The sequence below is a fragment of the Antechinus flavipes genome, chromosome X (assembly GCF_016432865.1).
Source record: "Antechinus flavipes isolate AdamAnt ecotype Samford, QLD, Australia chromosome X, AdamAnt_v2, whole genome shotgun sequence".
Lineage (NCBI taxonomy): Eukaryota > Metazoa > Chordata > Mammalia > Dasyuromorphia > Dasyuridae > Antechinus > Antechinus flavipes.
The window spans coordinates 58,498,340-58,559,287 of record NC_067404.1 but is presented as its reverse complement, the minus strand read 5'-3'; the positions used below and the strand labels follow the sequence as shown (position 1 = coordinate 58,559,287).

Here is a 60,948-nt window from a genome sequence, read left to right as displayed (position 1 = left end):
CACCACGGCTAAGAATTCAGTCAGCACTCGACAAATACTGAGTAATGGGTCCACCTGCCTCTAAGCAGGCCAGTCAACACCACTGTTAAGGTGTTGGAGAGGAAAGGGAAGCTGACCTCTCCTAGAGAGTGAGCCAATCAATGAGGTCACCAGCAATCCACATCATAAAGCCGATTTTATTGCCAGGAAACCGTCAAAAACTCATTTGTTTCGTGTTTCAGTAGGACCTTCTTTCTGACTAAAATCCAATCATAACATCTCTCTGAAAAATAAAATTCTTTTGAAATAAATAAACATACAAAATAAATAGCATATTTCATAAATAGTTTTAGCCCTTCTGCACAGCGTTCGTGCTGATATCTTCGTGGGTTTTTTCCTTCCTGCTCCCCTCCTCCCTCTTCCTACATATGGGGCTGTCGCCTCCCTAGGGATTTGGGGGATGGTGGCAAGCTCTGGGCTCTTCTTTCATGTGCTTGGTGTCAAGGTGTCTGTGTGGTTTGTGTGGTGGGAAACGCACCCCCCCCAATGCCCTCCATTGCCCTCCCTTCCCCTCCACTCCCTTCCCTTTCCTTCCCTCCCCATAATTGTTCTTTTCCCCACCTCTGGGAGTGATATTCAGGTCCTATCCCCACCCCCCCTTCCTCTACTCTAGTTCTCCCCACCCCACCCCCAAATCCCCGCAACCTGTAAATACACTTTCAACAACAAGGGCTCGGCTGGATTGAGTTCAACTTAAGTGCTTCTCTGTTATCGAAGTTGTTAAAAAGGACGACTTGAAAGGCTATGAGTATAGAGCTCAAGGACATAACTGTGGCCCCACCACCGGTGGGGAGGGGGAGGGGAAACAGAGGCCAGGCACATCATCTATAGCGGAACAAATCTCTGGACATGGAGGGCAGTTTAGAGGAGTCAACGGGCCTGGGTAAAAAGTGGGTGAACTTCTGGTGCCTCTTAGTCCTGAAGCCCTCTCGAGGTGAGCCGTCTTTGTTCAGGGCCACATAATACTGTCTCTCCGAGTCCGAATGCTTGTACAAGGTAGACGCGTAGGTATTGTACCAATTTTCTTCAAACTGCTCCCGGAAAACACATTCTCTGGTGAGCTTCTTCTGTGAGGGGGAGAAAACAAGGCAGACCCCGTTAATTGCTTTACCAACGGCCCAGAGCCGTTTAGATTATCCAGAGTCCCCAGAATTGAGGAAACATTCCCTTTCTCTGCCCAACTGCAAGAGACTAAATGGATGTTGCCATGTAATCAGTCATTCGCTCAACACGTTGGCAACGAACTAATACGAAGCCTCGGGCAGCGCACTAGGCTATGGAGACACGGGTACAAGGAACGAAAAGGACCTGGCCTTCGCTTCCAATAAAGGTGCGGTTTGCCCTTGCTTTGTCAACTTCTGATTTCTTTCCCTTTCCCCCTTTTCTAAAAATCCACCCTCAATAGAGGATCTTAATAGTTTTCACCCTGAGGTGCCAGTGACAGTCAGATCCCCTTCCATGTCGAAGGGATCAGATCCTTTGCCCGATTCCATAGCATTATCTGTTTCTCTTGTGTTCGTAATGTTTTTATATGTGTGAGCTTAGAATAAATATGAGGATGAAAATCACCCCCAAGGCTCCAGTGATTTCCACTTTCTTTCTGATACCTTGGAGGATGTAAGCAGGGGTTTGTTACTCCCATTTTCTAGTTGAGGAAACCTAGACTCCAGGGAGGGCGCCGTGGCCAAGGTCACGGAGTTGAACAGGAACTGACCTGAGCCTCGGCTGAAAAGCAGCCCCGTTAACTCCACATACTGGGCACAGGGGCACAGTCAGGGCTTTAAGTCAATTTGTGCTGGGCAAAGTTTCCTGGAAATGAGATTGCCCCGGGCAGCAATCACCAAACATGTCGATTGCGGGTAGGAATCTCCTTTTTCTCTAGAGAAAGCCCAAGAAGCAAAAGGGAGGGAGAGCAGAAGGGCCAGAGGACCTGGGTTCAAATGCTGATCTCTTCCTCCCAGTGTGCCTTTGGGCAGTGGACTGGCACGCTTCAGTCAGAGATCCTTTCCAGCTCTAACATGATCATCTCCCAGCCAATGAGCACAAGCCTAGCGCTATAGACGAAGTGGGTGGGATTACATATGGCTTTCAATTAGCTAATATTTTTAACTGCCGACCTCCAGTAAAGCCAGGGGTATCTGAAGTTATAAATGGTTGAGAGGAACTCATTATTGTTCTTTATCACGCAAAGAAATGTGGAAAAAGATGAGCTGCAGCGCAAGGGACTCGGGAAGCCTGAGACCTGAGGAGGCACTGCCCATAATATGATGGGTATGAAATACCAGAGTGGTCTAACTGAAGGTAAATGGGGGAATGGCCTTCATTAGAGACTTCCTGGATCTTGGCTGAACCGTTTTTTCCTCTGGGTTTCCCCTTCCTTATGTAGCAAACGAGGTTGGAATCTATGGTTTCTTAGTCTCTCTCGGCTTGGCCGTTCTCTTGTCTAAAGTCCCCCTTTCCAACTCTAAATCCCATGATGTCACAGCTTCACCCCGAGGCCCTTCCATCTGAGGACATCTGCCAGCCTTTGGGTGCCCCGTTGCCACCCTCTGGGTTCTCTCTGTTCGGGTCTCTTACGAACGGCGAGATTCCGGCCTACCCCATGGGCCGACAGGCCTCAAACCTATATAAGGCTCCCATGAGGTGGGCTATCATCTCTCCCAACGAAGGGCCCCTTGGAAGCACCTCGGCTTGGGCGGCTGAGGGCTGCAGGCCCCTGGGTCTCCCCCAACAGGCCTATCCTTTCAGCCTTGATGTGACTGACATTCCAGAAGGGGACAGTGATACCAAGTGCTGGGGACAGGCCTATCTCTCAGATGTCAAGAAAAAATGTCCTACTCCAAGTAGGGTAGGGGAAGGGGAGGTGTACTGGGAGATAGGCGGTCTGGGAGGAGGACTGCTCTGCTGGCTTCCTCGCATTAAAGGCATCTGGCACTGTGGGGCCCGAGCTGGTCACAGGACCAGAGTGTTAGAATTGGAGGGATCCCCAAGGATTATCTAGTCCAGCCCCATTTTGTTAAATGAGGAAACAGACCCAAAAGGAGATGTCATTTAGCTAAGATCTCTAGAGAAAGGATTTACTCCAGCCTGGAATGGAAATTAGAAATGAAAGTACCTAGCTTAACAAGGGGAAGGCCTTTCTTTTCTGGCTGGCATAAAAGTTCTGGCTAGAGTGTCCCCAGTTCTTGCCTGCCTCTCTCATGCCCCGAACCGAGGGGGCGGGTGACACATCACACAGGGGGAGTGACACTGACCTTCAAAGTGGCTGACCTGCTTCCTTACCTTCTCTGGGGCTCAGTTTCCCTCCTCTTCCAAAGAAGGAGATAAAAGTAAGTAGATGATCTCTCTCCTTTTATCAGAAATGGGTGTGATCATTACCCACCTCCCTTTCTTCTTGAAAACCATCAGCTTTAGACCCAAATTAGGGAAGTGTATTCGGGAGTCAGAACAGATTAGGGCAAGGAGCTGGGATGTGTGATTTCCCAGGTATTGCACAGTTTCCAAGTGAAGAAGTTTCCTCCACCAATGGAGATGGGCACTTCCTCTGCAACCTAGAGGCTTAAGGGCTGCCTGGAAGGGGCGCGCCTCCGGATGTGAGAGAAAAAGGCCTCCCCATTTCTGAGGTCAGCCTTCACCATTCACCATCCAGGGACTCTCCAGAGTGTGGCCAAAACCAGATGAAGGTGAAGTTCCTGTCTGATTGTATTATGTTGCTGTATTAATATTTTTTAAAAATTAATCTATAAACGTTGGTTTTCTAAGTCACTTTGTGGTCTGCAGGGATCCTAGGAACACTTTGGTGGCTCCCATTTCTGACACTGCCACATTAGGCTGCCTTTCAAGAGTCAAGAGAGCTGGCCTGAGTCCTGGCTGGGCATGTCACCTCTCAAGAGCCTGGTGTCTAAATTGAGAGAACCTAGAGTAAGTGATAAAATGAGCATGCCCTCTATGCCTTCAAGTCGTCTGGGGCAATGATGATGTAAAAGCACAGAGTATTGGGACACTGTACTTGGACCTCCTTCCCAGGAGGCTTGGGACTGTGATGGCCTATGGTTTGGGTCGGGTCATGCAAACAGTCCAAATACACGTTCTCTCTGTCTTGCTCAAAAAGCAAAGCGTCAGAGACTTGGGAAAGCATTTGCCAAAACCTAGCTAAGCTCTGCCTCCATTTGTTCCTCGATCCCTTGGTCTACAAACATTATTGTAAAAGGAACCCAGCGTGTGGGCATGCTGCCTGTGCCTAGGCCAGTGCTGTATTGCTACTGACATCTATTGTGAGCGGTTTCCTGGGCTATGAGATTAATAAATCTCTTCTGTATCCTCTTGGTATTGCTTTGATCTGATCTGATATCAGGACAAACTAAATACAGATCCACTCTGCTACCGCCCCTGCCTGCGCCTTCAGCCTGAGGCATCAAGGAAAGGGCTGTGTGGCTTCTCTGCTGAGCTTGGCTGAGCTACCAGCTGGTCTTGTACCCAAATGGGTGGCGCCAACTTCCCTCGGGGCTGTCTTGACTATATTGGCCCCGAGTTCCCACTATTGGGTTCTTGATGCCTTTTTTCCGCAGTTTGCAGTGATGGGAAGGGCACCGGACTACCCATTGGGCCTGGATGCGAATCTCAGCTATGCCGACTGCCACCTGGGTGCCCTAGACAGGTCCCTCAGTGACCGCTTTTAGAAAATGGGGGAGTTGGATTAGATGTCCCCCTAAGATGCCTTAGATCTAAAACTAGGACTCCTCTCTGGGATACTCCAGCAGGGTGGCCATCAATCTCCCCTTTCTCTGTACCAGGTCACTCTAATTGTGGGTGGCAGAAGGGAAAAAGCATTAGGACAAGAAGGAAAGTTCTGCCTTTGGAACCACCCAGCACTTTCCCCTGTTCTGAGTGTCTCAGCAGGCCTCAGGGAAAGGAAGAGCCTAAGGGCATCCCTGGAAAGTTTGGTTTTTGGCTGACAGCCCTCTGTGCCACACCCTCCCTTCCATTTCTGTCCCTACTCAGGCCTGGATTATTCTCCCAGCTAGAGCTCTGAAACAGAATTAGACTTGGCAATCATCAAATCCAACTCCATCATTTTATACAGAAGGAAACTGAGGCACAAAGAAGTCTGTTAAGTGAGTTGCCTAAGGTCACATAGCTAAGCTTCGATCTAAGGTCCTCCCTACCCACTGCATCTCACAGGGTCTCTGTTTGGTGGACAGCTGCTCGTTCAGGGGGACAGCAGTCCCAGGAGCTTCCCCAGATATTGCTGGAGGGGCAGACACAGCATGCCTCATCCGCCATCCCACTGGCTCTTAGGCTGTTTACTTCTAGGAAGAGAAACTGTTGCCATCTCCCTTTCTTTGCCATTCTATAGGCTCTGCTGCTGGCAGAGGACGAGTTGGTGATGCTGGAAATTTCCACAACTAAAGGAAGTTTGATATGTAGAAAGAGTTGGGAGCAATCTATGTGGTATAAGCTGGCCCATTCCCCAAATTAGATCAGAGATCTTTGAACTGAAAGGGACCCCGAGAGATGGCACAATCCAACTGCTTCCTTTCCTTTCCAAAAGAAAGTAACTGAAATTTGGAAATTTGACTTGCAGAGGTTACACGGCTAGTAAACTACACCCAGGATTTGAACGGAGTCTCCCGAGTCCCAGTGCAGTCCTCTTTATGATGATTTTCCTTTGCTTCTAACTCTCTTTCTGACTAGCCAATCTCATCTCCCAACACTCTCCTCTTAAAGAGATAATCCTTTGGATTAAGTCACCTTCTCTCCTGTGGGCTCCTGTTAAGGTTAAAAATGAGAGCTGAAAGGGTTGGTAGCAGGAGTACTAACCCATCAGCACCCACTAGGATGGGTTTCTTTATCAGATAAGCAGAAGGGTCATTCACTGGGGAGCAGAGCCCTAAGTGGTTCTGATGGGGAAGTGAGGGAAGTCACCTCCTCCTGCTTAGGTTTGGATCCTTGTGCCACTCTTTACAACCTATGTGACCTTGGGCTTGTCGTTTAGGCTCTCTATGGGCCTGAGATTTCTCTGCCGCCAAATGAGATTCCTTCCAATTCTGACATCCCATGATTCAATTGATTCGAAGTGGCCGGTGAGGCACTAGTGGAAGAATGGGGAAGAATAAAGGCCCTAGGGTCGTCATGGGGGTGCCTCTTCACTGACTTTGCTGCGGTTTAGGGCTATTTTAAGAAGATGGGCTGGGATGCAAGGGTTGACAGCTAGATTCAGCTACCAATCTGATTCTTGGAAAAGCATTTCTGGTGACGATTTAAGGGATTATTTGTTGAAAGAAAATGTGTCCTGAAAACGTTTTCTTGTGTCACTAATGGAAAGTCAATATCTAGCCCTGAGCAGACCATTTGGAAGGTATCTTCTTGCCTTCTCTTCAGGAGAATCACCCCACTCCTCTGCCAGCCCTGAGATTTCTACTACTTCCAGCTAGCCCAGCCTCAGATGGCCTCACTGATCTTCAACTTACCGAGCCGTATAGCTCGCCACGCTCATTCATCCCTAGGTACAGGCCCGAGTCCACTCCCCGAATGCTGATCAGTCCCACGGCCAGGCTGATAAATTCCAAGATTCCTACAACGGACAAGGAAAACAGTCGCCATTAATGATGTCAAGAAGAAATATGGACCCTGGGCCGCCTCCTCCTTTCCCAGATCTTTCTTCCCTTCCATTATCAAAATATCTTGGTAGGTTACATGGCCAAAGAGTTTTCTGTTAGGGAATGGGAATGCCCAGGGAAGGACAGAGCCAGCCTTGGGCTGAGGGGTCATAGGCAGTAAGTACTTCAAGAGCCTTGGCTAGTCCCAGCAAAGCCACTCTGTGTGCCTTCCGCCAGGGCCTAGGCCTCTCCAGTTTCAGTCGCTCCATCTATAAAATGGGAACAGCGATCAGTAGTTTGTGACCCATTTGCTTCCTTTCCCGACACTCTGAAATCTCTAACCTAAAACCACACCGAAGGCGTTCTTCAATGAAGGAGAAAGATAGAGAGGCCGGCAAGTTTGCACCAAAAGCATCTCACAGCAAAGCACATCTTTGCACTCTCAACCAAATACTGAGAAGCCCACGTTCTACTGTCCAATTACCATCTTTCAAGAGGTAGTTGACTGAGGCAGAGACAAATGCTACCTTAAAATGTTCTCCCGTGACAGGGCGTCTCCCGTGCACGTGGCAAAGTCATACAGTTTCTTGTGAGATACCACAACCAAAGAACTTTGTTTGATTAACCTCTGCTTCTATTAGCATCAGGGGAGGCCTCCCAGGAAAGGACCTTCCTGGAGGTCCATCTCAGAGGATGTCTGGCACAGTCCGAGTGCAAAAGGTTTGCCATAGGCCCTCTAGATGTGTGTGGATGACACTACTGATTACATCAAGCCCCACAACACCGCCAAGCCTCATCCATGAGCCTCATAGTCACTTAAGAGTTTCAGCCCGACTAGCCATACATCGGAAACCAAGCAGATGAAGATCGCTTGTCGTACAGATTCTGATACATGTCTTACCCAAGAACCCGGTTTGCCTTTTGGCACATATATCTAGGACCTGTATGGACAATAGCCCGGGCCTTACATTAAACAGGAGTAGAAAGGTGGGGGCGGAAGACGAGGTTTTTAAGGACCACGAGCTTTTCCTCAAACAAAGAGTCATCTCTTTAGCACTAACCTTCCTCCATTGATTCTGGATGGCTGTAAGCCAAGAATTACCTGAAGAATTCAAGTTCGGCTTTGCCCAGTGAACCATGAAGAGCTGGTGGAGGAGGAGCAGAAGCAAGGATTTCTGTGGAGCATTTCCAACCACGAAAGAAAGAAAAACCACAGAAGAGGGAGACTGATGACCCACCCCACACTCCACTGAATTCCCTAAAATGTCAAGAGAATGGACAGAAGGCTCTTAGAAGGTTGGGTTGGGTCCCTGTTAAGGAAGCTGAGGACAAGTTACACAAGATCGGTGAATTCTCCAGTCCATTGAGTAGTGTCTGGATCCTTGTCCAGGGGCACTCTGAAGACGATATAGGGCCATCGTGGTGGTGAAGAATCTCAGCTAATTCATAGAAGAAAGGGCTCAGCCTGCAGCTTCCTTCCTGGCTAACCTCCTAAGAGAGCACAGAACATTGGCTCACCTTCCTGTGGGGCAGCCTCTGCTTCATTTCTCTCCCTCCTGGCCTTGCAGTTAACTCCAGTCAACAAAACCAAAAGCCAGGTGAGGCAGTGGTTGGAGGGAAGGGGGAATGTCGGGGCTCACAGGGAGCCTAGAACAGAGAATGCTTGGCTGCTATTTGGCAGAGTGGATAGAATCCTGCAACTGGGAGTCAGGAAGCTCTGAGTTGAAGTCTAACCTCAGTCTTTAACTAGCTGTGTTAGCCCCATTTGTAAAATGGGGATGAACAGCAGCACATACCTCATTGGGATGTTGGGAAGATCAATGTCAGATGCTTTGCAAATCTTTGATTGTTATATAAAGGCTAGCTACTAACAATTATTAGAGCTGGAAAGGACTTGAAAAGATAACCTCATTTTATAAGGAAGGAAACTGGGATCCAGGGTATTTGCCAAAGTCACAGAGCCAATGAGTGGTCAGCCTCATCCTTTGCCGCTTCCCTCCTGAGAATCGACAAGTGGCCTTCCCAAAACACCTGGCAGGGGAGGGGGGGGGAACGCGAATGTTAGGTTCTGGGAGAATCTAGCTCATAATTCAGAGCTAAAAGGATAATGGGAGGTGTCAGATTGACTTCTACGTTTTGATCTCTTTCTGGAGACTTGGAAATAGATATATCCCAGTTTCTGTTGATATGGGTCAGGGAGGTAAAACCTGAGATTTTCTTTTACTCAGAGCTAGCAAAGCAAAGCTGGAGAGATCAGGAAGGCCCTGGGAGCATGGGAACAGAGGAAAACAGGGGTGGGGGCTGGGGGGTGAGGGAAGGAAGTCAGGGCCAACTTCAAAATGGGGCTTTGGGCCGAGGCTGTCACTGTTAAAGGCCTCTGGGTCCAGGCTAGGTAAGCAGGATGGGCTTTTCCATGATCCACTTCCATCGGACAGTCATGTGTGTCTCTTTGTTCCACATTTTCAGATGGCTAGGTCAGTTTCCTACACTGACCCACAGACATCTCCTGTGGCTGTACAAAACAGTACCTATGGGGGGGGGGGGGCGGGGAAGGGCACATTGTCAAGGTTTTTATTTCCTAAGAACATGGCTGACCCTGTTCTGCTGATTACTTAGGAAGTCCTTGACATCACTGGGAACCTTCAGAGGTCATCTAATCCACTCCTCTGCTGCTTGCAAGGATACTGTGGGATGAGTATCCATGGGTTTCTCCAATCTTCTGCCATTCTAAGGATGAGGGAAGAAAGGGTGCTACTTTTACCCATAGCTCAGCCTAATCTTGAACAAAAGAAAAAGTCAAATTCTATCTAGGCCACTCACTACCTACCTACCTGTGACATCGAGCAAATTACTTGCCCTCTCTGGAGCCGAGTTTGTTCCTTTGTAAGGTGCCACCGGGCTGGGTTGCACTCATGATATCTACATCTAGGATCCTTTGCAGCTTTAAAACTAGGATACCTTTAACCTTAATTTCAGAATGCCTTTGTATTGTCTAGGAATCCAACCCCATTGTTGTACCGAGGAGGAAACTTAGGACCGGAGGTGAAGTGCCTTTCCTAAAATCACACAGCAAAGAACAGATCCTCTGACTAAATTCAGCGCTTCTTCCCCCTCCCCACCTCTGGTCAGGTCCAGCTATCAGTCCATAGAATTGAATTCTAGAGGTGTGGATCTGTCAAGTGGAACTTTCTCCATGTTCCCATTCTCCTTATTCCTGAAATCCCCATTCCTGGCTGTCTTTGGGTGCCATGTCTGTTTGCCAGTTTTCCTCTTAGCTGGAGTCTACCCGAGGGGGGCCTGCTGAGAGGCACATGATGATGGGACAGGCATTCCTGGCACTTGACCAGCAGGAATGCAGCGGGGAACAAGCCCTTTCCCTCCTTTTGGAGCTTCAGCTGGAAGTAGGTGTCACAGGGTAAAGTTGCTAAGTGGGTAAAGTTTATCTCCAGCACTCTCTGTCAACAGCCAGGCCTGTGACCCTCCAGGCCCAGGGCATTTGCAGACTGAAGTGGAAAGAGCTCTGGATATGTTGTCTGTACACATTGTCAGATTCAATTGCTGTAGCAACTATTTTGCCTAAGTGACTTATAATTTTTTAATAAGGGAGGGGTGAGTTTGGCAGGGAGGGCCGGGGAATAGGTCTCCAAATGACCGTGCTGTACAAACAAAAGGCATCAAATAAACTTAAAAAAAAAAAGGCTAGAAGAGTTAGAGGATCTGAATTCAAATCCATATTCTGCTAATTCCTAAGTCCCTTCCCTTATCTGGACTTTCTTCTATTAAAACTGAGGCTAGGGACCAGTGATCTCTAGTCTTTGAAAATCTAACTGCTGTGATCCTTCCCATTCATCTACCTCCATAATCAAAACTTTGACCTGTGTCCTCTTCCTTCTGGATTCATCAAGATGATCAACAAATAATCCATGTTAAAAATCAGGGGGTTTATTGTGATAACACCTTATCCCAAGTTGTCCAAAGAGAAAGGACCCTTGGATGGAGACCGTGGCTTGGAGGAGAGATTTTTGGAGAATGACTCTTGGTACAACTTCAAATCCAGCCATCTACCTGTGACTAGGGCTGTGTGGCCATACCCAATGAACAAGAGAACAATGTTCATCCAAGAGTTTCACTAATGATTCGGGCTCCGTCCCCACACAGAGTAAAAAGACCCACCATCCCAGAAATTTCTGAGACGCCTCCAGGAAACCCAAGTGTTCCTAAATGGAAAGCCTGGGTTCAAGTGCACACTCTGTGCTTCAGAGTAGGGGTTGGAAAGGGAAGACAATCCCTTCTCTTCTCTGAAACCCAGTTTCCTCCTCTGGCCCCAACTCATCTTTACAGGTTCTCCACGTGATATCCCACGTTCCAATCAAACTGGCCTTCGTGCTATTGTTCCTAGCCCATGGTGTCCCATCTCCAGCCTCCATGTTAGTATCCAGGCCATTCCCTATGCCTAGCCCATTCTCTTTTCTCACCTTGGCCTCCTGAAACCCTGTAGGCTACCTTCAAGGCTCAGCTCGGGTTCTTTTATAGTTCCCTGTCATTAGTGCTCTCCCCAGCTGCACCCTGAAATGACTTAATTTTGCCATTACTTATCTGAGTGAATGTGGTTTCTCTCCAATAGAAAATAGGCTTCATTTTTTGTGGCCTAGTACACTGTGGCGCACAGTAGGTGCTTCCAAAAGTGCTTGTCGGAATGGACTGAAGCGATAGGGGAATTGGGATGCTCAATCACTACCTAGCTCAGGGCTCATTGAAGAGAAAACGACTATGTGCTTCAAGCACAAACTGGTGAAAAGTGGGGGAGCCGGGGCATCATGGTTTGCCACCTGTCCCCCCCCCCGCCACGACTCTCTGACCTTTCCCGGTGCCAGAATGGTTGGCACTGGCCGCTGGGCAAACCCCAACATCTCTGGGCTCTACATCGGCTCCTGGCACCATGCCCCGATGGCAGACTGAATCCCCTCCGTCCCACCAGCTGCCAGGCCCCCGGTGCTGCCTGCCTCCCGGGCCCTGAGTGCCCATTGGAAAGGCTGAGGTTCGAGTAGAACGGGCCGGCTGGCCAGACAGCGATTTCAGTCCTCTGGCTACCGAATACAGATGGGGAAACGGCCCCCGTGCCAACACGTTATTACTTGGAGTCCGGGCTGTGCTTGGGCTGAGCTGGGCTCTCTGAAAACTCGGATTCCAGGGTAATCCTCCGGGGCCCTGCTCTCCAATTACAACAAATAGCTATTTACTTTACGGGGCCTTTGGAGACTACACCCCTTCCCCCAAAGCCGAAATCTATAATATTTTATATCTTCAGTCTGGTCTCCTTTACTCTGCTGGAATGTTGACTGCTAAAACACTTATGGAATGTTCAAGTTTCGATTTATTGAATACTCAGCCTGATTAAGTCCAAAAGGGGGGGGGGAGAACGGGGTGGGGTGGGGGAAGGGCTCCAAAGCCCCAGCTCCCCCTCAGCAGGCACTACTAGCTAAACCGAGCTTTGGGTTTGTGGCAGGTTCAAAGTCGGCAGGGAAGGTGGATGAGGGACAACTCAGAGCGATGTTCCCATTGCTTTTATGGGAAATCCACCAATCTGCCGAGGGAGAGGCCGGGAAGAGGCGAAGCCCACCGGATCTGAGGCAGAAGTTTTGGTCAAAAGAGCTAAGAGGTAAGCTGGACCACAGGGGGGAGGGAAAGATCTGCTGCTGCTGCTGGTCTGGAGCCGAAAGAGACCCTTGGGATCCTCTAATCCACCCCTCCTGAGGGGGAAACTGAGGCCAAAAGCACTTTAAGGGCTTGCCCCGGCTCACCAGAATACTCAAGCAGAAGCGGAACTTCAACTCAGGTCCTTTGATCCCCAATCCCACTTTCTTTGCCCTTTAAATCCCCAGGTGAAAAGAATAAGAGGTGGCTCTTAGAGGCTGAAGTAGGGATTAAAGACCAATGCCTCTAGGGCGTTTACTTTGACCTTGGGGATTCCCACCCGAGCCTCCTGCCACCTCCAGACCCCCAGGGCTCTGTGGGCAGGCAGCCTGAGGGTTCTCCCCTAAATTCTGGCCAGTTTGGGAGGCTCTCCCTCTCCCAACAACAGCCAGCCACCCAGAATCCTCAGACTATTCCTTCTCGGTGGAAAAAAAATCCCGGTCCTGGGGGCAAAGGTGGAAGGGTTCCCTCCCCTGGAGAAGTGGGAAGAGCAGAGCCAAGCTAGCAACCTGCACAGGGCCCTACCCCCTCCCATTCCCCCTTAGGGACCTGCTGAAAGTTTATACAGACACCTGCAGCCCTCTACTGAACTCCCCCCACCCCCAAACTTACTCTACTTCAGCTCAGAATGCATTTTTCCAAGATGACATAGGCCTCATTAGGGTTCCTGCCTGCTCCGAGCAGGCCAGCCCTGTCCCCAAAGCCATTTTCCAGGCTGGGCCCTGCCCTCAGACCCTGCTGGCTGTGCCCCTCCGCTCCTTCACGGTGCCTGCTTTTTGACTTTTCTAGTCTGGCAGGAAAGATTACTGGGGGGGGGGGGGTTAATTAGGAGGAGGGTGGGAACGGTCCGAAGGCTTAGGAAGATCCTTTAGTTTGCATTGGCTTGGGGATAGGGTCATCCCTTGGGGGGGGGGGGGAGCTAGGAAGGGAAAGAGGGTTTAGCGGGCCTGAAGTTTGGGCAGGATGTCACTGCACCTGCGGAATGACTTAGCACTGCGGAGAATAGGAAATTGAAAATAAAAATGGCCACATTGCTAGGGAGTGAGCACATTTGTTTAGAGACCTAATGATCTCCATCCTGGGACATGGTTTATATTAATGTGTAATTAGTTCTGTATGTGAGACAGGCGGCTGTGCCCTTTGAACAAGCTGCCATGAGCGGGGCAGCCATGGGGCCATCCCATGTGCCGGGCAGAGGAGAGATACCTGTGTCTGGAGTCGGAGGGGGAGGAGGCCTTGCCAGCACTGCAGGCCCTGGCCAGGAGGGGTAGAAGCCGGCTACGGTGGGAAGTGGCCTGGAGCTGGAGGCACCAGAGCTCAGTTTGAAACGGGACTCCGCCACCCCAAAGCTCGGCTCGGGCCCCGTCTCTGGGCAGTGTCGCCAGGAAGGGAAGTTCCCACCGTGCCAGTGACTCGCGGGTTATTCGTACCCCACCCTGCAAAGCGCGGCTTCCCCGAGGCCGAGGCGCGGAGCCAATACCGGCACCTTCCCCGTCTTCCTCCCCGTCCTCCCGCTTGCCCGCCTCTGCCACTTCCCCACTTCACAGCCGCGGGTCTGGGGAAGCTGGCCTAGATGGAGCGATCGATCAAAGCGATTGCCGAGCATCGATTAAGCAGTTTACCCCGTGCCGGGCACCGTCCGGGCGCTCTAGCCCTTCTGGAGCGGGCACAGCACCGCAAAGCGCCCGGGCAAGCAGACGCAGTCCCGCCCCGACGGAGGAGGAGGAGCCCGCTAAGGGAGCAGGGGTTACACCTGCTTCGGTGAAGTCCCCAGGAAGGCTGCGGGGTCGGCGAGCCACCCTGTCCTCTCCAGCCGACCGCTGGATGGACCCTGAGGGTCCGGGCGCCCGGGCTCCGAACACAGGGCCGGAGCTACCGGCCGGAGCTCCCGGCGCACAACGCACACATTCTCTCCCCTACCCCGGCCCCCCAGGCAGGCATACTCCCGGCTCCTCTTTCCCAGCCCTCGAGGGCAGCCAGAGGGCAGGCAGGCGGCGGGTGTGCCAGTGGCCCGTCCCGCCCCGTCGCCGCCGCCTCCCGGAGGGCGCGGGCCGCCCCCCCCACCCCCCACTCCGCCCCGGCCCCGTTCCCCTCTCACCGAAGCGGCTGTGGTCGTGCCGTGTGCCGTGCACGGTGCCGTTAGGAAAGATCTCCAGGTGGAAGCCGGTCCGGCAGTAGAGCTGCCTGCGCCGCAGGATCCCCTTGAGGTGGGCGAAGTCGGTGGGCGAGCCGCGCTGCAGCTTGCCCTCGATCTGGCCCAGCCGCTCGGTCAGGAAGCCCGGGGAGTCGGCTAAGGGCATGCTCCCCAGGGACGACGAGAAGCCGTGCACGTCCCAGTCGAGAGAGGCGCCCAGAGCCCCCCCGAGCTCGGCCATGGCCCCGGCCACCGTAGGGGGTGTGTGAGGGAGCGTGTGCGTGTGTGGGGGAGTGGGCGAGGGAGCGGGAGTGTGTGCGCGCTCGGGTGTGTGCGCCGCGGGCTGGCTGGCTGGCTGGCTGGCTGGCTCCCCGGCTGAAGCAGCGGAGGGCGAGCAGGGGCGAGGGGAGCGGGCAGCGCTGCGGAGCTGGGGCTGAGCTCCCTGCTGCTTCCCGGGCTCCGGCTTCTCTAGCTTGCTCGCTCGCGGGCTGGCTGGCTGGCTCGGGGCCTCCCTCTGGGCAGGCGGGCGGACGGGCGGGCTGGTGGCCCGAGTCGTGGCCGGCCGGGGGACCTGCTCGGCTCGCTCAGCGGCGGCGGCGGTGGCGGGGAGCGCGCTGCTGGGACGGCTGCTGCACGGCGCTGGGAACAAAAGTGGCGGGGCCCCTGGGCCTTGATCTCGGGCTGCCTTTCATCCCTCGGTGTGTCCGGCTATCACAGGCGAACGCCACTTTATATACATCAGCACTCACTCCCCTTACATTGACATATTGGGTATTTAAATACAAGCCACACCTCACTGGCATCCCCTCCGAGATTGGTGTGCGTGGTTTGGGTTTTTTTTTCCCCCCTTCTCGGATCCATTTGGCTCTTTTTGGGAGAGGGGGGTGGAGAGTGAGTGAGCTTCACTCCCTCTTTTATTATGAAAAAAAAAAAAAAAACGGCAGGAAAAAGCTACACATTGCAGCGAGCCATAACAGCTTTTGGCGAGTTCTTCTGAAACTGCTGATGAAATAACGGAGCCCCGTGCGCGGAGGCCGCTGGCGTCCCAGGCACCGGGGCGTGCGTCTCATTGTCTGATGGCGTGACTGAACGTGTGCCAGGGTGCCCCTCCACCTGGTGCCCCGGGCACGGCCCCGGCTCCCCCTCCCCGTCTGCGCTCTGATTTCCCGCCCGCCCTGGCCTTAGTCACCTCTGGACCCTCTGAACCCCAGAGGGAGAAGTTGGGCCGGGGCTGAAACACCCCCCCCCTTTCTCCCCCCAACTCTTGACTTGTCTTTACACTCCGCTGACAGAACCGAGACCCGGAGGGGCCAGGCGATTTAGGAGAATGTATGATCCTGCTCCTGGGAGCAGAGCCTGTTTCGGTTTTTGCCTTTGTATTCCCGGCTCCAAACACGGTGCGGGGCACGTAGTAGGAGGTTAATAAACACTCGTTGCTCTATCGCTACACATAGGTAGTGGCAAGAGCCAGGCTTCGAACCTCAGACTCTGTGACTCTTTCCCGCCGTACCCACAGGTGGGCAGCGAAGGGGAAAAAGGACACAAATGCAACGAGCTTAAAAGATGTCCCTGAGCCTCCGGAGTCACTAGGAGGGGGCAGTAGGGAAGGGAGAAAAATCTCTCCGAAGAGGGAAGACTTGCAGGGACGTTTCGCTGAATATGGGGGTGGGGAGGGAGAGGGAGGGAGGAAAGTGATCTTTTTGAAAAACGATCTCGCCTGGTTTTAAGGCTGCGTTTTTTACAAGCCTCTTGAGAGCAGAATATACGCAAGGAAGCTTGAAGCCTGTTGTGGGCTTTTCTTCCACCTTTTTCATGAGGGAAACAGGTGTTTCCTAGCTCTCTCCTGTGCTCGGCTCCCTGACACTCTATCTGCAGCAGCTGCAGCCGCCGCTGGCGAGGGCAGGAGAAAAGGAGGAGAAGGAGGAGGAGGAGGAGGACAACGAGAAGGAGGGAGGAGGAGGAGGAGGACCCGGGCTGGGCGCCTGGGACGAGGCGGGGGCCGCCGGGAACTGGGCGGGGGGCGGGAAGAGGCGCGGAGGAACACGGTCGGGCGGAGGGCTTGTGAGTGCGAGGCAGGCCGGACCACAGCTCCCGGGCCGGACCACAACTCAGGGGCCAGAGGGATAGGGGGGCGGGGCGCAGCGCCGCCTCGGCTTGCTCGCGCCAGCTCCCTCGGGGGCTCCGAGCGCCCCAGGCCCGCTGGCCCGCGCAGCGCTCGCCGCCTAGACGGCGCTGTTGCTCGCAGCTTCTGCGGGTCTGCTAGGGCCAGTTTGGCCCCGCATCCGGGGGCCCGGCCCGGGGAAGGGAGACCCGGGAGGAAGGGAGCTCTAGTGGGGCTGCGCGGGCGCTGGGGGCTGGGCCTGGAGAGACGTATCTGACGGAGCACACCCCGCCGGTGTCTTCCCTCCTCCCGAATAGGGGTGGAAGGGACCTCGGAGGTAACAAAGGCCGCCCTCCTCGTTTGATTGGGGGGGAGGGTAGTTTCTGAGGTCGGGCTAAGGGAGACTGAGGCCCGGAAAGGTGACCAGTTCAGAGACCAAATTTAAGCCCAGGTCCAAAGTCGGTGTCCTTTCCTCTGAACCTCGTTTACCTTGACCTCAAGTTAAATCACCAAGCGTTTATTAAGCGCCCACTATATGCCACGCGCTGTGCTAAGGCCTGAGATACCGCCACCACCAAAATAGGAGAAAGCCAGTCTAAAGGGGAGATAAGTGCGTAGCAACCGGAGAAATTCGAGGTCATCTCCGCCGGTTGGCTCTGGGGTTACGACAGGCCCGGGAAAGGCTTCTGGCCAGAGGTGGGGCCTTAGCTGAACCTAGAAGGAAAGCGGGAGGCGGAGAGGAGAAAGGAACGAGTTCTGGCCTTGGGGAGCCGGAGAAAATGGCGCGTGTGGCGAGGGGAGCGCACCAGGCCTAGGACTTAAGGGAGGCTTGGGAAGAGTTCGGAGAGCTGACCCGTCCCTCAAAGGTCGAGAAACTTAACGGGGACCAATCCACCCGAGTTGATTTGGCGCCCACGGGGCACCCGGCGTGGGGTATAACAAGATGCAAACCCCAGTTTCCCTCAGGGAGCTTATACTTTTAACTGAGTCCGGGTGGTACAAAGCAGTATGGGAGAAAGCCCATTAGGGCGACTAAAAGCTACCTAGAGCTGAGGGAAGGTCCCCAGAGAAGTGAGCAGCTGGAAAGAGCTAGAAGGCCTCCTCGGGTTTTCTCTCCCAATTAATGTGGGAACAAATGTTTGGAAAAGCATTTTTGCAATTATCGACCTCACGTTCGACAAAGTGTTAGTTCCTGGCTAAGTGCTAAAGCATCGGAAGACCAAAAATGGGAGCCCCGTTTTAATGGAGGCTGACGCATTCAAGTAACTGCCCGGGAATGGGAGGTGATCTCCAAGGGATGGAAGGGGGGTGGGGGTGGGGGAGTGGGAGGAGAAGGAGAAAGGTCTCCCGCCAAAGGTGGGATTTGAGCTGGTTAAATCCCTCTCTCAGAATGACACTCCGGGGCCTCTTGACTCCAAGATCAACCTATACCTACAGACATTTTTAAAAGGCATCTGAACCCAAGCGTCCCTGACTCCTAAAAGCAGCATTATATCCATAATGCCACACTTCCAATGGTACATCTGGTTGGACCGATTCAACAGGCAGTTGGTGATGTGTGGGGCTCACGAGAGAGGCCAGAAAAAGGAACCCAGGCACCCTTGGGAGAAGTGAGGGGGAGGGCCACACGGAGAAATGTAAGGGATATGAAAACAAGGTATGAAACATCTTTAAAAAAAAAAACAAGTAAATAATCGAAAATGCTTTCCTCCTAACCCTCTGGGGTAGCATTTTCAAAATCCTCATTTTAACAGTTGGGAAACCCAGGCCCAGATAAGTGAAGTGTCTCACAGCCTGTTTGTATCAGAGACTTCCAGTTGCCCGGGTCAGCTTTAGCCACTGAGCAGCAAAAAATCTTATATGGATCAAAATGTTTACCTCAGTGTATCCAGGCTCCAGAGAATTGAATGAATGGTGTTTCCTCCACCTAGGGAGAAGGCAACTCTCCATCTCCCCCCACCCCCATCCCACTCCTCTCCCCCTCCCCATCCCTTGGTAGACAGTCTTTTAGAGTTGTTTTGTCTGAAAACAAAATCAGTTTCCCATAGGCCCTTCCGATCAGCCTCTCTCTGAACTCAGATTGGCTAGCTCTCCATGGAAAGAGCCAGAGGCCATAGCCAGCCTATTCATCCCAAATCACCTTGATGCCCCCCTGAGGCCTTGGAGGCTGATGACTATAGTTAAGGGATTCAGATTACTAATAGGCGAAAGGTATTGACAAGAATGATAAATATTCAACATTGCCCAGACCACCCTCCCCCTTCTTTTTCTGAAAACCAATTTAGGGAACGTCTTTATCTTCTTTATCTCTTCTCCCTGGAGCCCTCCAAGCTCCCAGGCTAAGCTGAGATCCCATTTGATCTAGGCTCTGGGAAGCATTTCCTGGCCCTCCCCCACCCCAGGAATATCCTGTGCTCCCTGGGCAGAGTGGGAATCTGCTTCGGTTTCCAAATATTCTCGTTCCTCTTCAGCCCCCTGAGGAGCACACTCCGGCTTAGGGAGGAGGGGTGCACTTAGTACATTCGGATTAGGTGAATGAGCCTCGATTATTTCCAATTTCTCCTGCATTTTATTGATTTTTCTGGAGCTGTTTGGAAGTCGCCTCTCTCGTTAGAACTGAGATTTGCCTTTTGTCATTCTGTGTATCTCCCGGTGCTTAGCACAGTGCCTGGCACCTAGTGGGTGTTTAATCCACATTTATGGACTGCCTAAAAGTAGATCTTAAGTTTCTCGGGGGCAGGGACTGTTTCATCTTGGGTTTTGGAGCCCCGGGGTCTAGCACATTGCCAGACTAATGGAAGCTGATTGCCTGGCTTCTTTCCTCCACCTGGGTGCAGCCTTTGCATAATATCTACCCAACCTTCTGGGAGTCTGCAATCTGAAAGGAAAACAATATATGCGAATCGTTTCTTTAAGAACTCAAGAGGGAAAAATCCTTTTAAAGAAGTAATAGGCATTTCTGTTCTCCCCTCCCCCCATTCTCCCCCTTTCCTTCTTTCCCATTCTCTCCCTCCCCCCTTCTCCCCAAGCTTGGGGCCAGAGGGCTTTTCTAATTAACCCTGGCTGGATTCTTGGATGGACTTCTGGGGAAGGCAAGGCGAGTAGATTGTCACTCTTAGATTCAATGACACTGGCCTCCTGGCTGTTCCACCAACAAAACACTCCATATCTCAGCCCCCAGCATTCTCTCCAGCTGTCCCCCATGCCTGGAATGCTCCGCTCCAACTACTGGCTCCCCTCCCCTCAGCTTCTTTTAAGTCCTAACAAACCCCACCTTTCCAGAAAGCCTTCCCCAGCCCTCTTAATTTCACTGCCTTCCCTCTGTTAATTGTTTCATATTTATCCCGATATCTAGTTTGCTTTGTAAATCCTTGGACGCTGTCTCCCCGGCTAGATTCTAAGCTTCTTCAGGGCAAGAATTGTCTTCTGCCCTTTTTCCTGTATCCCCCAGCTCTTAGCACAGAGCCTGACACGTAGTAGGTTCTTCATAAATGTGGACTGATTGGATTGACCTTGGGAGGGCTGAATTTGTTGCTCTTTGTATTAACAGTGGGAAGCACTTTTTTTTTTTTTAAATAGTGAATTCTGCTTTCAGTGAGAACTGGCCAAAGTGTCCTCTGGTGGGGGGAATGCTCACCCAGGTCCCTGTCCCTGGGAGGAGGGGAAGAGATACACTGGGGGGGATGCTGTTAGCCAAAGCTCCAAAGTAGACTTAGAGAAAGGAAAAGGCCAGGGGAAGGGACAGGATGGCTTGGCGTCGGGCAGCTCTGAGATCCTGATGGGCTCGAAAATGTCGTGAATGTGCCCCAAGGTACTAATGCCAGGTCTGTGTCACAGGAAGGAGTAAGTGACTAGAAGGGCAGTAGAAAATGAAATCAGAAAACAGAAGAGGGCAAGAAAGACATGTGGGAGAGAGAAGCTGAGGGCTATCGATAATTCCCAGACATGCTATTGAAAGTTAGGAGACCTGGATTCAAATCCCAGCTCCAGGTGACCTTGGCAAATCACTTCCTCGGCTCTGGCTCTTGGCTTCTTCCCCAGAATGAGAATAATCATTCCTGTCTTGCCTACTTTACAAGGCTGCTATGAAGATGACATGAAGTAATGGCGTAGATCATACTGTGTCACCCCTCCGCTCATGAAACTTCACTAGTTCCCTATTACCTCTGGGATAAAACGCCAAGATCTGGTAACTTTAGGGAGTCCTTTGAAAGCAGGACTTTTTGAACTTTTTCCACTCATGGCTCCTCTTTGTCCGAGAAATTTTTATGTGACCCCAGGTATATGGCATATAAAGGAAAGTCCAAGGATAATAAATCATAATTTTGCAACCCCAACATTTAGTCATGAGACCCAATATGGGGTTGTGATCCATTGTTTAAAAAGCGGAGCATCGAAAGGACTAACTTGCTTAGTTTTATGGGAAACCTATTCACATACGAGTGTATTATTCTATAATGGAGTAACTAGAAGATAATTTAAGGAAGGGGTGGGCATTAAGCAATGTGTGTGTTGCTGGGGAGGATTGCTGAAATTCGGGAAGATAAAGGATAAGATGGCACATAAGTTGAGCATAGAGGAAGACAAGGATTCTAGGAATCAGAATAACTTCAGGTTGGTGGGGTAGGAGGGTTGGGGTAAAAAAGTAGCTTGTGAACATGTATTGAGACTTTGGGAGACGCTTCCAGATTTGCTGGCGAGATAAAACATGACAAGGAATAGTGTGCAATGAATCTGCTCGTTAGAACCAAATTATGGAGAATCTGGAAAGCCTGCACTCAGGCCTTGGCATTTTATCCTAGAAGAAATAGGGAGCCAGTGAAGCTTCACGAGCAGAAGAGCAACATGGTCAGACTTAAAGCTTTAGAAAAATGATCTTGGCAGTTGAGTCGAGGGTGGATACCAGTTATTAGAGTATTGCAGTAATCTAGGCAAGAGGTGCTGAAGTCCTGAACTAAGGTGGAGGCCCAGTAAAGAGAAGAGAACAGACTTGAGATGTGTAAAGGGAGAAACATAAGACTTGGCAATGGATTCGATATGTGGGGACAAGAGAGAGGGGAGAGTGGAAGATGAGCCCAATCTTGCCAGCCTAGGTGGCTGAGAAGATGGTGATGTCCTTGACAGAAACAGAATTCTGGAAGGGTGACCAGTTTGGAGGGAAAATTAAGGTCTCCTTTGGACATGTTGAGTTTGAGCCTACTCTGTAAAGTTTTAAGTCCTTTGTAAACACCAGTGTCTTACTATTAGCTGCATAGGAGACTCTGCCTCCAATGTGAATTTGACCACTTTGGCTCTACAGGGAGCTTTCCGTGTGCAACATTCCTGATGGCCCAGAGTCCGAGTTAGGTTTCGGCTGCTCTCACGCTCTGAGTGGGTCTTTGCCCACAACTGAAGCAGCTCTCCTGAGGGGGGGGGAATCTCAGCTCCCATGCTACCACCCTTTTTTCTTTCAGAGACTCTTCCATTTGAGTCAGTGAATTGGGAATTAGCTGATATTTCAGCCCTTTTCCCCCTTTTCCAGAAATGGATGCGACTTCAGTCGGCTACTCAGGAGGCGGCTCAGCCAGCCAGGATTTGGGGGAAAAAAAAAGAATCTTTCACTAAGGTGGAAAATAATGGCATCTGAAATATGCAACTGTGATCATATTATCTCCCGCTGAGCCATGTCCTGGGTTTCCATGTTTTGGTTTACATTGGCTGCTCCCAGAGACTTGGACAGATGACTGTTTAAAAGATTACAAATGGTCTGTTCAGGATAATTTCTCATATCAATTTAGGAAACTTTTGAGAAGAGAATAGAAGTTTTCAAGTATTCCAGGGGGTGTGATATGGAAGAGGGTTGAGCTTTGTTCTACCTGGTCCTAGAAGAGCATAACCAGGAGCAGTGGGTGAAGGCTGTAATGTGCCAGAGGTTTTGACTTGGTGTTCTGGTAAAGGAGTCTGTCTGGTCAATTGAAGCTCTGAGCTCTGCACTGCTGAATTGAAGTCGTGGAAGTGCAGTAGAGGGGATTGTGGATCAAGTCAGAGGTGGTCCATGGTGGCTGAAGTTCCCTCTGACTCACATTGATTGATGAATGGCACAGTTAGAGCCTGGGCTGACCAACCCATAAGGGCACCATGAGGGGACCTTTCCTTCCATTCCTCTCTAGCTCCTGGGTTTTCATGCAGTGAGGTAATGAGCCCACTGAGTAGGCCTAAAGCATTGGTCTTTATACTTTGTGTGATGCTAAAAATCACTTCCCTTTTCTGGGCCTCAATTGCCTTCTCCTAAATGAGAATCCCTAAGATCCTTCCAACTGAAAATAGTATGCTTTTAAATATTTGGTGATTGACTAAACTTTTTTATACTTTTAAACAAATGACTCCCAATACTCTCTCTATAGCCCTCAACTCTCTCTCAAAAAAAAAAAAAACCCAAAAAACCCTAGGTTTTATTGACATCTTTTTTTACACTGATTAGATTTCTCAGTGTTCCTCTCCCTCCCCCATGAAAGAGTGCTACCCCTTAATCTCTTTTATTTAATTGTATTCCTTTATCTCTGATCTCTCTTCTGAGCTCCAGCCCCAGTCATCAGCTGCCTGTTAGACTGTCTATACCATAAGTAACTGGATATACCATAGGTAGAGATGATATAGTGCTGGACTTGAGAATCATGGAGCCCGGGATTCAAACCCTTCCTTTGTCACTAGCCCATCTTCTGCTCTTGAATGGCTTGCCTCCTTGTCCTATCACCCATCATGCCTTGCCAAAGCTCAACCCTGGCTTCCCAGTATCTTCCTCCTTAACTTGGATTTGCATATTACCTAACAGAGCTGCTAATTGAGTTTACTCCAAATTTCTGTTATCTAATCTCAACTGGGTATTCACTGTGACAAAACAAACATTCTATTCCTTCCTAATTGATTCACTATCCTGCTCTCCACAGAGCTGTTACCAAATTTCTCATCTCTCCTTAAGCTCCCATGAGGACCTCACCTCGCTGAAAAAACAGATCATTGACCTAGAGGTCCTCTTTCTCCACTCCTGCTCATCTGACATCATTCAGACATTTTCGTCCACAATCTCCTCCTTCATTTGAAGCTCAGATGGAGAAGAGGCCTTTTGCCAAAAGCTAACCCCTCTGAGTGCATTTCTGTCTTCCCCAGAGGATTGCTTATTGTCACCATCACATTCCCGTTCTCCCCAGATATTGACTCTTTGCCACATCTCCCCATCCTAAAAAACCTTTGATCAACCCCACGATCCCTTCCAGTTATCATCCTGTACATCTCCTCTCCTTCGTGGCTATGAACTCCGAGAGTCATTTATGTTCCAGGCCTTTGCTTCTTCTCTCTCCTGAGCTCTCTACAAGATGGCCTCTGACCTCATCATTCAACTAAGACTGCGGTGTCCAAACTTCCTCATGATGTCTGCATTGCCTTATCAAATATCCATTGTCTTTTCTTAATCGTGATCCTTCTTGACCCTTCTGTCGCATTGACCCACTGTGGACACCTTTTCCTCCTGCCCACACTCTTCTCTAAGCTTTTGGGACATCCCTCTCTTCGGCCTATTCTACTTGTGGGACCACTGTCTGTCAGTCTCCTTTGCTTTCTCTTTCTTTCTATAGTAGTTCACTTTGCAATCTCATGGATTTGTTAACCTTTTTTATGCAGATGATTCCCAGATCAACCCTAGTCTTTCTTCTGAGCTACAGTCAGGGATTCCCAGCTGCCCACTGGACTTTTCAAACTCAACATGTCCAAAACAGAACTCATTTTCTCTAAGTCTTTCCCTCCCCTGAACTTTCTCATAACTATCAAGAGCCCCATTATCTTCCACCTGGTTGCCAGACCTAGTCATTTCTACCTTCGCAGCATTTCTTAGATGAGTTCCCTTCTGTCTGTTCACACAGCCACTACCCTACTTCCAGCCCTCATTACATTTCACCTCCACTCTTGACATGGTCTTTTGATCAGTGTCCCTGCCTCAAGATTCTCTCTACTCCAAACCATCCTCTGCTCAGCTGCTTCGGTGATTTTTCTAAAGAGTAAGTCTGACTTTGTCTCCCCTCCCTTACCCCTACTCTCCGGCTCCGTGAGCTTCAGTGTCTTCCTGTTTCCTCCAAGATCAAATACCAGCTCTTCTGTTTGGCTTTTAAAGGCCTTTCTAATCTGGCCCCTTTCTCCTTTTCTGGTCTTTGCAGACCTTCCTCTCCTTTCCATGCTCTGTGATCTACCTGCATTGGCTTACTTGCTGATCCTCACATGAGATATTCCATCTGCCCTCGCTTTGTACTGGCTGTCCCCCTTTCCTCCTTTCTGGCACGTTCTCCCTCCTAACCTCCTCCTCAGTTTCCCTGCTTCTCTTCAGGCCTCAGCCCATAGACCATTTTGCTATGTCTGTTCTCCGCTGCTAATGCATTCCCACCTACTTTGCTTAGATTTTGCATCAGTCTAGTGATTAACCTCTTATATTCTCCCATTAGAATTCAGTCCTTGAGAGGGCAGCCGGCCTTTGCATTTCTTTATTAGCCTCTGCACTTAGTACTGTACTTTCTGCATAACGCCTTTAACGTATGAGACCTCAGTTTCCTCCTCTGTAAAAATGAGAGGTTTGGAATATATGTTTTCTTTTGGTTCTTAATCTGCCCCAGCTCCTGTGCTCCATATTCAAAATAAAAGCTCAGCCTATTTCCACTTAAACCCAGCTCTTTTCTTCCCTTATTGATTTCTGCCAGGAGCGCCACCGCCACCCTCCCAGTCCTGCAGCTTGAGAGCCGAGGCGCCCTCCTTGCCGTTTCACTCTCCCTCATCCTCCATTTGCAGTCAGTTGCCAGGTCTTGTGGCTTCTGCCTCTAAAACATCCCCGGCATCCCTCTCCTGCTGTCCCTTCCCATTGCCACAATCCCCGGGTCAGGTCCCATCACCTCTTCCCCGGACCATTGTAAAAGCCTCTTCACTGGTGTTCCTGCTCAGGTCTCTCAGCTCTCTAATCCATCTTCCCCGCAAAGCTGCCACATTGATATTCCTAACCCTAGTCACGTGGCTATATCCTTGCAGTCCTACTAATAGGAATGTATTCTTCCCATATTCTAGGAGCTTCAGTGGAAAAAAATCTAAGTTCCTTCTCTGGCAATTGAGTGTCTCCGCGATATGGCTCCATGCTCATTTTCTAACCCGATTTCACATCGTACTCCTCCTCCTACTCCCTAAATATTTGATAATTGAGGCGAACCAGCCTGCCGCTGTTCCCTGTAACATTCCCAGTCATTCTCTTAACCCCACGCTTCTCTCTCAGAGCTCTCAGGTGGCCAGTGAGACGGCCTAATGGGGGGCCAACACGCACACAACTGTGTGTCAGCAAGCTATAGACGGCAAGGATTAATCGGAGATGGTCGGCGGAGAGAAGGCACCAGAAATAAGGAACGTGGGATTCGAGCTGGGACTGGAAGGAAACCGGGAGCCAGACGTGAGGCTGAAAGGAGCAGGCCAGCCAGAGATAATAGGGTCTTGGAGTGGGAGGACCCTTACTTAGGTATCATGTAGTCCAACCCGCTTGGTTGATGGGGGAAGAACTGAGTTCATAAAGAAGTGAGGTGGTAAGGGGGGGGGGACTTGAACTCAGGTCTTCTGACACCAAATCCGGTTCTCTTTCTATGATATTTCTAGGCTTTGCTGTCTCACTGACTCCCTGTGGGCCCCCCCCCCCACTTCAGGTCAGGGCACAGAGGAGACTGAGTAGTAGGAGAGAAGGAGAAAGCCCATTGGCTGGGAACTCTGTGTGTCTCGTTCCTTCCCCCCCTGCCCCCATCATGAATTTGTATCTGTCTGGTCAGTCTCTCGCATGTTCTGTGGTGACACGGAGCAAAAAGCTTCCTTTGTCTGTGTCCTGCTCCTCCTGGGGGTCTGCAGGCCGTGGGGGATAATGAGCCATTTATTCTGCTCGGCCCTTCACATCAGGCGGCAGGTGATGACATTTCGGTGACATGATCCCTGGAATGTGGCTCCAGCCCTGGCCCCCTCTCAGCTAGGTCTCTGTGTGAATGTGTGCGGCTGGGAGCGGGGGTCTCTGGTGATTTGTGACTGGGGGGGGATGGTATGCACAAATATGTGTACGCACAGGGCCAGGAGGAGAGAGCATCTGGGAAGATAGGTGCAGAAGAAGAGCAGGTGTGAGGGTGGGGGCACTGACTGCTTAGTGCTGGGGTTCCAGTGATGGCCCAAGTCCACGGGTCTGAGGGGGTTGGCGACTTGGGGAAATTTCCCCACAGTCTCAGCAGATTTTCAGAAACAATACTCTATGTTAAGGTGAAGCTGGTCGACGAGAGCCAAATTATGAAGTTAGGATTAAGTGATCCTGGGCCCCTAAAAGAACCCTGTAGTTCCACCCCATTCGTTTTACAGATAAAAACAACTGAGGTCCTAGAGAGGTAAGGTCATATGGCAAGTATCAGAATCCCGTCCCTTTGAATCTGATCGTTTCCGATTCTTCGTGACCCCGTTTGGAGTTTTCTTGGCAAAGATCCTGGAACAGTTTGCTGTTTCCGTCTCTCCCGCTCGTTTTACAGATAGGGAAGCTGAGGCAAACAGGGGGAAATGACTTGCCCAGGGTCACCCCCGCTAGGAAGACTTCCTGGTCAGATGCTCTGACTGCTGTGCTAGCACTCCATCCACTGTGCCACCAAGTGGTTCCCTATTGCCTCCAGGAGCAAATAGAGACTATTCATCTGGACAGTAAGGGCTCCCACTGACCTCTCCAGCCTCGTTTCCTACTCTGTCTCTTCATGGAGGGTAGGAGTCCGATCCAGGCCTCACTACTCTCAAGTCTTATGGTCTGTCTATACTTTCCCACAGTTACCACCAGCCTGAGCCTCTTCTACCTGGGCCTTCCCTTCATATACATTTCTAGAAGGAAAGAGAAAAAAACCAGTTGCATATCAACCGTGGCCCAGAACCATAGACTAGCTTGTGTTAGAGAGGACATTTCCTGCATTGCATCTTCTTTTCCTTTCTGGCAAATCAGATCTACCTGGCCCAGAAGGACAACCCAGATGGGCTTGCTGGAGAATCATTCCTCTTCCCCTCCGACCTTTGCAGTTGCAGATCCCTCGGTTGTGGTAGAGAACAAGACCCAAATGTGCTTCCCCATCTGACGGCTCAGTCCTTTGCTGCTTTTTTCAGCCCTGTGCCCTAGATAATGTTTCCCAAGAATTCCGATTCTCCCGTGCAGCCTTCCACCTCCTGGCTCTGTCTGTGGCCATCCTTCTGTGGCCTACCCAGCTTGTGCCAACCGTGTCTGGGGCCATCTGGTTCCCCTTTCTAGGAACTCCTGGCCTGCTCAGCCATTGCCTCTCCACGGCTTCCATCTTTGGGGCCCAAAGGCTCCCAGGGAGAGGCTGTGCAGAGGAACGAGTTCCCCATCCCCATTAGCCCTGGAGTGAGTGATCCCTTCCTGGTTCTGCTTGTGCTTTCCACCTCCTTCTCCCTGCTCCCTTTTATAGGCCAAGTACAGATGCACAGCTCAGGCCTGCAATGACTGTGACTCAATCAATCATTTTCTCATGCTGTCAATGGGTCAGTGAGTGTCCAGGCCTTGGTGATGTCCTCAATCATAGACTCATAAATCTAGAGCTAAGTGAAACCTCAAAGACCATCAAGGATCCATTTGTTTTCTTTTACAGAGGAGAGACTCTCCAGACACAGGAATCGATCTGCTCAGTCACACAGGTGGCAGATGGCAAAGGTCGGACCATTGGACTGTGGTAGCAGTGAGTACCCACCCTGTCCGGAGGTAAATCTCGGTCAGAACAAAGGCCTCACCTTAACACGGATGCGCCTGCCGGTCACTGTGCTTTTTGGTGTTGTCATTACCCCATCCCTGTCAGTTTGGGACTCGGTGGAATCAGAGAGCAGAGGCCCGAGTCTAACCCGCCCTGAAGTCCACGGTATGGGGGGTGCCTGACTCCCTAAGTTCCTTGCCTTGGGGCTTATACTCCATTCTGGTGCTGGTTCCACCAGCAGCACCTTCAGGGTGTTGCTGTCCTGGCGACTGGACAAGCCTGGCCTCCCTAGGCCTTAGGCCTCTCTTGATGAGCGGCCTTGGGCGGGAGGCAGCAGAAGCTGAGGTCACCCCAGCTTGAGATGAAATGACAGTATTGCTACTTGGCGACCCTTAAAACAACTGCTCTCAGGGCTGGATTTTGAAATCGGGCAGCTTACCCCCAGGGTTGTGTAATTCAAAGCAATGACCAAGAAGATATTTGTCCAAATGGGGCTCACTCCTGAGCCGAACATGGAGCAAGGCCCAGATGGTTTAAGGGTGGACCCAGAGCTGATGTTTTCTCTTAATATGACATCTTCTAGAGAGGTTAAGAGCGATTTCCAAAGCAGATTGACACCCCCCCTCTCCTTTTTCTCCCCCACCCCCGGGCCCTAGTCTGGAGGAAGCTGCCATATAGAGAGAAAACATCCGATGCAAAGAGCTCAGTCTCCCAGACGGGAGGATTTGGGGAGGCTGGGAAGACGTTTATGGTAAGACGATAAAACTTCCCTCTTCTGTGCTTCGATTCTGCACGTATCTTCCCAGCTGCTCTCTCCTCCTGGATAACAGAGCTAGGAGACAGAACCCAGGCTTTACAGAAAAGACAATCGAGGCTGATACCCTGCATTTGGCAAAGGAGGGAACTGAGGGAGTCAGTGAAGTTCAATGTTCATACATACATCACATCATCATAATAACATTCATACTGATAACTTGCATTTCTGTAGGTCTTTAAGGTTTGCAAAGCTCTTTAAAGGGGCCACTCATCCCCATTTTACAGCTGAGGAAACTGAGGCAGGCTTGCCCCAGGTCATACAGCTAGGATGTGTCTGAGGCTGGATCTGAACCTGGGCCTTCTTGACTGAAGGCTCAGAGCTTTACCCATGGTGCCACCTAATTCCCAGTAATGGCTGTGGCTGCAAAATTGTGGCGCTTGAACACTGTGTCATTGTCATCTCATTTGGTTCTCACAGGCCACATGAAAGTCTGGCAGTGCAGTGGGCTAAATGCTACCAGAACTCAGAGGAGTTGGATTCATGTCCTGGTTTCCTCTATGACTTTGGACTCCCCCAGTCGTCGTTTCCTTATTTGTAAAAGGAGCGGATTGGACAAGCTGGCCTGCAGGAGTCCCTTCTAGCTCAAGAGCTAAGATTCTAGTAGGTGGCAGAGTAGGAATTCAAAGCAAGATCTTCTTTTGCTTTGCTAGCTAGCTTGGGAAGTTGGATCCCTTAGGATGTTAGGATTGTTTCTAAACTAAGAGTAAATGGGCTCTGAGTGAACATCATCAAGGTTTTCCTATGAGTAAAATGCAGGTTCTATGGCAACGTCATGATACCTGGCTGAAATTTACATTCAAAAGGCCCATACTCCAGTCTCAGCTCTGCTCCTTACCTACTATGTGTGGGATCTTGGATCATTCCTTTCCCCTCTCCCCTTTGTTGCCTTCCATGTAACATGGAAGGGTTGGGCTAGAGGATCTCTCAGGGCCTCTCCAGCTATAAGCCCCTTGATTCTATGTGGCATGGTTCTCTTCCTGAACTCCCACCTTCCCCTTCCTCCCCCTCCCTCCCGGGCCCCAGCCTCAGCAAGCAATGCCCAAGTGCCCCAATGAAGGGGATTGCTGCAGAGGACTTGGGAAGAAGCCTATTTGTTTAAGGGGGAATGGAGGCGGCGCCTGATGCAAGGGGAGAGCTTGTTCCTTCTGAATGTAATGAGAACTGATGGAATCCAAGCTCCTTTGCCAAACTGCTCTTCTGTCAGGTCCCTAGGGGATGGTCCAGAGAGTCCGCACGCAGTGTCTGTGAAATGTATAAGCCCTGCTGGGGAAATCCAGGTGGACGGACCGGCCGCCCCATTGGATCCTAGAAGTCCAGAGGGCTCCGAGGGCTCAGCTAGGGCACAGGAGAGCTTGCTAGACCTGGGAGTGGGGATGGGAGGCTGGCTTGGGCCAGCACCTTCATCCCTTTCCCTGGCAAGGCTGGGGAGAGAAAGGGGAGGCCAATCCTCTAATTTTGGCTTGCGGCCTGAGTCCCGCCTGACAGCGTTTAGGAGCCCCAGAGCATCCTGGGCTGCCGGTGTCTTCTTTTCCTTTCTGATCTTTTCCTGTCCTTTCTCCCCTCTAATTCCATCCTTTCCCTCTGCCTTCCCCTCCCCCTGACCATCATCCTATTTCACCTCCCTGGCTTCCTTTCTTTTCACTCTTTGACTTCTCCTTTCCCTCTGCTCATCTCAACTTCCGTTCCCATTCTTCCCTTTTGCTCTGACCCTTCAGAAAAATAGAAGGCCATATTGGTTAGTGGAATCAGTGGGGGTGGGGGAAGAGGGAGCAGGATGCAGCAAGAGAGGACTCGGTTAGATGGAAGGAAGAACTTCCCCGGGGTCAGGATTGGGAAGTCCTTGGGGTCCAAGGGAGGTGGCGGCGACATAACTTTCTTTGGAGGACTTTAAAAACAAAAAGGACTTGTTTGGCTGCCCTGGTTTCGATGTGATCCTAGAGGCGAGGGGATGGCTTTAAGGAATTTCAGCTCTGGGAGTCACTGAATCCTTTAACTTCTCATTTGAGCTCCTATTAATGTCATCCTTTGAGCTCCTTTTCAGAGGCTGAATAAAAGGTCTTTGACCTCAGCCGCTCTCCTCCGATAACCCTGCTTCCCTTCCATATGCTCTGACTCATTGGGGGAGAATCACACATGTCTTTTTGGATGAAGCATTCGGCCCAGCGCCAAGAGACCTGGCTCCTGTTCCCTGGCTGTGTCCTACCCTTTCGTTATGATCTTAGGCGAGTCCATTCCTTCCCCAACCTCAGTTTCCCTCTCTGTAAGGAGCACGAACACGTGCCCAAAGGAGGCAGAGTCCTCTGTGAGGACAGGGGCCTTCCCAGAACCGGAGTCAAGGGGAGTTTTAGTGCCTTTTAGACCCTTCTGGGCCTCCCGTTGCTCCCTGACCCCTAACATTCCTCTTACAGAAGGATGCTAGTCCTCACAGGGGTTGCAGCCACAGCAAATGAGGTGTAATGAATGATCTGCTACTCCACAGTTATTTAATAGAGAGAATGCTGGATTAGTTGTCTAGGGAACTGGAATCAGATCCTGGCTCTTCCCCTTACCGCCTGCGTGATCTTGGCTAAGTCCCTTTTACTCTCTGGGTCTCAGTTTCCTTCTCTGGCAAACGAGTGGCTTGGGCCAGGTGGCCTCTGTGCAGCTAGAGGAAGTTAGGGTAGACACATCCTGAGGATGAGGGGTGGCAGGGAAAACAGCCTGAGGCCTGCCAACCGAGTTACGTAAGGTGGCACTCATCCTGCCTGCACCAGATTTGCCTCGGGTACGGGTGCATGGTGTCAGAAACAGGAGCCCTCCCTGGCCCTGGGAAGGGTGCTGATGTTGGCATCCATTGCCGGTAGGGAGATTGTGCAGGTGGGATGCCGCTCCTCCCTAATAACCCCCTTTTCCCCCTCCCATAGTGGTCCAGGGGTGATCTCAAGCAAGAGGTGAATGTCCTCAGAGGGATCACCTGTGGGCAGCTGGACTACTTACCAATCTGTGGACAGTGCCGGGGACAGAGCATGAAGTCCCTACCCCAGAAGGTGCCCAGATGGGGCTATGCCAAATGGCCTTTGCCCAGCTCTTCCTTGAATCTTTTCCAGCAGCAGAGGGTTAAACTCTGACTCCTGGAGGCTGGAGACCAGAGAAAGACAATGCAGGAGGAAGAAGGAGCCAAGGCCCAGATTTGTCATAGCTGTAGAATGAGTTGATTTGTTTTTAACCATAATAATGATTAATATTATGACAACACCCTGCATCGCGGGTATAAAAACACTATCCTCTCCCAAAACATGACTCAACCTCTGCACTCCCAGTTAGCCCCAAGATTCCTTGGAAGGCAGCTGAGAGCTCTCATGACAGCTCCTTTCCTTGTCTCAGGGCTATGCAACCTTCTGGTACTCCAGAAAAGCTGCTGTTGACCCTGAAGCTGGAAGCCTTCCCAAGACCCCGGGGTGATGGCCTGGGGCCAAGAGAGCCCAACCCAGGGCCGCCCCCGATGGCGGGGCCACAGAAGCCAGGATGGGTGGCGTGGCACAAAGGAGACCCTGGAACTTAGCCCCCAACTCGGACACCGACTGGTGGCGTGGTCTTGGACGAGTCCCCCTGTCTCCCATTTCACTATCCATAAAAGGAGAGGACCAAACTCAGGGAGCCGTGCTGCCTTTATCTTGAGTGGCAAGAGAGAGAGGGGGGAAGGAGTAAGCTATCCACTAGATGGTAATTGGGAACCCTCTGAAGTTAGGGTATGAAATGGAAGCCAAGATACCCAGGATTCCCTTAGTGATTTGGTTCTACTTGGCAAAACTGTAATACTAGCAGAGGCCTCCGGGAGGCATAATGGATAAAATGTTAGGCTTGGAATCAAGAAGGACCCGAGTTCAAAAACTGCTTCCTCCACTATCTCCATTTCCTCATCCGTGTATTAAAGGGTCGAACAAGACCCAACTGAACCCTGTGGCTTTTAAGGGCCCTTTCGGTTGGACACAGTGATGCTGTGGATCACTCTCTCCTCCTTGACACTCTCTTCTCTCAGTTTTCAGGGCACCCATCTCTCTGTTCTCCTTCTATCCACCTGACTACTCCTCCTTAGTCTTCATCCAGATTGCACTCTGTGGGTTGCTCCCAAAGCTGTGTCTTGGTCTTCTCTTCTCCTCCTAAACTGTGCTATTTTGCTTGGTGATCTCATCAAGTCCCATGGGTTTGATTATTATCTCCAAGCAGATGATTTTTCACATCTATTTATCCAACCCTAACCTCTTGCCTGACCTCCAGCTACAATCGCCAGCTTCTTATTAGACGTTTCAAACAGGATGTCTCATAGACATCTACATGTCTAAAATGAAACTTGTTTCCTTTCCTCCCAAACTTTCACCTCTTCTGAATTTCCCTGTTACTCTTGAGTTGTTATCCTTCCAGTCACCTAGGTTGGAAACCTCTGTGACATCTTGGATTCATCACCCTCACCCTCATAGCCAATTTTTGATCTAGAACTATTGACTCTGCCTTCACAACATCCCTCTTACAAGCATATATCTTCCCTCCCATGCTATTAGTGCCAATGTGTTGTGAAGCCTCATCACCTCATGCTCGGACTGTTGCAGTAACCCTTCTGGTTAGATTGCTTTCCTTAAAATATCTCTCTCCCCTCTCTTAAAATGTCTCTCTCTCCCCAACCCATCCTCCCTTACCTGTCAGGTGATCTTCTCAACGAAGAGGTCTGACCATGTCACCCCTGCCCCTTACTCATTCAGCTCCAGTGGCTTCCTCTTCCCTCCAGGATCTATTAATATGTAAAATCCTTCACAACCTGACCCCTTCTTCCTTTTCTTCTCTTCGCATCCATCACTCCCTTCTGCCTTCTCCACAGTTCAGCTGTATTGGCCTTCTTGCTGAGCGGTTTGCCAGTTTCTTCTCCAGCCAATAGTACAGATGAGGAAACTGAGGCAAACAGAATGAAGTGACTCACTTGGGCTCACCCAGCTGGGAAGTGTCTGAGGTCCAATTTGAACTCCAGTTATTCTGATTCCAATCCACTGCACCACCTAGCTCTCTGACTCCACACCTTTTTATTGATTTTCTCTCATGTTCTCCCTTGTTCTTCTTCCCGATTTCCACCTCCTGGCTTCCTTTAAATCTCATTTGAACTCACCTTCTACAAAAAGCCTCTCCTGATCCTCTTTAATTCTAGAGCTCACTATTCATTATTTCCGATTTATCCCCCATAGAACTTGCTCATATGTATTTGTCTGTATGTTGTTCCTTCATTAATCAGTAATCTTGGAGAATAGGGGTTGTCTTTTCCCCTTATTTTTGGTTCCTCGGTGCCTGGTACATAGTGGGTGATAGATAAGTGCTTGTTGAGGTGCTCCCTTTCAGTGTTAACATTTTAGCTTGGACGGCTCTGACATCAGTGTTCCAAGAGAACCAGCATGGTTTAATGAAAAGTGAGTTGTATTTGGGCAGATAGAAAATAGAGGTGCCTCAGAACTGGGGGTCAAATGGGGTTCTGACTTTCAAAAAATGAAAGAGAATGAGGTTTGAAAAACTTTAGGCCAGCAAGCTTGCTTTGAATTCCCGGACGAGTTCTGGGACTTCTTATTAAAGGGATGAATAGTGACCTTGTAGAAAAGGAAGCAGTGATCACCAAGGGCCTGCAATGGCTTCATGCAGAACAGGTCATGTCAGACTAGGCCCATTCCTTTCTTGACGAGATTATTAAACCGGAAGATCAGTTTACCCAGGTTTTAGAATTGTCTCATATGATTCTTGTAAAAAAGTGGGATAGGTGGTTACACAGTTAACATGGATTCATAACTGGTTGTATGTTTGGACTCAAAGAAAGGTCTGGAACGCTGGTCCTGTTATTGTCTTCACAATCAGTAGCCACAATACCCAAAACTCTCCTTGTGAATCACGTCATGGTCCCTGGGAGCTAATCAGGTGATTCATTCTTTTTTTCATTCAACAAACATTTATTAGTGGCAGCTGGACTGGAGTTCATAGGGGAAAAAAAGACAACTACAGATGGCCATAGCACACAGTATTCCATGATAGGAGCATTCGGGAGGGACCAAGTGATATGGGAAGTCCCACGGGTGTTCTAAAAGGGCCAAAGAACTTTGTCACCCAAGAGAGTAACACTTTAACTAGCTGATGATTCTCACCGTGTGGAAAGCAGGACTTCTATATTCGTGAAGAGATAAGAGGGTGTGCAAGAAAAAAGTGAACAGAAGAATACTGAGCTACAGTGGCCTGGAGTGCCGGATTTGGAGACGAAGGATCCAGATGACCGTGGCCAAGTCATTTTCCTGCTTGAGCCTTCATTTCTTCCTCTACAAAATAGATATTATCTATGTGTCCAGTATATAAAGTAAATATCTGAACTGTACATTTGAGATAAGTACAGATAAAATGGTCGATCTCTGTGTACCCTTCTAACTCTAAATCTTTGTGTTATCTGCCTGTTTTCCTGTCCATCTCTGCCCAGTTCTCTTTGTCCTTCTTTGGGTCTTTCTGGAAGGATGTGGTTCTGTCACTTTTTCTACTGTGATTCCTCTATCTTTTTCTGTTCCTGACATATTTATCTTTTGAAAACAATTGATTTTTATTCATATCATATCATATCATATCATACATCACCTCTGTTTTCGAATCTCTCTCCTCGCCCAGTACCCCAGACTGATACACAGTAAGTCATCCCTCGTACTAAAGAATAAAAAAGGGAAAAAAGCAGTTCAGTAAAATTGAACGATATTAACAACTGACTCTGACCGTACATACAGCATTCCGCACTCATAGGTCTCTGCAAAGAAAGGACGGAGATACAATTTCTCTTCTCTGAAGTCAGGCTCGTTGTTATAGTTACATGGTATTCAGTTGTTCAGACAGATTTTTTTCCATTTCTATTGTTGTAGTCAGTGTGTGTATTGTTTCCCCGGTTCTGCTTATTTCAGTTCTCTCAGCATCAGTTCATGTGTCTTCCCGGATTCCTCTGAAATCTTCACAGTCATCATTTCTTATTATACAGTGACAAATTCCATCATGTTCACGTGCCATCATTTGTCGAGCCGACCCCCTGATCGATGGGCATTTTTTTTTTTTGCCTGCCGTGTATTTCGATGTCGATGGGACCTTTTTTTTTGTCTTTGACCTTTCAAAAGAATGGACATTTCACCCGTCTCCTTAGCATAATCCCAGATGGTTTTCCACAATGTTTGGACCGATTCATAGCGTTACCAACGGGGCATAAATGAGTGCACCTGCCTTCCACAGCCCCGCCAACATTGAGCTTTCCCATATTTAGTTATCTTTGCCAATTTGCTGGGTGTGAAGTGAAACCTTTCTTAAATAGGGCCTCGTGAGTTCCCGAGAATACCCACATGCCACTGGCTAGCCCTGCTGCCCAGGGGCCAGTTCCCGGGATGTCTGGTAGACAGTAGAGCTTTGAACAGCTGTGTGATGGTGGCAGGGACTAGGTGACATTTCTGTAGGAATGGGGTGAGCCAGATTCCAGCTCTCTGGGCCCTCTCCTCCCAGGCTTTTGGATCAGCTGCATTGTCAACAGCTGCCGCTTGGGCTGAACAGCTGTTGGAGGGGGGGGTGGACTGCCCGATGACCTCCAGCTTTGTTTTGTTGGAAAGTCACAGGCCCCCGTGGTGGGGGTTCAGGTTAGAAGCAAGGTAAACTCTCCTCTGTGAGCCCCCGCAGGGGTCAGGCTCCTGTTCACCCCCTTGTTGACACAGCTTTCAGTCTCCAAGTTTGCTCCCTTTCTTTAATTAGTGTAGTCAGGCCAAAAGCTGAGTGGCTTCTCACTGAGATAGCTGCTGCCAGGATCCCCCTTCCTTCCTGTTTGGAAGCTTAGTCTCATATTCGCCTCTGAGACTGCCCGGATTCTCTGTGAGCATGGAAATCTGCACACTCGCGTGTATCTCCCAGTGTGCACGAATCCACAGCAACGTAGTCGTAGGGTGAGGAGGGACCTTAGCGCTCATCGGGTCCGATCCCTTCTTTTTACAGATGGGAAAACTGAGGTTGGCCCTGGTCAAAATACCTGTAGCCAAAGCTGGGAAGAGAGCAATCAACAAAGTCATGACTTTGGATTCTGTTTTCATTTCTATTGTCAACACTAATCCTCTGCTTAGAAAGAAGAGCTGCCTTCCTTAAAGCTACCATGGGCCCAGAGGAAAGGGAGTGTGTTTGAATTCTCCCAAAGGTGCTTAAGTTGCACATTCTTTACATTTTCTATGGGAGATCGGACCGGGCCGAGCCTCCTCAGGACTGGCACCGAGGCGGCAAATGAAAGGCTTAGGGTTTTGCCACAGAGTCCCGATCCATTAATTGATGAACTGCCTTTCTCTCCTGCATGCGCTCATGTGGGGAAAGGGATTTATGGGGAGGCCAAAGCACTGTTCTTCGCTTGATGCATACTGTTTCAATAAAATGTGTGGACAGTGGGATTCTGGGAGATGAGGGTGGGGTGGGATGATGGTGGATGCCTACTCTGGTCCAGGCCCCATGCCGGGCCACGCCAAGGGGGGACTTACAGGAAGGGCACGAGGGGTGGGAGACGGCGAACCTTTCATCCTAGGCTCAGTGGATGGCTGGTCCTGCTTTGTGGACCTGCCACTTTGACCGAAAGAGAATCTGTGGAGATGTTTCTTAGGGCCTTGTGACTTCCTGCAGCCCCTGCTGCTCAGGGGAAGTTCCCTGGCTGTCTTCTGATTATACAGCGTGAGGGGAGCTGCAGTTGAATCCTAGTTTTTCCATACCCTCTCTTTGGAGGTTAGTTTCTTCATCTGTCAAATGAAAGAGTTGGGATAGTTCATCTTTTAGGTTCCTTCTAGCTGAAACTTCCCATGATCCTCTTCTCCTAATCTCAGCTCTAGTACCTGACTCCTTGAGGGCAGAGACCCCATGGACCAGAGCCCCACTTCCTAGAGCCAAAAGCAGAGCATTCTCAGGGTGCTGCTGCAGCAGGTGGGGGTGAGGGGAGGAAGGAAGGGGAGGTAGCAGAGTCGGGGGGAGAGGCTGTGAGTTGCAGCTTTTTCTCCCTCTCTTCCCACCTATGCCCATACCCCAGCAGTGCTCACGCACAAGCCTGCTTCCTATTTTCTCTCTTTGGTCCTCAAGTCAGAGAGACTGAGAGGGAGGGAGACAAGATGTAGGGCAAGGGGACAAAAGGGACACACCGAGTGGAGGGGAGGAGGGGACACACATGGAGGAGGGGCACAGGTTGGGGGAAGGGAGAGACAGAGGGAGGGAGAGAGACACAGACAGATGGAGAAAGAAAGGGAGGGAGAAAGAGACTGAGAGGAGGAGAGAGGTTCAGAGAGGAGGGGAGAGACAGAGACAGGGAGAAACAGACAAAGAGAGACACGGGGAGGAGGGGAGAAAAAGACAGACGTACAAAAAATACAGAGAAGAGGACAGAGACAGAGGAGGGGAGAGACAGAGACAAAGGGAGAGAGACGCAGGGAGAAAGAGAGAGATGTGAGGGCTGGGTGGGAAGGAGAGAGAGCAAGACAGAGAAGGATGGGGGGAGAGAGAAAGAGGACCCTGTAGCGAGAGCATTGTGCCCGGGCTGAGGCTCCTGGCAATGGGGGCCAGCCGGGTGGGCAGGGGCAGGCTTGGAGCTGGGGAAATAGGGAGAGCGAGCCTTGGGATCCGGGCCCAGGAATTCCTGCCGGGGACCAAACACGTTCCACCTGCCGCCGCCTGAAGCTCCCAACTCCGTCATGGAATTTCTTTGCAGACAGACAGATTGGACTTTGGAAACAGGCTCGATGAAAAATGAGTTTCCTTCTTTTGATTCGCAGAGGCCAGCCAAGAAGCAGAGCTCGGGCTCACTTGGAAAGCCAAGCGAGAGGCCAAGGCATTGTTTTGTCGCCTGAACCCCTTCTTCATTAGGGACTTTGAACCTTCCGGAGGCTCCCTGATCCTCTTGAAGCTGGTTGCCAGAAGGCCTGGGCTTGGCAGGCTGCCTGGCATCGGGGCCGGCCCTCCCCAGAGCCAGAAGCAGGCAGACACCTATGCTGAGAGAGGGGAGGCCCCGGCTCTTTCCCCCTTCCCTCCGCCGCCCCAGTGACGGGAAGGGGACAATGAATGGCGCTCACCTGCTAGGGGAGCAGGGGTGATGATGGGGGGGGGGCGGGAATGTCGGGGTGGGGCCCATTTCCTAGCAGTCCCGGGCCGGGAGGGCCCCAGCACATTTGGACTTTGTCTTGTGGGGGGAAGATGGCATCCAAAGGCAGCCGACTTCAGAAAGCCAGCTCTATCTTGCTTTCAAACAAACAATCTAATGAAAAAAATCACCCACCCAACCAATCAACCAACCAGAGCAGAGCTGGGGAGAGCCAGGAGCAATGGAAGAAACTAGGAGAGAAAAAGGAAAAGTGTCTCAATTCCCACCCCACTCTCCACACACTCCCAGGCAGAGATCGGCAGGTGAAGACTTAATGAGGAGGGGGGTCCTGCCCAGGCTTCTTCCTACTTTGCCTCTGGGGATGCCACTCAGCCTAGCGGGGAGAGGGTCTGTATTGGGTTGGCTTTTCACGTCCTTCATAACCCTTTCTCCTGTGATACTGTGAATCTTTTGCCTGCAAGTAAGCCATCAGTCTCTGCACCCCGAGGGCCCCAAGCTAGCCAGTGCTAAGCTAGAGAGCTGAGGATTTAGGTCTTGAAGGGATCTCAGTTGACTCAGTGCTCTCATCTCCAGGAGAAGAAACTGAAGGCCAGAAAGGGCCAATGACTCGCCCAAGATCACACGGGAGATATATTAGCAGTCTAGAATTGAAGGCAAGTCTTTGGATTCCAAGTGCAGTGCTTCTACCTGGTTAGGGCCGTGTGACAATCCCCCAAGGAAACAGAGCCCCGGGTTGGAGTCTTAGCTTTGAACACTTGCCTGATGACAGGCGAGTTACTTCAATTCTCTGTGCCTCAGTTTCCTCACCTGTAAAATAGGTATCCTCATATAATACCTCCCTCACAGGATGGTTGTGAGCGAGGTGCTTTGTCACCTTTGAGACACTGTAGAAATAGGAATTACTGTTTTTATCAGGCTCTTCGTGTCATGAAAGTTTCAAGCAGAAAGGTTATACATATGTGGTATGATTTGAGGGGGGAGGTGCAGAAAGGACTTCAGATTATCCCCCCCCTCTCTCTTTCTTTTGGAGGGACCAGGCCTGTGATTTCTCTGGTATAAAGGCCCTCTTCTACTATATAGCCTATGGAAGCTTTCATTTGCCCAGGGTGACCTAGCCATTATAAGTCAGAGGTGGGGTTTTGGGTCTCAAATCCTGATCTTCCTGCTTCTGAGGCTGGGTTTTTAGTCACAATATCATGTCATCTCTATACAGTGTATCTCTTCCATATATCATCCCAGATTCTACCATTAGAGATTCCTTCAATTGACCCAAGTTCTTTTCCCTAGAGAGCACAGTCAGCCATCTTCGGTCATCTCAGGAGACATTGAATTTAGTAGCTCTGGCTTTTAATAAGCTGAGAGTGGGCTTGACTACAGGACTGGACCAAGGAGCTAAAATGAGGGTTCAATAAGCACCAAAAGGAGAGAAAAGTTTCTGAAAGTGACGAGGAACAGGACGTAGCCAAAGCAGACATCTGAGTCGTTTATCTGTATCTTGCACCTAGATGCTCTGGATTGAGGTCCACCTTTGTTTCCTTGTTGAAAAATGGGAAGTAACTGGCTGACTTTCAGGATAGAAGCAAGTGAAGAGCCTTTCATGGATCATCAAGGAGCCAGGGAAAACCAAGCCTGTTATGAGCATATTCTCTGAGACTCCTAGGCCCAGGAATAAGAAACTCAGTTGGAATGGACTTTAGAAATCCAGTCTAGGGATGTGAACCTTTTACCTTCCCTTCCTCCACTTCAGGCTATGTATGTGCAGCCCCCTAATAATACATATCTCATTATATTGTAGCCCATGGGCCAAGGCCCCTTGGATGCGGCCTAATTTTGGGGTCATTTCTAAAAGACACTAGTCTCTCTCAGTATGCCCTCGCCAAGGGTTTACTCAGAAATTTCTGAACACGGCTTGTAGATTTCTTGTGTCTAGGTTTCCCACAGGTGTGGATCAAAGGCTCTCTAGTACTCATAAAAACACTCACATCCATATATTGGATACGGGACAACCTTTATTTCATCCCGAAGGAGGTACAGAAGATGTAAAATATTCACAGGAGCCCATAAACGATGCCCAGGTTGTTTTCAAAAGGTCCTAAAGTCAGTCCGGCAGGTTTGGACTCTCCCCTGAACCTGGGTTGCCATTAGAGCAATATCCTGAGATTCTGGTGAATCCTCATTTACAGGGTCCTGGATGGTTTCCGCCCCCCCCCCAGCCATCCACTTAGTGCTACACTGTGATTTGGCTTCCCTCCCATAAAGGAAACACACTTTGGGCCTGCTAGACAGGCAATCCCATCCCATTAGAACCGCTCCGACTGAATAAGTCATTGTAATAGTGGGGAACAACGCCAAGACTTTGTGCTCTCCCATAGCTTTGGTCTTTTACTGCTCCTCCAGCTCTGTGTGTGTGTGTGTGTGTGTGTGTGTGTGTGTGTGTAGATATGAATCCTGTTTTCTCAGAAACATGGTGCTCAAAAAATTCCCCTTCTTCAGATAGGAGAGAAGTTCTTCAGACTCTTGAATTTGAGGTTTACCCCAAGAATTCTTCTTCCCAAAGAAGGAATCTCCCCTTTCTGACTAGAAGGCTTGGTTCTAGCATCATGCATCCTGGGAAATCCCCCTCTTCTAACTGGGAGGTAAGGGCTCGCAGGAACTCCCATCTTGCCCTATGTAGGAGCTTCAGGTTGCTTCTCCAGGATACAATACCCCTGGACCAGTTGTTGCCATTTTCTGGAGCAGACAAGTCCGTTCTCAGGTCTTTGATCTTTGACCTATGATCAGAAAGGGAAAAAAGACAAAAAGTGGCCAGAAATTCCTTTGATCGTTGCTCCATTGGGGAATATGTTTAGTTTTAAATATATGCTGGTGCTCCTTCTAGATTCTGAAAGTTTCAGTGAACTCTCGGGTACCTTGCAATTGTAAATCTGTGACTCTTATCTGATGTACGTGTTCCTAATATTTTTCCTAATCACCTTCAAATCTTTATCTTAGAGAGATTGACAAATCATTTTGTCTTTGTTTAATTAAACTTGACTTTTTCTCTCACAATTTCTTTTGTTTGTCAAAAGTATCCCTTTTAGAGGAAGTGATATTGAAGTCGAGATGAATGTGTTATTTCTTTTTCTTCTATTAAAAAAAAAGATCATTGATCTGAGAGTTTAAAATGTACTTTTTGAAGATTTGGTTTTTAAGAATCACAGCTCTATCTTGTCTTTCATAAGAAGCACCTCCTCTCTCATCTTCTCTGCCTTTTGTGGTGGAGTTATGTGATAGTACCAGTGTACCCCAACTGTTTCTAATTAGCCCCCTCAGGCTTTCTCTGGGTGAATGACTCAGCAACCTGACTTTTTAAAGGGGCCAGGCTATTTGAATACTCAACCAACCAACATATGTTACCCTGTTTAACACACCAATTATAAGTTAAATAATAATGAAAAAAAAAGGAAAAAAAGAATGAAACCAGATTTCTTCACACCTAGCATAACCAGAAACTCTCACAGATGTCAGTAACTGCAAAGAAAGAGGAGGACCTGTATTCTTTCCCCAGCCAACTGACAGCGGTAACAAGGAACACCCAGAATGGGGAAAATTCTCATTAGAAACAGGACAAAAGGATGAAGATCCCAGTTATGGTGAGCCTTTGACCTGGTCATCTTTGGACTGTCCAAAGAAACTCGGTGGGACTTTTCTGCTGCTCCTTGGTTCTGTTCAACTTTACTGTAGATCAGTGGGAAGAGTTGCCTTTACTACCATGGACAGCACTGACCTCTCTCTCTTTGTCCTGACTCCGGAGTTGGGGGCTGTCAGTGTCTTCCAAGCTAGGGGAGGTTCCCTGAGAGGGCAATGGGGTATGTGCATGGGCTTGAATGGGCAGTTTCTAAAGAACTGGGAGAAGTAGCCACAGATTGACGCTGGGCCCTTGCGTACTCTGGAGAAAGGTGGCCCACTGTGTTGGAGCTTCTGGGTGTAGAGAAAAGGAGCTGCCTTGTGGTGTATAGTCTGGTCACAAAGAAAGCAACCTGCTCCTCATCTTGTCCTGAAGTTTCCCGTAAGTGCCTGGAGCCCAGCACCGAGTCTGGGGTATAGTTTTAATTATTTCAAGAACTGGCACTGTTCGCCTCGCAGTAAAAATGTCATGAAATTACTGTAAGGTTGCATGAGTTTGGGCCATAAATCTTATTCACCACAGCTCCATCTCATACCTTAACTCACTAGAGTATACAATGTCATTTACCCTGGTTCTTAGTTCACTTAATCATAATTAAATGACCTCAGAGGGCAGTCATTTGGTAAGCCCCTGGCTTTGATGTGACACCAATAACAAACTTGGTTTGCCATGTGGATGGGCTCCCCGGTGCTCTTATGCTGGCCACAGACTTTGGGGAGCATATAATGTTCCCTTTTCGATATGGGCATGTGCTCTGGTTACATGGGACATCTGGGCTACAGATGTGCTGGGAGGGGACAGGTTACATGGCACTCTGGTTATTCAGTCGGGCACTGTCTTTGGCCTGCTCTGGGTCCTCTCTTGGGCCGAGTATCCTTCTTCCCGACCACCCCCCACCGCCCCGCCCCAGAAATATATGTGAGAGGACGGTTCATAGGTCCTTTAAGGTTGGTTCCAGATAGAAGTCCTAGGGTCTCATCATTCCATGGGTCTCCCTGCCCACTTGCCCCAAATGAGAGGAGTTGGGTGATCCTCCTCAACTAACAATCCTCTGCCTTTCTTCCAGCTTCAGGGTTATATGTGCTCTCCATATCTCTAGTCACTGTATCCAAAGAGGAACCACTAAAAGTACTAGGGATGGCTCAGTTGAAGAAAAGAAAATTGACCTAGACACATGGCAGGGGTGAGGGAGGAGGAAACATGGTCACCTTGAGCATACAAACGCTGCCACCTTTGGAAGAGGAAGCTTAGTCTGAGCAGGTCCAGAGGGCAAAGCTAGGTAGACATTATAAGGATGCAGATTTGCTTCTTTACATTTGAACCATACAAAGATGTCATGGATTGCCACAGGAGACAGTGAATTCTGTGTCATTGGAAGCATTCAAGCAAAGGTTCGGTGATGACCACTTATTAGCTATATTGCAGAGGCAGTTTTGCTTCAAGTAGGGATTATCCTGGCCATGCCATCATTCTGCAATTCTGTCTTGAGCCTTTCAGGGATCATCTCCGCTTGAATATTGTGCTGACATCTGAACCTTAACCTCTTGGAAACTATGCTTCCCTTTTCGGCTGGCCCTCCTTCCCACCATCTTTATCGTTCTCTTACACTGAAATAATTTTGGTTCTCTAAAGCCAGAGAATATTCTGGGAAGCATCTAACAGTTCTTTCTCCAAAAATGTACACAGGCACTTTTCAGTTTAATTTTCGTTATCATCATTTTCTCTATCATTTTCTTAAGCCTAGATAATCGACAAAATCATAAATCAAGCCCTGACTCGTACCATTTGTTGATATCCGAGGTGTAAATGCTTACTCTGAAAATGCAGTGGCCATCCTGCTGGTAGGAACTGGATCTTCCCTACAGTACAAATCAAAGAGCCCTGTTGTCTTCTTTCTTCTCTCACTATCTTTAACAAGTCCCCCCAGTCTGAGCATTTCTTTTTTATGGGGTCTGTCAAGCTGCCCTTCCTCCCGATTTCCTTACCATCTCTTGCTTGGGTTTTACAGAGGCCTAGATGACCTCACTGTCTTAGTAGAGTGACCCGGTGGGCTAGAACAGGGAGGACAAGGCCTAGAGAATAGACATAGCCTGTTGGGAGCAGGATTGGCACTACCCAGAGGGCCCAATCACGGGTATCCTCTGAAGAAATCAGGACTGGTGAATAGGATGCCAGGGAGGTTTAGTAGTAGATGCCAGGAAGGCAGGCAGCATCAGGGCAGTGAGAGGCAGCAGGCGACTATCCTGGTGGGCAAGCCGAGAAGATCAATCTGATGGTGGGACTGCCAACAGGAATGTAGGAAGGCGAGCGGTTGGCATCATGGGATCTGGCGGCAGCAGAAGGGGGAGAGAGAATGGGGCAGGACTTCGTTGCCCAGGAAGAGGCCTGGGAAGGGTCTCGCCCCCCCAAAAAAGAACTGGGGTACTGGACAGGGGCTCAGGCAAAGGGGTACAAGAAAGCAACCCAGTGATGGGGATTTGGGTACAGTTGTCATGTCAAAGGCTGTACTTGGAGTCAGGGTTTAAAGTTCTGGCTTCGCCGGTTACCTTGTGTGACTTTGGGCCACAACCAGTCTGGACCTCGTTTTCCACATCTGAAAAATGAAGGGGTGGAAATGAAGAACATCTCCATTCCCTTCCGGCTCTGAGCCTCTGATACCAAGCTCCAACTTTCCACCTCACCTGTCTGCATACTCTGTCTTCCCGTCCCATTGGCTCTTCCCCAGTCTTGTGCTATTCCGTTCTCTCTCTGGGCATTCACACATGTGGCCTCCCTCTGTCGACCAGACCTGAGACATATTCCTGTAATCCTCTGCTCCCTTCGGTGCTCGGGAGCCATGCCGTCTTCTCTGAGAGGCTTTCTGGGATTTCTTCTTACCCTCAAAACTATCTAAGGCCACTTGGGGGCTTCCTTTCCTTTGCCCTATTACACTCTATCTTGCATTATTCTTAGCAGTGTAGGAATGCAGTGTTCCCCAAAATAGGCCATAATGGCCTTGGGAACAGTCCTTTCTGTCCCCAGCACTGAACCCAGTCACTGTTCATAGGAAGATCTGAATAAATGTCCGTTGACTTGAGTTGAGCTGGTCAGAGTGGACAGTATCGTCACCATCAATATCATATTGACAGTTGTAACATGCTTTAGCTTTCAGAAACCCTTTGATCCTAATAATACTGCATTATACTATATTATACTGTACTGTACTATACTATCCTACTATGTAATACTATTCTTCTTCTCATCTTACGGATGAAGAAATTGAAGCAAAAGTGGTTAAGTGACTTGACCAGAATCACACAGCTAGTAAATAGCAGAGGTGAAATTTGAACTTGGGGCTTTCGGATTCCAATCCAACCCTCTAGCCACCATGTTGTCTAGCTCCCTAGAAGTCAGGCAAAAACCTAATTACTGGAACCGGCAGGGGACCGGGATGGGAGGGACCGACAGCCAAGTTGCCAGGCTTTTAAGCTGCCCAGGATCCGGCTATCTCTTTTGTCTGGGAGCCACCGGGGGGGGGGTAGCTAGCACCTCCCTATGGGGCCCCCTCCACCCAGGCAGTTCATTCTGTGCCCTCCAGGTGAGGAGAAAAGAATGGTAACCATAATTCTGCTACCAAGGATGGACTTGTTACTTTTAATTTTAGGAAGGAGGAGTGAAAACTCTTAGAAAGAAATCTTTGAGTTAGTTTGTTTCAGAAATGCTGGTGGATTAAGGTAGTGAGAAGGGCTACTGTAGAACTGGGGAGCTTTCAGGGCCTGGGACAGGGGCTGGACCAGAGAACAGGGCAGCCTGCTCCACCATCTAGGCCCATTCCACCTCCCGCTCCCGATGGCTGCCAGAGGGCCCATTCTCCAGCACCAGTCCAGTCGTCCCTATCAATTCAGGCTAGTTCGCCGGGGTCACGTAGCTAGTCAGGGCAAGGACCAGACCAGGATTTAGCCTTCCCAATGATACACCCAACGGCATGATAGCAGTGTGAAGGAAAAAGAGCACATTGCTTTTCAAGTTGAAAATATAAGCATTGTCTTTTCTTTTAATAAGCCTCAGGGGCCCCTTGGCAGGCCCAGATTGTGCCCTTAGGTCCCTCACCCTCTGGAGGATGACTGCAGGCCCTGTCTATGGCTCCAGCAAAGTAGCAAGAGCAGGCCTGTTTGAAGAAGTTTTACTTTGGAGCCCATTGTGATCGACCCTCTGGGGAGAGAAGCACTCTGACATCTTCCAAGATTTCCCTTTCTCCAAGGACCTCTCACGGTCTGGCCTCCCTAAGGCTCTGGGACGCTTGAAAGTCCATCGGTTAGACCAGTGGAAGTTTGAATAATAGCCCCCAGATTGGACTTCTGAATGACCCATCTGCAAAAGTGCTGCGGGGACCAGCCCGAATGTAAAGAGACATTTGATCCCACACCCACCGAGTGAACAAAAATCCCCACAATTTGGCGGGCTCAGAGACAATTCTTAGCAGTCTTACTTTGTTTTCCTTTGGGATAATTTACTAATCTTGGAATTGGTCTCGCAAGTAGTGTGTTGTTTTCCTTCAAATCCACTGTAAAACTACTATGTCAGACTGGTCTTTACATTTGAAAAGGTCCTATCACCTCACATGCAAATTGTCTATAGCCTAAGAGGCGCCCAGGGAGCTGCCAATGGGTCTCAATTTCCTTTAGCACCTGAGGGATCAAAGCTGTTTGCATTCTATTTTATGTAGCCCTTCTTCTCAGCCAGGATATTGACTCTGTATCTAGGGTAAAGATTCTTTATTTCCTGATCTTACCCACCCACATCTTGTGCACATTGTCATTGAAAGACCGAATAGAATTATTTATAAGCATGTTCTTTGGACTTTTGTCCCTAGATAGATAGGTCCCTGCGGTGTCTACCCGGGCCCTCATTCAAGGCGGGCCTCCCCCAGAGAGCATTCATTCATTTCAATTGCCCGTCCCTTCAGCGGCAAGTTTTTGCCAGCCCTGGGATAGGTGCTGGGAGGAGATGAGCGAGGTTAGAAAGAGATGTTCTCTGAACTTGGGGAACGTCTAGTGTGTTCCTGTGATACATACGCACGTAATTCAGTGAAGCCACGATCTCCCCCATACGGGTATGTTCCCAACACGGGCTGTCGTGGCCACAGAGTTCATCCTGTGGCAGTGAGGGGGTCCACCGGTGGCCCTTCACTAGCTTGGCTGGTCCTCAGAAAGCCCAGTCTGCTGCCTAGGAGACAAGGTCATTGTTCTCCCCTCCGGACCCGCATTCCTACTTTTATTATGTATATCTGTCAGCATTATCCCATCCCCCAAGCTTTGTTACAGTGGCTTGGCCAGTGAAAGGCCTCCCCGGCCCCTGAAACATATTTTTGGGCAGAACAATCTAGAGGCTGGCTAGGTTTCTTGCCGTCTGATACCTGAAGGCCCCCGCTTCTGAGGTATTATCTTTATCCTTCCACTTTTCTGGGATTTGAGGCATCTACACACTGGGTTGAAGGGTTAAAAAAGGGGGCGGGGCTGGCTTACTTTATGGTTATAGATAGCAAATCTATGGGGTGGGGGGGAGCAGGTGACCATTATCTTCTAGACTACAGAATGTGCTTGTGTGTTTGTGGGGGAGGGGTTAGACAGTGGGGGCTCTTAGGAAATTCAGCAAGCAAGCAGAAGTGTCACCATGTGGGCATGTATGTGAATGTTTATGTCTATGTAGAGATATACAGGTGTGTATATATACCTATACACACATGTGCATATCTAGAAACAATACAACCTACCTCTCAGGGTTGTGAGGATCAGATGAGATCTCATTTCTAAAGCACTTAGTCCATGAGAGGTGTTTTATAAATCTTAGCTGTTATTATCTTATGAGCAAGCATTATACACACACAGAGGTGCTATCTGATACAAAACTTTCTGTCTTTGCTTGCTACATTTTCCAAAGCCCCTGTGACTCTTGTAGCTGGGCCCCACACATACGATCGGAACTCACCGGTGACTCTGTCCCTTTCTGCAGATTCACCACAAAGGAAGCCACCGACACTTTGAAGGTTTTACTGAAAAAAAGATGCTGGACTGATGACATGTGGTCACCCCCGGGTGTTTCACTTGTATCCTTGTGATATCAGGACAACGCCAGGAAGGCTCTCAGCACATCGGGTGGACCTTAGACAAAAGTGGCCCCCGATCGTTCAGGGCGGATGGGCCGCTACCTGTGTCCTCATGGTGAGATCACAGAATCCATTTGAGTGATTGAGAATGTAACTATTTCACAGGCCCCAGTCTGGATCTATTATTCTTGCCTCTTGCTATGTTTCCTGCCTACCTATGCTTTCCTTCCAGTTACCCATGTGCCTGATGTCCTGTATGCCATTTCTTGGAGACAGTTCATCATTGGTAATGCATTGTAAGTTCCCTCTACCCACCATCCACCCCTTTCCCTTCTCGTCACCTTTGGGGTTTTCAATTCTTCTGAGACGATAGCGTAGCCTAATTTGTAGCCGTATAGCATTGCCGAGAGTATTTGGTTTTTGAAGGGGAAACTGTGTGAGAGTGAGCAGCTGGGAGTTGTTGAGAGTGCTGTATTCTCTCAAGATACATCTAGCTTGCTTTCTTCCTCCATGTGAATCCGGGCTCAAGTTCTCATCCTTTTGTAGATATGTGATGTTGAATGAATGGATGGATTCGATGGGCTGCGTCTCATAATCTGGAAAGCACATGTCTTTTCATCTGCTTTACTTTTCTGATTTCTAAGACCAGGCCAATCTTTGGGGAATGAAAATAGATTCCACTGAAGAAACTTTTCATTTGCTCTGAGATTTAAAGTCATGTGATAAGTGCAATAACTACATTGGATACAGCTTTAAGAAATCTGTACCTCTCTTTCCTGTTGTTAAAAAGAGTTATATTTTTATAGAAAAAAGCCTAATTGATCAGATTGTACCCATGAGATGCATCCTCAGCTTACTCTAGGGAAAGGTTAGCCAGTTGGACTGTGGCCAAAGTCAGACCCCGCTATCCACCTGGTGGCAACTGTAAGGATTGCAACCATCATAGTGGTTGGGAGGCCCTCAAGTATATTAAAGACCAGGCATTGTCTCCTTAAAACATAGCATGGGGTACTGGAAAAATTACTGAACTTGGAGTCAGGAAGGACTAGGTTCCAGGCCTGTTTCCTTCCTTTCATTTATTTAGTTTTCCTGAGGCATTTGGAGCTAAGTGACTTGCCCAGGGTCACCCAGCTACAAAGTGTTAAGTGTCTGAGATCACATTTAAACTCAGGTCCTCCTAACTTCAGGGCTGGTGCTCTATCCACTGCGCCACCTAGCTGCCCCCTCCCAGTCCTGTTTCTTGATGGTTACTCATGGTACGATCCTGGGCAAATCTCCTACCCTCTCTGAGCTTCCGTTTCCTTGTATGTAAAGTAGAGATCATAATATCTGTAGCAATTGCTTTAACAGTTGGAAGACTTGTAAATGCAAGTCTTAAAGTACTATAGAAATATCAGTTATTATTAACTAATAATTGATTATCGAGGATAACAAGGTTGCAGATGAGCTTTTTTTTTCTGCCATTGATGATGCCTCCTTATACATTCTCATGGACTTCACTTGGACTGTGCCTTTAAAAAGGGTGGCTGCACAAAATACCTGAATGGACATGTCTACACATATTATATTTAACATATACTTTATCATATTTAACATGTATTGGTCAACCTGCCATGTGGGGGAAGGGGCGGGGGGAAGGAGGGGAAAAGTTGGAACAAAAGGATTTGCAACTGTCGATGCTGAAAAATTACCCATGCGTATATCTTGTAAATCAAAAGCTATAATAAAAAAGGGGTGGCTGCACAAACAGAGCTGAGGTGTTCAGAGAAGCATCTTCACATGCACATAGATGTCCGTTTCTTGGGGAAAAGTATATTGTCCTTCCAGAATACCGTGTAGATCAGGGAACCCGGGGCCGCAGAGATGGCAGTGAGCAGAGGCGGTGGTTGAGTAGGCTAGTGTTCCTCGGCCAAGCCGAGAGCTACAGGAATGTGAACTGGTAGCAGAGGAGTGGCAATGGCACGGCAATAAAGGAATTCCTGGACACATAAGGAATTGTGGGATAATACCTCTGGAATCAGAAGAGGAGGAGTTCCTGGACCAAGTGGAGACTTTCCTAAACAAAGGGAGAACTAGATCCCAGAAGCAGTGAGGAACTAAGCCCTAGTATAAAATACTAAACCTGGACCTTGCCTGTCATTGGGACTGGGAGCTATTTGGGCTATGTAGGTGACAGGGAGCAATGGCAATTTTACATCACCTCCTCAGCAGTTATCTCAGTTGACACAGCCCTATAAGTCTTAAGGCAACCATAGAAGTTCTGGGGAAGGTTCACTCTAGTGAATCCAAACTTTTCCTTTGTGGGGTGGGAAGAACAACCACAGGGTAGAACTATAAGTCTGAACTACCCAGGGGCCTGTACAGATGGCAATATAGGTCTGTGGGAAGGTGGGGCTCAGATATCTGTACAGGGCTGTGAAGGTAGAGCTTAGTGGAGAGACAAAAGTTGTTTTTGTTTTTATTTACTGTTTAAGGACTCTGGGTGTCCTTTCTATTGCCTGTGGGTTAGATAAATCTTGTTCTGTATTTTAGATATCGATACTCTGAGGGCTTGCTTGCAAACTTTTGAAAAATACCTCGTCTAGAGAGATTTAGACGTGGGCCACATTTGGAGGTTCTCAAGGAAAACCCTGGATGGGAGCTTGAGTCAGAGAAGCCCCCAAGACTGAACTTTGTGAAAATCTGAAGATCTGGTTCTGTACCTTGAGGTACGCTATGAAGTGTGGGAAACTAGTACACCAGTGTAGCCAAAAGAGGCCTAAAATTGGAGCCAAGAGGCTTAATGTTTTTTGGGACGGGGCTGAAGTATCTCCTCTCCTGATTCTGTTCCTTGTCCCCTCACCCTATTGACAAAGACTCTGCTTCTGATTCCAGTCAGTAGTAAACTACCCAGTCGGTAATAAACTCTCTCTTGGTTTGTTACAGGTCTCTTTTGCCCGAGCCTCTGTTGGGACTTCTCGGCCAGGTACGCATCCCACGGTCCATTTCCATAGAGCCTCGTCCCAAGATGGCCTCCTACTGATCCCCGCTGAGGTGTTAGTTAATAAAGGTTTAAGGTGCTCCCCTTTCAAGGACTTTCAAAATTTTCATAGTAGATTCTGAGAGACCCACAAAACCTTCAAGACCCTAAAGAAGAGATTTTAAATAGGGGAACTTCAGGTAGCCTGATGGGCAGTGGCTGAGATATTTGGGTCAAGAGGACCTTCTCAAAGTCCTTTCAAGCACACCATGTAGGTGGCCACCTACTCTGCCTATGCTTAAGGCCACTCCTCCGTTGGGGAGGCTGACAGCTCTTGGGCTCCTGAGGTGCCTTCCCTTGAGGACACCCGCCTCCCTCAATGAGTCATCTGAAGGGTCTGGGACCAAAGCCAGGCAATTAACCTTTACTAATTGGAGTCAGAAGACGCCCAGCGTGTGAGCGAGATAAGTAGCTGGTGTTCGGTTTCCGGAGCTAATTTTAACACCAGCAGATGGTGCTAAAATGTCCAGTTTCTACCTTTTAAAACAAACATCTCAAATTTCCTTAAAATCATATACTGTCAGAGAAAGATAAATGGAGACACATTCACTAATTGCTCCAGAGAGTTCAGACCAGGGTGATTGTCATCAGTGTTTAATTTCGTGGAATAGACTCTGGCCTGGGACATAGGGAGCCCTTCTCCTGCCCTCCCTTTACCCCCAGCTGCTTTCCAACAGATCAGTTTTCCTCTAGCCAGCTCCTCACTTTGAGGAAGGTAATTAACACTCCTTCCAAATGTATTTTCACCTCCTGCTTCATGGGGGAGATGAAACCCAGGAGCTCTAACATCCCCACAGAGTTCAGCAAAAGATGACTGCTTTGTGCTCCTAGCATTTTTTTCCTTCACCCTATGGCAGAGGGTGTGACTTAAAGGAACCCGTGGACCCTTCTCCGTCCCATCGTCATTGGGACGGAGCTCCTTGAGGGAGCTGGAAAGGAGAAAGAGAGTGGAGCTCTCTCCTTTGGGAAGAAGGGCTGGCTGATTTCCAGTATGCACTTACCAGTGATCATGAGGGTACTGTCCCATAGGAAGTTAAAATAGAGCTCAATAACATGCGTGGGAATTCCTAAAGCTTTGGTTCTGTGTCATGGGATTTATGGGCCAATTCAGTAGATCATTGAACTCAGGGATTCAAATCTGCTCAAGATTTTGTAGGCAATCTTGAGACGGTGGCTAGAGTTGAGGATCTGGTCAAATAGGTCTCTTGGACTACTCCCTAGGAAAGAGCTAAATCCCTAGGAAGCTGCTATGGTTAGCAAGGCTAAGGACTTTAGGTGCATCTTTCCCAGGAGGCTAACTGTCAGGCCTGATATCAGCTTCATATTCACCAGCTAATTTTTCTCCTTGACAGGAAACCCAACCACTGTGGGAGTGGAGGCTCCTGAAAGCCAGGAAGACGACTCTGGAAGGGACTCAGAAAAAATGGAGGAGGCACTAAAGACCCGATTGGCCAACTTCACGACAGTCCAACTGATACCTGAGAGAAAATACTCTCTACACCAGTGGTCATCCAGTGTTTTGAGACCTCCAGGTAACTCACTGCTTCTTGAGACTGCATTCAGTTCGTGGAGAGCTCTAGGCTCACCACGAATGAAAACTGAAGTTTGCTCTTTGTGGTGCTCTGGAGCCAAACCCCATTGGTAGGCAGGCAGGCAGGAAAGTGGGGGCATCTCATTGCATACTGGGCAGTGGCTTGGTATATGTGACACTTTGCTAAGGGAAACCCGACTTTCTCTGGCAACTAGTGCCTGATTAACTCTTTGACAGCAGTAACTATTCCTGTGCCCAGGACAGTGGATATGGACTTTATCCTTGCTGACTGATAGAATGTAAGCTCCCCAAGGGCGAGGACTATTTATTTATGCTTTTGTGTCCCTGGTGCCTAGCATGGCACTTGTTGATCCCTCCCAAATGCATGTGCTCTTCATGGTGGAGTTCCAAGCCACTATAGTAGAAGAGGAGATTTTTAGATCAGGGAGTCTTCCTCCTGGTTCATGCATAGCATCAACTTATATCCACCTTCCTCAACACAGAATACAGCCAAGTGTAGTGTGATTCTATATACCAATATGACTTGATTACCCGGGGGACCTTCAGCTAGAGGTAGATGCCTGTGGTTGGTGAGGAACCACTTGGGGTGAAGATGTGAAACACTCCATTTTTTAGAATGGCCTGTTTCCAAAAATCCTTCAGACCACATCCTTTATGGCAGTTGCTACAATCGAAAGAACATCATCAAGGAGTTTGAAATGTCTCGTATCAGTCAGTCATAAATAGTTATTAAGTATGGACTAGGTTCCAGGCACGGTCTGGTGGAAAGAAGGATGGATTTCAGGGAAAGGCGAGTTCTCGTGCTGGACCTTTCATTTAGTAGCTGGGATACTGGCTAACTCCTGTAACCTCTGTGGGTCTGCATTTTCTCATCTGTAGAATAGAGATAAAAATATTTTTATTTTATGAGATCATGTTGAGAGAGGATCTTGTCGCTCTGAGTTGTCATTATTATAATAAATCTGGATGTGGAATGTCGGAGCTGGGAGCTACTTTAGAACGTGGAATGTTGGAGCTGAGAAGGAAACCCTAAGAATATGGAGTGCCAGATTTGGGGAGGGACCTTAGAATTGAGTGGCAGAACTAGGAGGAACCCTAGAACGTGGAATATCAGAGTACGAAGGGTACTCAGAATCCATCTAGGTTAGCCCTCTCATTGTATAAATCAGTCAGTGGTGGGAAGTGACTGACCCCAAATCGCATGGGAATTTGTTGAGTCCTGAACCCAAACTTCCCGATTTCCCAACCAGTGTACTCCCCACAAACCTGTAAGACATATCCAACAAACTTCCAGCACGTGACTGAATATGTGCATTCAAACAGCGAAGAAGGGGGAGATGGAGAGCATGGTATAATTGGAATTGGTAGGGATGTTTTCTGGGCCATAGAGAGCCTGGAAAACATCAAGGTCCTCATACTGATTTTAGAAGGTTTCGTGCAAGAAGAAGGTTTTCCAGGGCTTAGTTAGTGAGCGATGTAGCATTTAAAATACGTCAAACTAATCAATATCAGGGTATTGGATGATTTTTTTGGTCTATCTCCCATTTTTCAGCGACACCTCGGACCACCCTTAGGTCTAGAAGAGGAAACCTAAATCCTTGGGGATTTTTAAAAAATCAGCTTTCTTAGTACAAATGATAACTTAAAATAGTGAAATAATGTACTGAAACTGGCTTCTGGGTCCAGCTTCCAGCCTCACTCATTCGAAGGAATATCATTTAGGTGACATCATTAAAAACAACATTCTTCTTGCGAGTGGATGTCGATTTCAAGGAAAACGGTCATGTGCCTAAGCCTTAGAGCATGGAAGGAATGGTACTAAATTGGGCACTGCTTGAAAAATGGTTCTGTAAATGTTTGGTGCCTGCCCAAGTGACCGGGTAAGGTCAACAACCATGCATCATGAACATCCACAGCTCCCAATCGCTCCTCAGTATCTAAAAATTGCATTGTGTATTGCATCACATAGTAGCTAGAGTATGGAGCTTGGGGTCAGGAAGACCTGGGTTTGACTCTTAGCTTAGATACTTTCTGGCTGTTTCATTTAACTTCTCTGTGCCCCAGTTTCTTCATCTGTAAAATGGGGATCCCATTATACATGGTACTTATCTCCCAGGGTCATCATGAGGCTCTACTGAGATAAAATGTCAAGTGCTTTGTAAGCCTTAGGATTTGATCGTTTTTGATCCAGACCTGTGGTTTCATTGGAGGACAGACCCTGTATAGCTTATAATCTTAGAAAATTTGGGGGAAGGTGGGGCACTGAGATGGTTGGCTAGCTTGGAGTCCGACAGCCGGCATGATGGAAGGAGATCTTGAACCTCAGGTCTTCCTGATTTGAAATCTAGCACTCTCTCCACTCTGCTATATAAATGTGGGTGATCACCATTGCTGTCTCCACTATTGTCATCCCCTGTATTTGTATCATGCATTTTACAAAGTGCTTTTGCATTCAGGGTTTTATTCGATTCCCCTTCCCCTCCCCTCCTCCCCCCCAGTAACCCTGTGAAGTAGGCACATGAGGAAGCAGACATTCAGGAACAAATAGTAAATTGTTGAGCCAGGGCCGAAGTCTCAACCTCTGACCTCCCAATCCAGTACTCTTGCTGCTGTGCTCCCAACCCCATGGCAGGACTGAGAACTCTTGGGGAGATTTCACCACTTTTGTTTTACATTAAAAACAGAATATTGAATGTCAAGATTAGAAAGGCCCTTAGGAAACTACATATAACCCATTAGAAGTGAAAGGAACCGTGGAATCTAGAGTATAGAATGTCAAGTCTGAAAAGGACCATAGAACACAAAACAAGTTCAAATGGGAAAGAATCTTCGAGAATAGAATGTCAGAATTGGAAGGAACTTTTGATTATAGAACATAGAATGTTCACTAGAAAAAATCGTAGAACAGGAAATTTCAGAATTAGAATGGATCTTAGGATATAGGGTGTTAGAACTAGTAAGAATCTTAGAATATGGAATATTAGAACTACTTCCACTTGAATATTAGAAGTTAGAAAATTAAATGTTAGGGCTATATGGAACTTTAAAATATAGACAATTAGAGCACATCTAATTCACTTCCTCCCCCATTTTCCAGTTGAAAAAACCAGAGAGGCAAAGTGCATCGTGTAGGGTCACATAACAAATGAGTGGCACAGTCAAGCCTACAACCCAAATCTCCTAACACTCAGTCCGGTGCTCTTTCCACTATGTCACAGTATGCTTTAGGAATTTAAAGTAAAACATTTAGAAAAGGATGACATTTTTGGAGGTGGGTGAGGGGGTTAAGTGATAGTGATGAGCAAAAGCTTGGAGGTAGGAATGTGTATGATAGGGGTGGGATCAAAGGCTAGGAAGAATAGATCGTGGCTGGAGAGAGAATTCAAATCGCAATTCCCCCAAACACTGGAGTCACAGAATTCCTGGAAAAGGTTTTTAACCTGAATTACAGTCTTAGAAACCTGAGATTCCACTTTTTATTGTTGATTCCTTATTCTGACAGGTAGAAAAGGTTTCTGCTGACCATTTTCTTTCTCTCTCTCTCTCTCTCTCTCTCTCTCTCTCTCTCTCTCTCTCTCTCTGTCTCTCTGTCTCTGTCTCTGTCTCTCTCTCTCTCTTTTTCCCCTTCTTTTTTTCTCTTCTTTGGAGCTTCCAAGATGCCTTGCTCCAGCCGGGCCCCATTTTTCTGGGGGATGTCTCTAGAGGTAATAAATGAGTACTTTGGGCACGACATGAAAAGGATTTTGCAAATTGCAGGGTGTTTGCCAGGGTGAGAGATGACCTGTCAGATGGGCTGGCGGCAGGGACCTGCTGTGCCTCTCCAGGGTCAGGAGGGTTTCTGGGGGCACTGGGGAAACGGGCCCCACCTGCTTCAAAGGGTGTTCTCAGCATCCTAATGGGCTACCTCTGCTTTCTGGGGAGACTCTATCACATTGTTTGGGATCAGAAGGTTTTTTTCTCGCGTAAATATGAAGATTTGCATGATAATTTACATGACAGAGTAGAGGCAGGCGGCATGGTAGAATGGATTTGAAAGAGATTTGGAATTTCAAAACCTGGGTTCAAATCCCAACTCCGCTACTTACTAGCCGGGTGATCTTGGGCAGATTACATGACCTTCCCTAGGTTTTGTTGTTATTCAGTTGTTGGCGACCCCATTTCGGGTTTTCTTGGCAAAGATACTGGAATGGTTTGCCATACAGATGAGGAAACTGAGGCAAACGGAATTTAAGAAACTTGTCTAGGGCCACACAGCTAGTAAGCGTCTGAGGCCAGAGGAGAGCTCAGGAAGATGACGAAGTCTTCCTTTCTCCAGGTCTGTCCACCCAATGCTCCTGACACCTTCTATTTTTCTCTTGACATTGCAAGGATATCATTGGAGCACATGAGCTGTCCACTGGTTATCTCTTGCTCTCATTTTGTGACGAGCTCCTTTTCTTTTTCAAGTAGGTGTTGCTTTGATGATATCCTTTACTTATATTCAGAAGAATCTACAAAGTTCCTCTTTAGTTACGTGTTGCAGCCTATTCACACCCACTGTTCCTGTCTCCATTGACCTCTGCAGAATACCCAGTTTTCAATCTTTTGAATAGTGTAGTGTTCTTTGACTTCACAGCTGTGCAACAGTGCTGGTAGAAAATTGTTTTGCAATGATGGGCCTTTGTTTCTGGAAGAAACTTGGGGTCTTTAAAGGAGAGTTGTCATTTCCCAAAATTGATCCACTCTACTATCCTCCTGTTTAATTCTGGACCCAACTCATTGTTCACTTGTACTGTCCATCTGAGATATATACATATACCCCTTCATGTCCCTGTATAAGCTCTATACATTCTCCATCTCACTCAGGAGATCTTAGCCTTTTTTGGGTCCTAGAAACCTTTGGCAGTCTGGAGAATCCTATCGACCCCTTCTCAGAGTCATGTTTTTCAATGCCTAAAAGAAAGTACATAGAATTAAAAAAGCAAACTAATTATGTGGAAATAGTGATTAAAATACTTGAAAAATTAGTTCACAGACTGTAGTTTAAGACGTTTGGATCTAACTACATGTTGAAAGTGTGGACGATGAACATCCACAACTAGTACTCATGTCTGGCAATTTATATGGGCTGACAGAAGGATCTAGCAAACATTGCTAAAGCTCTGAAGCTCAGAAGACCTTAGGGACACAGGTGGTGTTATCCTCAAAATTGGCTGATTGAAAGCAAAGGCCTATATTTAGGAAATGAATAATAACTGGTTAAGAAAATGGTGTCTGAGAGCATAATTTCGATTTCTGAATTGGCTCCTGCCTAAGAGATGATGTGTTTCTAAAATGGCTGATAAACATGAATCGAACCATACAGCTGTCACGGAAGCAGTGAAGTATGAAGAGCACTCAGGATTAGAAAAACCTGAATTCCAATTCCATTTCATACATTTCTAGCTGTGTGACTTTGGCCCGCCAACTTAGCCTTCTCATCTGCACAGTCAGGCTAATGATACCTGGAGGCCCCTATCCCACAGAGTTCTTGTGAAGATCAGATGCATATACTGAGCTTTGTATATATGAGATATATATATATATATATATATATATATATTATATATATATATATATATATATATATATATATATATATATATAAAGAGAGATAGATAGATAGATATATCACTTAAAGTGCTATATAAGTGTGAGCTACTATTATCATTACATTTCTCAGGGGATTCCATTTTTTTAAAGGACTGAAAAGGAAAAGAAAGACTCTTTCTGAAAAGAGAAAATTTTCTGTATGTTCTACTGAACTAAGAATACTAGGAAGAATAAACAGTGGAGATGTCTCCAAATTTAAGGAAGCCAGTAAAAATAATAGTAACTGACATTCATATAGTCCTGTTTCTGCCTTCCTCTTGAGATTATCTTCCAGGTACTCTGCATGCATCCTGTATGTTCATAATTGTTTGCAAATTTTATTCCCCTATTAAAATGTGAGCTGCCTGAGACCAGAAACTGTTTTTTATCTTTCTGTGCATCCCTGTAGTTAGCACAGTCCTAGGCACACAATAATTGGTTGATTAAGGCTTATAGACTGCTTTTAGTTTTGTGAAATACTTGATAGATATTATCTTATTTGAACCTCACAACCATCCTGCAATATAGGGATTACTAGTATATAATAATAAATTCCAATTTTACATTTGAGTAAACTGAAGCTCAGGATGGTCACATGGTTATTAAGTATCAAAGCTGGAACTTCAACCCAGATCTTTGCAATTCCACTTTACGGTGTTCTGGCTATTATTTCCTATTCCCTTTCAAAAACTCACGGACTAAGCTATCTATGAATACTTGTATAGAATATGTGCAATAAGCAAGATAAGCTAGAAGGCTTGATTCTAGAGGGAAGAAAATTTGATATGACATGTCATTGAGATGTGCTGATTTAGGGCTATTGAAAAATAAGGAAATCTACACATTAGAATGCTGGAGAGCATTTGGATCAAGCACTGGATACAACAGAAGCAATGTTATTATTAGAATATATTACAGATTACCTGGACAGAAAGAAGAAATAGATGAGGGTTTCAGAAACAGGCCACAAGCCTGGCACAGAGGCATAATAGTAGAGATGGGAGGACTTCAATTATTCATACATCTGGTAGAGCTTTCTCTTTTTGACAAAAGCAGATCAGCTAATAATTTCTTGTCTCGTCTGGTAATTTCATCCTTTGAAAAATAGATCAACCGAGGAAAACTGCTTTTCTGTATCTGACGTTCCCCAAAAAGGAGGAACTGGTTGCCAGCGTAGACAGGATGGAAATTTTCAGGGAAGGGAAGGAGAGAGGTGACTGGTGAGTTTTAGTTTAATAGAGTAGAGAAAAGTTTGGCCTGATATGATATGCGCTCAGGATTTGGGGAAAAGGAAGGATTTCGTGGCCTAAAATTCTATAGGCAATGGTCAGTTCAAGAATGATGGTAAGCATAAAATTTTGAAGACACAAAGGAAAATAATTTAACTGAAGAGGGAAAGGGAAAGTTATTCTAAAGATGTTAACTAATCAACTTTTATCTTAAATAGATATTGGAGAAAAAACCCATTGAACCTTAACCAAAACAAAACAAAGATATTGGGGACAGGTAGGAGAGAGAGAAAAGATGCCTAAGTAAAAAAAAAAATATTAAAATATTTCTAAAAATTAACATTAAATTGTTTACTATTAATTAAGAGTCATTTAAGTGATTTTAAAAGGCATACTGATTAAAGGCAGATAACAGAGCATGAATACAAAAGTGCAGCAGGGTTTTAAAAATTCAGTACAATCCAGCAAACATTTAAGTGTTTCTATGTGCCAAGCACTATATACTAGGTTCTGG

At 48.3% G+C, this 60,948-nt stretch overlaps 1 protein-coding gene across 1 annotated transcript; it reads right to left on the bottom strand.

The window, feature by feature from the left end:
- Positions 1–721: 721 nt before the first annotated feature.
- On the bottom strand, positions 722–15,930 carry FGF16 (fibroblast growth factor 16). Its single transcript, XM_051967997.1, has 3 exons — positions 14,431–15,930; positions 6,510–6,613; positions 722–1,106 (listed from the first exon to the last, which is right to left on the bottom strand). The coding sequence occupies exons 1-3, from the start codon at positions 14,705–14,707 to the stop codon at positions 861–863; spliced, it is 627 nt and encodes a 208-aa protein (XP_051823957.1). The 5' UTR covers positions 14,708–15,930; the 3' UTR covers positions 722–860.
- Between the last annotated feature and the right edge of the window lie 45,018 nt (positions 15,931–60,948).

Bases quoted from the DNA above. Each gene is read 5' to 3' on its own strand.
- FGF16 (XM_051967997.1), bottom strand. From the start codon at position 14,707: ATGGCCGAGCTCGGGGGGGCTCTGGGCGCCTCTCTCGACTGGGACGTG. The intron at 6,614-14,430 runs GTGAGAGGGGAA...TGTCCGTTGTAG, and splicing joins GCACGACCACAGCCGCTTCG to GAATCTTGGAATTTATCAGC. The intron at 1,107-6,509 runs GTAAGTTGAAGA...TCCCCCTCACAG, and splicing joins GTGGCGAGCTATACGGCTCG to AAGAAGCTCACCAGAGAATG.